Source organism: Oryza glaberrima, chromosome 7 (genome assembly GCF_000147395.1).
Source record: "Oryza glaberrima chromosome 7, OglaRS2, whole genome shotgun sequence".
In the NCBI taxonomy this organism is placed as follows: Eukaryota; Viridiplantae; Streptophyta; class Magnoliopsida; order Poales; family Poaceae; genus Oryza; species Oryza glaberrima.
In genome coordinates, this window is record NC_068332.1 from 12855939 (window position 1) to 12926917 (window position 70979).

At 42.4% G+C, this 70979-nt stretch overlaps 4 protein-coding genes and 1 long non-coding RNA gene across 15 annotated transcripts; 4 read left to right on the top strand and 1 right to left on the bottom strand.

Moving 5' to 3' along the window:
• The first annotated feature begins 9526 nt into the window (after window positions 1-9526).
• On the top strand, window positions 9527-13629 carry LOC127779661 (pentatricopeptide repeat-containing protein At3g46790, chloroplastic-like). Of its 2 annotated transcripts, XM_052306515.1 has the most exons (4): window positions 9527-11099; window positions 12344-12446; window positions 13212-13305; window positions 13520-13629. In XM_052306515.1, exon 1 carries the CDS (start codon window positions 9548-9550, stop codon window positions 11093-11095), a length of 1548 nt encoding a protein of 515 aa, XP_052162475.1. In that variant the 5' UTR covers window positions 9527-9547; the 3' UTR covers window positions 11096-11099; window positions 12344-12446; window positions 13212-13305; window positions 13520-13629. The 2 variants fall into 2 exon arrangements, with proteins under 2 accessions (XP_052162475.1, XP_052162474.1); XM_052306514.1 differs by lacking the exon at window positions 13520-13629 and having other exon boundaries at window positions 13212-13496.
• Window positions 13630-13809: 180 nt separating this feature from the next.
• On the top strand, window positions 13810-20941 carry LOC127779662 (uncharacterized). 3 transcript variants are annotated; one of them, XR_008018715.1, is made up of 7 exons: window positions 13810-15140; window positions 16433-16500; window positions 17051-17154; window positions 17317-17987; window positions 18109-18551; window positions 18810-19007; window positions 20602-20941. It is a non-coding gene; the product is annotated as an uncharacterized LOC127779662 (long non-coding RNA). The 3 variants fall into 3 exon arrangements; XR_008018714.1 differs by having other exon boundaries at window positions 17294-17987; window positions 18109-19007; XR_008018713.1 differs by having other exon boundaries at window positions 18109-19007.
• A 590-nt stretch (window positions 20942-21531) lies between these two features.
• LOC127778744 (probable indole-3-pyruvate monooxygenase YUCCA5) lies at window positions 21532-23947 on the bottom strand. The gene is made up of 3 exons (XM_052305364.1): window positions 23182-23947; window positions 22643-23017; window positions 21532-22236 (listed from the first exon to the last, which is right to left on the bottom strand). The coding sequence occupies exons 1-3, from the start codon at window positions 23815-23817 to the stop codon at window positions 22051-22053; spliced, it is 1197 nt and encodes a 398-aa protein (XP_052161324.1). The 5' UTR covers window positions 23818-23947; the 3' UTR covers window positions 21532-22050.
• A 22186-nt stretch (window positions 23948-46133) lies between these two features.
• Window positions 46134-52760, top strand: LOC127779553 (uncharacterized). Of its 8 annotated transcripts, none has more exons than XR_008018676.1 (6): window positions 46134-46518; window positions 46675-47589; window positions 47678-47772; window positions 48343-49321; window positions 50502-50731; window positions 52376-52760. XR_008018676.1 is itself a non-coding variant. In XM_052306361.1 (6 exons), exons 2-5 carry the CDS (start codon window positions 47363-47365, stop codon window positions 49276-49278), a joined length of 813 nt encoding a protein of 270 aa, XP_052162321.1. In that variant the 5' UTR covers window positions 46134-46518; window positions 46675-47362; the 3' UTR covers window positions 49279-49321; window positions 52376-52760. The 8 variants fall into 8 exon arrangements, 2 of the variants coding, with proteins under 2 accessions (XP_052162321.1, XP_052162322.1); XR_008018674.1 differs by having other exon boundaries at window positions 52396-52760; XM_052306361.1 differs by lacking the exon at window positions 50502-50731 and having other exon boundaries at window positions 48343-48812; window positions 49258-49321.
• A 4115-nt stretch (window positions 52761-56875) lies between these two features.
• LOC127780841 (uncharacterized) lies at window positions 56876-57690 on the top strand. The gene is made up of 2 exons (XM_052307815.1): window positions 56876-57357; window positions 57465-57690. The coding sequence occupies exons 1-2, from the start codon at window positions 56964-56966 to the stop codon at window positions 57509-57511; spliced, it is 441 nt and encodes a 146-aa protein (XP_052163775.1). The 5' UTR covers window positions 56876-56963; the 3' UTR covers window positions 57512-57690.
• Window positions 57691-70979: the final 13289 nt, after the last annotated feature.

A 70979-nucleotide genomic window follows, 5' to 3' on the forward strand; every position in this document is an offset into this window, starting at 1 on the left:
AAATATGTAGAATTAAATGAGATTGTGATTGGACGAGAAATAAAGGTAAGTGGAAAAATTGAATGGTGGAGGGTTCACTACAACATGATAGATTTTCCTGGATGCCGCCCCCTTATGTTGCCATGCGGTCCGTAAGTGGAACCGCAAGGGAAAATAGGGGGACCGGTGCCGAGCTGTCGCTCCCACGGGAAAACGCATTATCCCGTGCGGGCGGCTTAAGCCAACCGCATACGAAAATAAGCATATTTTCACCCACACGCGAAAATAGCCCACCCCTTTTAATCCGTCACGTGCCCGCACACTTCGCTCATCTCCCCCTCCGCCCGCTCCTCTCCTCCCACCTCCCTCTCTCCCTCTCTCCTACTCCACTCATCCTCTCCTCTTTTCCCCTCTCCCGGCCGGCCGACGGCGACAGCAAGCGGCGCGCGGCCCCTTCCTCCCTCTCCCTTGATTGCGGGCGGGAAGAAGGGCGGTGACAACAGGCGGCGGTGGGCGACCACGGTGGCCCCTCTCCTCCCTCCCCTTGCAGATCCGGCGGGGGGGAGGCATGGGGCCGGCCGATCTGGCGGCACGCGGCCCCACCCCTCCCTTTCCTTGCAGATCCGGCGGAGGGGAGGCATGGGGGCCCGGCGGATCCAGCTGAGCGGCGGCACGAGGGAGGCGGCCCGTGCCCCTTGGCGGCGGGAGGCGGTGGGACGGAGGCGGCTCGCGCCGGATCTGGAGGTGCGGCGCCGGTTGGAGGTGCGGCGGCGTCAACGGCCGGCGTGGAGGTGGGGCCGCCGGCAGGAGGTGCGATGGCGTAGGCGACCGGCGGATCCATCTCTCCCCCTCCTTCTCTCTTTGTTATTTGTGACTCTTTGTGATTTGTGCGATGCGTTCTTGGAGTTCATTTGTTGAACATGTGAGATGTGCTCTTGGAATTGATGTGAGATCTGTTGTATCGATGTGCGACTACGGATCCGGCACCGGCGACCGCGGGGGCGACGGCAGCGGATTAGGGTTAGGTTTTTTTTCTTTTTTTTGTTTCGATTTTTTGTTTTTCCGTGCGGGCGATCGCGATTTTCCCAGATGACTGGGTGTGTGCGGGCCGTCCACCCGCACGCAAAAATCGTTTAGCCCACACGGGAGAATCGGTATTGTAGTAGTGGTTGTGATTGGGTAGGAAAAAATATTGGTGAAGAAATTGTTATATTTTGAGATAAATACTGAAAGTGAAAAAATATTATATTTTGGTATCGAAAGAGTAGTAGAACAGAAGTGCGAGAAAGGAAATCTAGTTAACGAACAGGAGGGATCGCATTGTGAAACAAAGAGTGGAAAGTAGGCCAGTTAAGCGCCGTGTCTCAAATGTCATCAGAACACAACAATTCTTTTACACGAAAGCATTTAACGGAGTAAAATGTCTATCTCTTCTCAGCATACCGTTCTTTTTAAAAAATCATATGTAAAGTTTCACCTGAAATTAATAAAATAGCTACGAAGTGAGGTTGTATCTTGTGGTGGAACTACCTCATCTGAATTCAATCTACACCTGATACTGATGATTGTGTTGTAGTTAATTATTGTTTTAATGGTAGACGATGTACCCATTAACAGTGATATGTTCATGATGACTTTATCAATCTCAATATATTACCGACTTAATCTTATGTAAATACTCATAGGTAGAGGTGTGCATATATGCGTTTACAGGAATAAGCATAAACGCGTTATGAGAACATGCATTACTATTGGTTCCGAAAGAAATTAATAAAACAGTAGATATTTTCCCAAAGAATTAATCCCAGTATAAAAGAAAAGGTAAACTTGATACCAAGAAAAGGTAGCAAGTGTTTAAGTGGCCACAAGATAAGACAATGACATTTTAAAGCAAAACTGGAATCAACCGAATTATGTAATCGAGGAAGAGAACATACCTACACCACGCCATTTAGGAGACCTTTTGGCAAGAGAAAATAATCAATATATACATAATCAACCGCGCCATTTAGGAGACCTTTTGGCAAGAGAAAATAATTAACATATACATAATCAGCCAGAGAGTCCCGGCAGGGGCGACCTGAGAACACACGAAAGACCAGACCGCCTCATCACCGTGTGTTCCCAGCTCGCCCCTGTAGGAACTCCCTCGCGTTCCATCTCTCTGTCTCCATCGCCGCTGCCGATGCCGATAACGATGCCGATTCCGATTCGTTCCCTCCCCGCTCTCAGCTGCAAAAATCTCCAGGCCTAATTAACCTTTGCTGATGACCGGATTAATGATGGAGGCTGCGTTTGCCTGGCCAAAACGCAGGCAAAGCGCTCACGTATTATAGACTCCTTTCCACGGGGTCGGGAGGAGGATGACATCGATTGGCGTCGTACTTTTTGCTGCTCCATCGCTGGGAAAAGACTCGGAGTACGTGAAGTACGTACTACACTGGCTTTGCCCGAAGCCAAGAGTACAGCTTGTACTACTGCCCCGGCTCCCCGCAGTACAGTGCCTTCCGCCGCAGCCTCCTCTTATCTCCAAGTCCGCAGGTTGCTGTCCAGGATTAATTAGCGGACTGACGTACGTACTTGGACAAACATGCCAGTCAAACTGCATCTTGGGACTTGGTTAATTTGCAGATTAGCAAGATAAGATAAGAATTTCGTTGTGCAAAATGGTTGTACACGAGGATGATGGGTTAGTTAGCATGATATTTTTGTACGGTGCCTTTAACTTTACAATAAAAATGTAGAACTGTGATTAATAATAACTACTTTCTTCCTTTTATATTATAAGTCGTTTTTATTTTTTCTATTCAATTTTTTAGGTTTAACTAAATTAAAAAAAATAACAACATCTACGACAACAAATTAGTTTCATTAAATATAATGATAATATGTTTATTTTGTGTTAAAAATTGTTACTATACTTTTTATAAACTTGTATACTTTTTTATAAACTTGGTTAAAAGAATTTGACACTGAAAAAGTTAACGTCAAATGTATAAACGGAGAGAGTAGTACTGTGAATTCTTTTGATGACATGCATGATTAACTCCACACTGCAAGGCACGTCGAGTACAACGCATCATCCCATGTTAGTACAAGTACGACCATATAAGCAACATAAATTCTATCCTCCCGCCCTTCCATGAAAAAATGACAAATTTTGCTACAAGACATCACGACATCGTGGTTATAGCTGTAGGACACCGCACGAAGTGACTTTTGAGGAAGACAATGTGGCCTGGTTTAGTTTCTAATTTTTTTTCCCCGAAAACAACCCATCGAATCTTTGGACACATGCATGGAATATTAAATATAGATAAAAACAAAAACTAATTGCATAATTTGCATGGAAATCGCGAGACGAATCTTTTTTAGCCTAATTAGTCTATGATTAGTTATAAGTGCTACAGTAACACATATATGCTAATGACAGCTTAATTAAGCTTAAAAGATTCGTCTTGCGGTTTCCAGGCGAGTTATGAAATTAGTTTTTTCATTTGTGTCCGAAAATCCTATCCGACATCCGGTTAAACATCCGATGTGGCACCCAAAAATTTTCTTTTCGCGAACTAAACAGGGCCTATGTAAATGTGGTTATTTGCCACGGGACACTGCATCCACTAATTTAGTATTTTTGTGCTGACCAGGTGAGAGGGGACCCACATTTTTACACAGCGTGACCAAATTGCCCCTCTTCCTCTTCCTATCTTCTCTTCTTCCTTACCTCTCTTCCACTCCCTCTCCTTTCTCTCTTCTCCGGCAAGCCAAACGATCCGCGAGCGGCGGCGTGACCAGCGGGCGGAGCGCGCGCGGCGAAGACAGGGGTGGCGCAGTGTGAGGACAAGGTCCTCGCCATGAAGATGCCACCGTGCCGCCGGCCTCTGGAAACCGCCTGGGAACGTTGCCGCCTCTGGAGCCCTTAGTGCCGACTCCTCCGCCGGGAACCGCCGCCGCCGAAGTTCGACGCCAATTCCTTCATCGGGAACCGCCACCGACCTCAGGAAACCGCCTGGGAACGTTTCCTCCTCCGGAGCCCTCAATGCCTCCTCCTCCGCCAGGAGCCGCCGCTGCCAAAGTCCGGCGCCGATTCCTCCGCCTGGAATCACTGCTGCCGCTGCAAGCTCCTCGATGAGCTCCGACGAATGCCGAGCCGAGCACCACGCCTTCGCGCACCGCCTGCAACATCGAAACCTGCATCATCCCAAACCGGATAGAGAGAGAAGAGAGATAGGAGAGCTAACATGTGGCCCATGGGCATTTTTGACATTTCACGCGATTCTCTCTTCTCTTCAACCGGAAATTATTATTTTAAATGAGCGGGATGTCTACCAGCAAATATCCAACTTTTGATAATGTCTTCCCCTAAAAGTCACTTCGCGCGGTGCCCTATAACTAAAACCCGGAAGTCGTGATGTCCTGTAGCAAAAAAAAAAGATAAACCTACGACAAGATATGACTGTCACATCCATCCTATCGTAGGTTTGTTTTTATAAGGACATGGAGTACTCCCTCCATCCATAAAAAACCAACAGGCTGAATATGACATATCCTAATACTATGAATCTGGATATAATATCACATCTAATTCTAGATTTGTTTTTCGTGGGACGGAGCAAGTAGGTCCCAATGAATTATTTCGTCTGTTTCAAATAACATGTTTTAGGTTTTCAATCTATTCAAGCATTGATCAATATATGTGCTTTGTATATACCTTTAAATTCATATGGATACTAGTGAATATGATAAATGGAGAGATTGAAGCGTCTTATAACGTGAAACTGAGGGTAATAGAAAAGATCTGTAAAATAAAAAAAAAAGTTTAATTGGATCCCTGCAATCGCAACTATGCCTAATTGACAAAATATATCTTTCTTCTCTTCTCGTTCTCTTCTTCCCCTCGCCTCCTCCTAATTCATCATCCCTCTCCTCCGCCAATTACGTATATGTAACTATTTCACATCAATGAATATAGGTAGAGACTCTCTACCTTTTCTCTTTAAATTTTTTTGACAAAATAACACTAATATTTTCGATACCAGCTAGATGCTATCAGTATTTTGTAAAAAATAAACCATGCCATTATATACATCACGGAAACAATTAGACCGGGTTTTTACATCCTGTATTTTCATGCGGACCAAAATGCTCCTAGCCTTAGAGGCTGACAAGAGAGATCCACCTTGTCATACTTATTTTCTTCCCCAATACTTCTATCGGGGGCGGCTAATTCGCGCGCGCCAGTTTGCAGCCCCTCCCCCCCGCGCGGCGTTTTTTTCGCTTTCTTTTTTTCGCATTTTTTTCTTTCTTTTTTGCTTTTCGCTTTATTTTCTTTTTTCGCTTTTTGGATTATTTTTTTAATCTTTAGCACACGTGTTTTTAAATAGTTTATGTTGAAAGTTTTTAAATCTTGACTTAAAAATTTTTAAATCTGAACTTGAAAGTTTTTAAATCTCTCAAATCTGAGTTGAAAGTTTCCAAAGTTCGAGTTGAAAGTTTTCAAATTTAACTTGAAAGTTCAAATATCAAGTCGAAAATTTTAAAAATAGTTTCAAATTTTGAGTTGAAAGTTAGAAAGCTTTAAATTTCACGTGAAAGTTTATAGATTTCTTTTCACTCTATTAGTTAAAAAAAACCGAAGAAAGAAAAGTATTACTACCTTAAAAAGAAAAAAGTAATCGGATAATTATTGTCATTATCTAAAAGTCTAAAACTAGTTATGCTTGTTACTCTTTTTTCGCTTCTATCCAGTCATTATCTTGGTGGTTGCGGCAAGCAAGTGACAAGCAATCAGCGACGACCGGGTGGAGCGAGATGGCGGTAGAGCAAGCGGGAACATCAGCCGCGAATCGAGTAGCAGCAGTTGCATCAATGGAGCAGCAAGCAGCAGCGGTGGTGGTGGTCAGCGGGAAGGCGACGGATCCAGTACGTGGTGGGCTTAAGCAAATCAGGCGGGGGAGAGGCTGTGACAAGTTCGTCGCGGCGGTGGTGGGTCTAGCAGCAGCGCCAACAGGTCCATTAGCGGAGGCGAGTCTGTTTGCGGCTTGGCGTACGTGGAGCGGCATGAGGAGGCCCGGCGCCTGCGAAGACTCGAAAGATGGCGATGAGCTCCATCCCCATCCTTCTCGAAGACGATGGTGACGGCGGCGCGAACAAGACTTGGAGACCTGCCGCCGTCCTCCTCGAGCTGCCGTGCACGGCCCGGTCTCGTTAATTAAGCTTCCGCCCTTCCTAACCCGACGTGGGCCTGGTCGAGCTCTCAACAAGCCATCAGCTTCGTCGAGCTAGAGAAGGATTAAGTACGTGGATTCCACTTCTCAACCTCTAAATGTTATAGGTATTTTGGTCGTGACTATACAAACAGTGGTAGCTGGTTAAACAGCTACCCCTTCATTTATAAAAGACACTATCCATCTATACTTTAAATACAATTTTCTCTTAAATTACTTATCCGACTTACGATCCGATTACACCGTTGTGTTCGTAGCAATTAAATCTTTATAACAAGATCTCACATGATTATATTTTTATGAAAAATAATAAATTACTTTTATAATATATCTAAATTACTTCTTAGACATATAAAAGTAATTCAATAAAACCTAAAAGTAATTTACATATATTATAGAAGTAACTTATAACAAAACAAAAGTAACTTTAATTAATATATTTTTTCATTGGACGTGACTACACAGCTAGTGGTAGCTAGTTTGTACTCCATCTAATATCTTCTTTTAACTTGAACCATGCAAACGTTACTTTCAATTAACATTCAAGTTACTTTTAAAAATTGTTAAACTTATGTGTGTTGATCTATGCTGATTAAATTTAATTTCTAGTCATATTTTTATCCCTACAACGAATTTACTTCTAATATCGTGACAAAGTTACTTACATTTTGTTTTAAATTACTTTTATAATATATGTAAATTACTTTCAGACTTTATTGAATTTACTTTTATATGTCTAAGAAGTAATTTAGTGAAATCTAAAAGTAACTTATATATATATGATAAAAGTAACTTATGTATATAATAAAAGTAATTTACAAACATAAATATATTTTTATCGTAATATAATCATGTAAGATCTTGTCGTGAAGATTTAATTGTAACGAACACAATGGTGTAATCAGATTGTAGATCGGATAAGTACTTTGAGATAAAACTTTGTTTGAAGAAAAAAATGACATGGGGGGAAACTGTAGCCTTCCTCTCTGTGACTCTCTCTGAAGCAGGAACCGCGTGTGCGTGTGGTTGGAGATCGGACGGCTTTGCCAACGTCGCGCGATAGCACTAAAATGAGAGGGATCTCGAATTAGATTTTACGTAAAAAATATGGTATGAAAAAAATCCGGTCTAACTGTGTCCGATATAGTGGCATGATTCAAATTTTATAAAATACCAATGGCATATAACCGATATCGTGAATAGTAGCGGTATTTTTTTAATTTGCCGAAGTTGTAATGGAATGGATCCAATTAAAAAAAGGGTAAGTCCATTTTACACCCTCCAACTCTTCGTTTTGTCTAAAATACACCCAAAACTCTAAAACCGAATATTTCACACCCTCCAACTTTCAATACCGTTCACTTTACACCCTCGAGTGGTTTTTCAGCTGGTTTTCGCCTACGTGGCATTGATGTGGAAGTCCAGTCAGCAAATAAAAATAAAAATTAGGACCTTATGTCAGTCCATAACCACGGCGGAGCCACCTCTTCTTCTTCCCTCATCTCCTCTTCACTTTCTCTCTCTATCCTTCTTCGTCCCAGAGCAGGAGAGAAGCGGCGGTGGCATTCTTGAGCTCATGGAGCAGGAGATCGGTGGCGGTGGAGCAGGGGACTTGTTGCGGCGACAAAGCTCAAGCACATCCCTAGCCTTCCCTTCTGTGCGAACCGCCGGCGAGCCCAAGCTCAAGGTCCGCCTCTCCTGCCACCTTCAGGAGCTCTATCTTCTCCACGAAATCGAGCTTGCCGTTGGAGCTAGAGCTGCTTGGGGATGTAGAGTTTGGCGGAGGTGACGGGGCTTGGGGACACGTGTGGCTCCGGCGAGATCCGCCTCTTTTGCGCGGGGCAGCAAGCTCCACCGCCATCGCTGCTCTCCTTGCCGGCGACTGCGCGGAAAGGCTTCCGCCGACGACTGCCTCCGCAACCCTGGCAGCGCCGCAGCCCTCGCAGCCGCTCCACACAGCCGCCGTCGCCGTAGCTACCGCCCTCGCAGCAGCTCCATGCCGCCGTCAATGGTCACGAGGAAGAGAAGCACAACAGGGCGAGGAGAGAGAGAGAGAGAGAATATGGACTTGGCCCATATTATTTTGTGGGCTGACTTGGATCCGACGTGTCAAAAACCACGCTAAAAACAGCCAGGGGGGAGGGGGGGGGTTAAGTGCGGAAAAGCTAATACACGCGCGTGCACCGGCGGCACGCGTTTCGGGCCCAAAAGGCCAAGTGCCGCTGCGCTGGCGCGCGCGTCTCCTCCACTTTTTCCCCCTTTTTTTAAACCCTTTTTAAACCTTTTTTCCTTTTCTTTTCACTTTTTTCTGATTTTTTTATCTCTAGCATGTTTTGAGTTTGAAAGTTTTTAATTTTTGAGTTGAAAATTTTCAAATCTGAACTTGAAAGTTTTTAAATCTCGACTTGAAAGTTTTGAAATCTTGAGTTGAAAGTTTTCAAATCTTGATTTGAAATTTTTCGAATCTCGACTTGAAAGTTTTCGAATCTCGATTCTTGAGTTGAAAGTTTTCGAATCTGAGTTGAAAGTTTTCAAATCTCAAGTTGAAAGTTTTTAAAATTTGACTTTAAAATTTAAAACTTAAATCGAAAGTTTTCAAATCTAACTTAAAAAATTGTCAATCTGTTAGTAAAAAAATCTCCAGAATATTTCCTAATTACTATCATTAGTGTTAAGTATATTAATAACTAATATAGTTACTTAAGACTAAAGCGGGGAGGAGTGCTCGCTGCTTGTGCACACGCGCCAGCTAGCAGCTCCCGGTTAAGTGTCCGTATTGAAAGTTCGAGGGTGTATTATACCCGGTTTTGTAGTTCGGGGGTATATTTTGAACCAGCATAAGAGTTCAAGGGTGTAAAATGGACTTTTCTCAAAAAAATCACAACCATAGAAGCCCATGGCCTGCTCCGTGTGCGTTGCGTGTCTCCGGCCCACGTAAACATCCTTTTTCTCCCTCACCGGCCCACCGGCCCAACTGTTATCATATTTCTAAGGAATAAGTTCACTGGAGGTCGCTCAACTTAACCACAACATCAGAAATGTGTACTCCTAAACTCAAACTGTTCAAAGAAGGTCCCATGGAAGTATTTTTTGCTGATTAGGATGCCACGTAATTTTTTTAATTTCTTTTGCTGATTAGGATATCACGTGAGTAAAACCGGGCAAAAATACTGCCATATGACCTCCTTTAAACAGTTTGGGTGAGTTTAGAGGTAGGTTTGTGGTTAAAGGATGCTGTTAAGTTGAGGGACCTCCGGTAAACTTATTCCTTTTTCTAATTTGCCTTGTGGGAAGTCCAGCCGGGCACCGGCGGGGCGCCGCCTCGATCCCGAAACCGAAGCATGCGGCCTCTCCCGCCGGCCGTGGCGGCGCGCCTCGCCGCCGTCCGCGCCGACCCAGCCGCCGTCCCGCTCCCGTTCTTCAACTCCCTCCTCTCCGCGCTCGCCTCCTCCCACGCCCACCTCCCGCTCCACCTCTTCCGCCGCCTCCTCCTCCCGCGCCGCCGCCCCGACGCCTTCACGCTCTCCTCCCTCGCCGCCTCTCTCCTCCCGCCGGCCCACTCTCCCTCCGCCTCCGTCACCGCCGCCGCCGCCGCCGCCGCCTGGTGCCTCCACGCCTTCTCCCTCCGCCTCGGCCTCCTCCGCGCCGACCCCGTCCTCGCCAACTCCTTCCTCCTCCTCTACCTCCGCGCCGCGTCGCCAGGCCTCGCGCGCAGGCTGTTCGACGAAATGCCCGCGCGCACCGCCTCCACCTACAACACCCTCATCTCGCACTCGCCCCCGGGTGTCGACGTCTGGCCCGTCGTGCGGCACATGGTCGAGGACGGGTGCGTGCCGGACCGGTTCACGGTCTCGTCGATCCTGCCAGCGTGCGAGTCCGAACGCCGGGGCAGGGAGCTTCATTGCTTCGCTCTGAAGAGTGGGATGTGCGGGGCAGGCGATTTCCATGTTGGGAGCAGCCTCGTGTCAATGTACTTCAGGGTTGGCCAACCAGGACATGCACGCCGGGTTTTCGATGGGATGGAGCAGAGGAATGTGGTTTCTTGGACCGCAATGGTTGGAGGGTTCACAGAGAGCGGGATGTTTGAGGATGCCGTGGATGCTTTCCGGGCAATGTGGGTGATCGGTGCTGTTCTGCCAAACAGGATTGCGCTGATTAGTGTGCTCTCAGCTGTGGAGGCCCTCACAGATTTGGCTGCTGGGAAACAGGTGCATGGCTTTGCGGTCAGGATGGGATTGTCTGGGGAAGTATCCCTGAACAATGCTTTGATTGTTATGTACGTCAAATGCGGGGTCTTGTGGTATGCACGGCAGATCTTTGATGATGGTAGATGGTGCAAAGATGTGATCTCGTGGTGTTCGATGATTCAGGGGTATGGCCTTCATGGGAAGGGTGCAGAAGCAGTTGCCCTGTTTGATCAGATGCATATTTCTGGGGTTAAGCCAGACAGCATAACTGGCTTGGGTGCGCTTTCAGCTTGTTCTAGGGCAGGGTTGGTATTTAAGGGCCTTGAGATATACAACTCTCTGGTGAAGGATTATGGAGTTCATCCAACTGAGGAGATGTCTGCTTGCATAGTTGATTTACTTGGTCGATCGGGGATGATTAATCAGGCCTTGGACTTTATAAAGTCAATGAGTATAGAGCCAGGCCCTAGTGTCTGGGGAGCACTTCTGGATGCCTCCATTGTTCACAATAACAAAGAAATTCAAGATTTGTCCTGCAGATACCTTCTTAGACTGGAAGAAGGGAACCCATCTAATCTTGTCTCAGTATCTAATCTGCATGCCTTTGAGGGAAGCTGGAATATTGTCGAACATGTGAGGGCTAAGATTAAACAAGGGGCATTGAAGAAGATCCCTGGTTTTAGTTGGATAAATCCTACATAATGAGGTAATAATGATTGCAATGAATTATTAATGGTCCTCTCAGCATATCCCTGAACCCTAGCAGCATTGTTTAGCTGGTTGTGCTATGGAACCTGTTATATTGGACATGAACAGACACTACAGTTATTGGAATAGGCTGCTTTGATATATAAATACAGCTACAGTGCTTCTTTAGTTTTGTATACTCATTGTCTTATACCCTCTAGTATTGGAGTCTGCTTTCTAAAGCGACAAATTGCGTTCCTTAATGATGAAATTGTCCAAAATTTCCATTCTTCTGATGTCCTCATGCACAAGTAACCCATAATTCCATCTTTTTGCTAGGAAAAAGTCTACTATACAACTAACGTAGTATGGTCTGTCTACTAAATCCCTTGAACTACAAAATTGGGTCTTTAACACCCTAATGTATGGGAACTGATTCAAATAATCCTGGGGTGGTTTTCCCAGTATGGTAGTTGATGTGCAATGACTCGAGCAAATGGCGCTGACATGGTTGCTCATTGCCACTGGGCTGCTTCAATTCGGTTACTGAGTGCAGCTGCACTCTGGCCACCAGGAAAAGGTATTAACTGAGGAAGAAGATGGGAGTGAACACTGAAACATGGGAACTAATCATCGCCATGTCATAGCCACGTTAGTTGCCGCCTCCAAACCCGCTGCTGGGGATTATTTGAATCATTTTTTCATCACTTAGAGGAACAACACTGGGTTTCGTACTTCAGAGGGTAGGTGGAAGGGGTTAGACTAATTACTTTCTGTTATTTATGTATTTGGAGTTTTGTCTGTATATTAGAAGCAGTTGTAGACCTATTTATATAAAAGGTAATTGCAGGGAAACCTAGAAACGGGGTTGTGGAAAACACAACATTGGAAGTACAGTCTTCTTTGGCTGTTCCTGTTGAGATTTGAGCCCTGCTTTGGGCTTATTGGTAACATGTTAAATTGTTAACCAAATATGTTTGACAATATCTTTTATTGTTATTTTTATATATAACAGTGCATAACTGCATGCTGTGTAAATAGTGTCATCATACAAAAGTAATCCATCTGTTTCATTTTACTTGTCATTTATGACGCGATGACACAGTCTCCAATACAAATCCTTGACCATTACTATTTGTATTTGGATGTCCATAAAACTGTTAGAAGTATAATGACTGTTAGATGTCCATAAAACTGGCCACAAATCTGCTAATGTCACATTTTATGACTGAAGTTTCACCCCCTTTTTTTTTCATGAATCAGGGGCTTCATTTTCATTCATCATATGAAGGAGCATAATCCTTAGCAACGCAGTTACAGAGGAAACCAAGCACCAGCTCCCACAGGCAGGCCTGCCTACATCCAGGTACTAGCTTAGCACGTGTACTTCTCATAGCTCTGATGTCATGCAGAGAACATCACGGAGCACCAAACTTCAGAAACAAGAGCGTTGGCCAAGTGAGAGTACTAGCGAGCCTGTGTCTCACTTTAAAACTTTTCAAGATCTACTCTAATGATCATTTGAAGTGCCAATCTTTTCTACTTCATTGTAACTCCCATATGCATATTGATCTTGACATAGGTGACGTCTAAAGGTGTCCATTATTGGTTCAGCAACATAACTTACCAGATTCCTTAGTTTCTTTTGCTTCTTCTAGATCAAAACCTACATCCTTGCCCACACCGGTTGCAATGTATTCTTTGGGCCTCCCCACAGAAACTTAGAATTCAAGAATTCTTAGTTACATCTACTCAAGAAATCAAGATAGACCACATTCTGACAAAGGGTTGTTACCACTTGATCTCCTCCACCATTTTGATTAAGCCTCTGATCTTATGCTTCTCTACACTCATAATAGCTCTCCTCGTACCCTGGCCCATAAGGATTGTGTATTTGTTCGCAATCTTCACCCCTGCATTTCAAGCACTTGACTTTGGTTTTGAATGGTTTTCCACTTTTGCCGTCACATCCTTCACTTCTCAGCATTGCTGGTCCACCAGTGTGTTACTGATCGTGATTTTCTTGCATGTACAAACTGACAACATGAAACAACTCATAGAATATATTGGTATTGCTTGCACCATTGATTTAATGAGCACCTCCTGACCCGCATACTCATTTTCTTTTCAGTCCAGCCGCTCACAAGTTTCTGAACTCATGAAGGAATGTGTTCCAACAGCAAAAGGGACACCTAGTGAGCATTAATACCAACAAGAACAACTCGGTAAAGGAACTGTGGTCTTGAGTATTTTGGACTAATACTTGACAAATGTTCATCACACAATAAGAATAAATACAGTGAGTTGGGCCTTCTGTCTGGTTGTCTGAGAAGGGTTGAAGTAATTTGAAAGCTGTCTAAAAATTCACCCAAACAGAGAACTTCGGACAAGCGGCTCTATAGTAGTCTAACTCTAACCTCTCTCACCAATGAATGGCAGCAACAGCCTCAGCCCAGTTCCTCATTGTGCGAGGCTCCCCTGGCTGCACTGCCCGACTGGTCTTTCTCCAGGCTGCTCTAGATCTGGACTGGCGCACAGTGAGGCACAGGATGATCGATTGTGGCTCCAGATCAGGTGGCCCAACCATGGGAGGCCAGCTAGCACATCGGTGGCTTGTGGTAGACCTGCCAGCGAGTTAGCTTCCACAATGGCTGTGGTGGGGAACCAGCACATGGGCTTCAAGGTGAAGGAAAAGATCGAAGACAGGGTTGAAAGTGAAAAGATTGGTTAAAGGAGGTGCAGACTGCAATTCACACTAATACTTTTTACATATATTATTGGGTATTGTTAGTAGCAATTCTTTTGGAGTTTAACTCCACCCATTTAAAAATAATATCTACTTGAGAATATGTTGGAGGGGGAGCGGGTACTTGTTTTAGACTAGAATACTAGTACTCCTTGCAATGCATGCATGGTAGGAATTTATGTCAACCATATAAGTAAAGGGCATTATGCAACATACAAGGAAAAATGACATTTCACCTACCAGGCCAGTAGACTGCCAAGCTGGTTGTTGAAATTTATTTTGGTGCATATCAAGTATGCCTTATTGATGAAGACATTCTGATCAAGTTTAAATGTTGGATTCTGAGGATAAGATACTTGGCACTACAAAATAGATGCAATACCATTAGACCTTAGACTGTGGGCAATGCCAACAACCATTGGCCACTAGATTGTCTTCCACATGTTATAAAATATTTGAATTAATCCAATATGCTTGGAGTGCTTATGGGACTATAGACATAATTAGTTGGTACTGAATTAGATAACACCACCATGCTTAGTTGATATGGGGTTTGCTACACGAGATGTCCAGATCGTACATACAATGCAGTGCTGTGGGTTTGTGGTATGCAGATGTTGTTGGAAATATCATATTCTGTGCTTTGGTTTCTATTCACTCAGTTAATGAATATGCATTTTAATGCATTTTGTTTGAATGATAATAATCAGGGTTGATTATATCTTAGGGGATGCTTTCCAAGACCAAGATCAGTTGATGAGTATCAGTCCATTTCTGGGGCAAGTTCATTTTTTTTCTCAATTTTCTTTGAGTGTTTGTAGGGTTTTCAACTTCAAACAACATATGAAGCATGTATGACTCAAATGAACACTAGCACCAGATAATAAAACATATTCTAATGGGGAGCACTTTAGCTCTCTGACCTCATTGGGAGATCTGGTTCATGGTAGTATCTGTTCAATTACTGAGTGGTCACTAGCTACCCTCATATTGATTTATGCTTGCAACTTCTGTAACTTCCTTGTCATTATCAACCGCGAAATCTCCATCAATCTGGCAATCTTATCTTGTAGACACCTACAAACCGCGTGTTGAAGTGATGAAATGATAATGCATAGCGGTCCATGATTGAAAACCAATCGGGGTTCATTGAATAGAGAAACCCTGCTCTGTCATATGAGGAAGTTGCTTCGACGCTTACATGATCAGTGTACAGTGATCGTGGCTTTCAAGTTGTGACAGAATTGAGTGGTACAAAACAGATAAATCCCTGTGTACACATTAAGCTTGATTGCATAGGTGATGCAACAGCAGGTATGACATCCAGAGGCTTTCTCTATTTCTACTGCAAAACTTGTCCTGATTCTTGCATTTAAAACTTGTGGTCTATTGTTGTAACATTTTGCTGAGATGTACAGATCTTTGTTAGTTGTCATAATTCTGTGATTATTATTCTGGTCTATGGAATGCCATTTGGCTTGTTCATCAGTGCTGGTTAATTTGTATCTGTTATTAATCTGTGATTATTGTTCTGGTCTATGTTATGCGCTATAATCTGTATCTCTCAAGAAATTGTTCACAATTATGCTTTCTTAGTTATATTTAGAACATGGTCAAAATACGTTTTCTTGTTTTGGCTTGTTAGGTTGCTATCAGTAGTTGGTGAACAATAACAGCCTTTTCATCTTATCTTTTCACTGTTTGTGAATGTGCTTGGTATTTACTTGCGATCCATTTTCATATGGTTCTTGCAGTTGAGTGATGCTTATAGAAATAGTTACCATTGGAGGAGCATTTGTAGTGATCAATGTTGGTTGATAATGCTGGGACATGAATTGACAGTAAATCTCTGTTGTTTCTGTAAAGATTGCTGGATATATTTGTATAGTAATGCATTTGTTCAAGACTTTGTTCATATCCGGTTTCTTGATATGTCAATTTCATTATTTTCTGTTCAGTTGCCATCACCCATCTATCATTATACAAGATATGATGGGCAAATTATAACCAGCCATTCAGTATCATAACATTACGTAATCATTCCCCATACTGTATCCAGATGGAGGTCGGTACTAGACTAACACTTGCTCTGAACAATACTGTAATACATGTATTGAATTTGACCCATTATTTATTCGTATGTTTTGTCATGCTAACCTCTATGATGGGTGTTATGAAAGGTATTTAGAATGGTAGACGGGGCTTTTCTTGGCATTATAACCCTTGAGTAGAAAGCTTTATTTTAGCATCCAAACGAGATAAGATGGCCACTATTTTATTGGCATGAACTTGCAGTAGGTGTTGTGGTAATTTTGCATGCTCTTGTTGCTATGGTAAGAGGAAAGCATAAATGATGAAATCTGCATTTGTGTATGTTGCTGTGTTCTACTTGTGGCTTGAACCAAGCGTTGTGCTATGTTAATGTGTTCCTGATGATGAGAGCAAACAATGTATGTAGCATATTTCCATGACATCATGGAGTGACAATTTATATTTCCCCGTGTTTTTGCTACTTCAATTTTTAATCATTTGTTCCATTGTTTCATGTTTTAGTTCTTTCTGATTAAAATATTTGTTCTTACCAGCTTGTTTGGCTAACTTTTCAGTAATCTTTGATGCCCAGACAGATGTGAGAGTGGAAACAGGAAGTCAGATGGCCATGTGATATCAAGAGGTAAACTGTCAGACCTGCGTCATGATAATTGTCATATTTCATCTGCCTCTCCCGCATTGCTTGGAACTGATGTCAAAAGTGATTCTTTGCTTTGGTTAATGCCATGAGCAAGGTGCCATCTAGATCAATCAGTCCTTCCCTGATTGGGCCGTCACTGAATTCACTTTCTGAGGTGACAGAAAGTTTGGTCTTGTGGCCCTTTTCAGAATATCTTGACTTGTGAGTCAGGATTTTGCAAAGTTAGGGCCGTACAGTTCCATGTTGGTTAGGTCCTCGCCATCACACATGCACAAAGAAGAGCACAATCTCAATTTAAGCATGCTATTGACTGGAACAGCTTGAGGAACTGTAGCCTTTCATCTGAATTTTTTGGTACCATGTCTTAATTATTCTGGTTTAAACATGCTTTGTGTAGGCTGCTCGTGCTTGTCTTGTAGATAGCGGCATACTTATAGCTTGTTGAGTCATTTAATATGATTATAAAGCTCACCTACACCAAATATTATTGTTTTGAGAGGCTTGTCCACTTCTGAGTTGATTTCTGCTTCAGGAAAGCTGGATACATATACACAGTGCCCTTTCTTTGGACTGGCTTGCTCTACTCAAAGGAGGTAATTTCGCACAAAAGGCAACAGCAGAGATGGTTCACATCAGGTACATGCTTGCCTTTTACCACCAGTTCCTGGCATCTATCATTCTGTCTATCAAACGGCAATTCTTACAGGCATTGCTCATTACCCATATTGTAACCTCATTTTTATTCTCGATCGTCTTGTGGGTTGCCCTCACGAAGTAATTGTGATGTGGACCTGACAGAGCACTGATAACCAGCCAATCATGAAGTTGTACCTTGTGCTATTAAGCCCCGTCTGCCCATGAAGAACTCACGTGGATGGGATCCACCGCGCCACTGTTGGATCCAAAAGTACGCACTTGAGCAAGAAGTAAGTATCCTGGCGGCCGGGCCAGCTGGAGGACCGCCGGCGGCACCACAGCACCGAGGCCAGCCAGCCGGCGGCACAGTTGCTCCGGGCGCGGCGCGATTCCACTGCACGGCCAAGGCCGGGCAGCGCCACGCCTCGGGCGCCATGTCGGAGGGTGGGATCATGTGGCTGTCACATGGGCAAGGCTAGCAGAGCTGGCAAACGGCGAGGCCCCCGTCGGCACCTTTGGGCTCTCCTTCGGGACAGCGACGGTAGCTGCTGGGGCCGGGATCCCCATTTATTCCTTCTGGCGTGGCCCCGCGGGCTGGGCGGGGCGGGCGCGTCGCCCTCTTGGGACGTCGCTCTCGCGGCCAGTGAGATCGCTGGAATGGGACACAGAGGCTGGAAAAAACAGGATGGAGGGAAGGATGGAAGGATCATTTCATTTTCTGTCATCCTGTTCTGGTGCCCGTAGCACCCCCGCCATGATTGCGCGTTGTTGGATACTCGGATTGGCTGCCTGTCCGTACGTGATTGGCACCACCCTACTGCGCCTCCATCTAGGTGATCCCCCCTCCCTCACCCTCTTCAATCCCTCTGTTACAATCCTGTTTGTCATTGGTATATTCCCCTGTCCTTTATCAGCCATGGATGGTGGCAGTAACTCAGGTCTCATATTGCTCAGGAAGCTAATGTTGCGATGGTGGCTATGTATATCAAGACTCTCAATCAGTTCAACCCAAAACACGAAAATCTCACTAGAGTAAGCTATACCATCGCTGGACCTTAACCGAGTGGACTGTTCGTCGTCGTGTGGATGACAGTTAAGATGACACAGCATGCCGCGTGCGTGTGTGCATGCACCAGCTTTGGGATGATCAGTGAGAAGGAATGTTTGAAAGCTGAAGTTGGGGACTAATCCTGTTGGAGCACCTGGCATGTTGCATCATCATTTGACAGTTACGGCCCTGCTGAATGAGGTTGATGCTTTCACCGATTTGGACCACATGGGAGAGCGAGCGAGCGTGTCTCCCGAAGCTTACACCGTGAAATTCTCCGATACAGCTCAGACCAGACCTGCTGATCCCCCTCCTACACCATAATGTCAAGACATACTCACATACATACGTACGTCCCACTTTGGCTGCATACATTCATACTACGTGGGCACCTGTCGTGTATAAGTATAAGCAGGCAATTAGAATGCTGCTGATCATTCATCATCTAATGAAGCTGGGCACTATAAGGCTGATATTGTAGGGCACCCGTCATCCCTGTCACGTGTACGGACACGTGCACGTGGCACGTTGATTTTTGGGGTTCAAAGTACGATACAATGGGCATACTATAGCTTGTCCTAACAGTCGATGGGGGAACCTTGTGCAGTTGCTGACAGCGGACGGGGGCTGGCTGATGATAATCGTGTGCTGCAGTGTGCAAGTCGACAGAGGCTTCTGACGTATCCAGTTGCCGAATTGAAAAGGCCACGTACATCGATACAGATACAGCTAAGGCATTATCGATGCTCTGCAAAATCAAATATATTCATTCCCCTTCCAGTGGCCACGCTCTTATACACCTCTGGTACGCTTGCTACCCAGAAATCTCTTGTGTACTTCCCTATGAGCACTGTCAATGGTAGGTGATCTGAATTCTTTTAGCAGCAGTTACTTATAGTTATATAGGGCATACAATGTTTTATGCCTCCGTCTCAAAAGAGTTTAAAGAGTTTATTTTTACCTATCTTACATATACCAATATAAACCCAAAAAGGCTACAAGGGTCTCTCTTTGGGGATAACCTCGCTCCGTTCTTATCTACCCTCGAATCTGATCTTGGGTAGGCGCTTGGGCAAGTCCCTATTTTCTAAACAGCCCTTACTTTCTCACACTCCAACGTGTTTGTCTCCTATTTTCTTAAACTCCAATATATTTATCCTCACTTCTTAAACTACATTACGTTGATTGCATTAAAGATGGAGTTTTTGTGAGGCAAATGAAAAAGGAAAATTAAAATCTTCATGGGGTGGAGTAGTTGGGGTCCATACTATGAACAAAATTTTAAAATACTATATTCACGCGCTATGCCATAGTGTCTTTTCCATCCTCCAAAGTTTTTAACACCTTAAATGGTGACTAGATTGGTATGCACTTCACCATCTGATCTTAGGAAGGCAGACTGGTGGGCCCTGCACCTATTTTTTTTTTGGTATAGTTTATTCCTTTATGAGAAGGAAGAAACTATAATTTCGAGTCAATGGGCTGCTGGCATGGAGTAGTCAAAACTGCAATCCAGGAATCCTCCATAATGATTAAGATGTGCCTTGTGCAGAAATAAAGGCAGGTGTAAGGACTACTTGTACAATCTAAACAGCACATCATAATGAAGGATTTGCACCAATGTTATTGTCACTGTTTTTTTTTCTTCAGATTTATGTTAAGGTTTCATCTACTCGCCCCGTCCCAAAATATAAGGAGTTTTGGTTGGATGGGACATGCTGCCTATCTAGATTCGTAGTCCAACTAAAACTTCTTATATATTTTGGGATGGAGGGAGTATGTTTTTTTAGCAACACCTTTGGAATTACGAGGTAAATTTCAATTCATGTGCAACAAATTAACATTATAGGCTTCTACAAATAGCTCATTAGTCACTTGTATGTATGACAAAATTCCTCACATGTACAAAACTTTCCATTCGATTATATTCTAAGGCTGTGTTCTTTAGTTTACTTTTCCAACTTCACCTCTCTTGTTTTTCTAGCACGCGCTTCCCAAACTGCTAAACTGCTAAACGGTACAATTTTTACAAAAAATTTCTATAGAAAAGTTACTTTAATAATCATATTAATCCATTTTTCTATTTTTTAGCTAATACTCCTTCTGTCCCAAAAAAAAACTAATTTAGGACTGAATGTGACGCATTCTATTACAACGAATATGGACAGAGGTATGTCTAAATTTGTAGTACTAGGATGTGTCACATCCAGTACTAGGTTGATTTCGTATGGGACGGAGGGATTACTTAATTAATCATGCACTAAACCATCGTTTCGTTTTGTGTGCAATGGTTGAAGAGTTCCCAACTCAAGCTGGCAATGACCTTAGAGGAAATACCCAATCACATATATGAACTGAAGATTAATTCTTTATTAACAATATGTCAAAACTCTAAACAGGACAAGTTTGAGAAGCCGGCGAGGAAGAAGAAATATTGGAGGGCAATTGTTCTTTTGTGCTGGCCACAACGACCAGCTGCTAGTGAAAACTCAACTGTCTGCAGGGGATAAGAAGATGAAGCTCTGGACACATACAAGATAAAAAATGAAACTTAATGGTCTGCAGGGGATCAAACATATCATAGGAGCATGGAAGGAATGAGTGAAAACTCGGATGTAAGGTATTATCTCTTTAAACACAGGGAAGGTTTCAAAGTTTTAATGAATAGCTTTATCTGATATTTGTATATAACTTGATTGATTTTTTTTCCTTTAAAGTTGCATCCCACTAGGTAGAGTATATGTCTGGTATTGTGATCAAAATGTTATATAATGCCAAAAGTAAAAAAAAATGTTTATATTTCTTTCAGCAATCAACTTTGTATGTCTTGCATTTATTGAGGACGCAGATAATGATGGTAATTGATTAACATTTGGAGTTATGCAAAAAGTTCTGGAGTTATGCAATAGGATAAAGATAGAATTGTCTACTGGATAATCAGTCCATTGGATCATCCTACAGATGCTCTGTAAGAGCTGTATTCATATTAAATACCAACAGTTTAATACTTCTCTTAATCAAGTGGTTCACGAAAGCAATGAGATCATGAAAGCTGCTGCTGCGAGAGGGGGGGGGGGGGGGGGGGGTTCTCGGTGGAATGTTGTATCGATTGGGGAATGTTTTTCGTGACAAGACTTGAGACATAACCAAATGAGACTGCTGACATGACTAACCAGAAATCTTCATTATTCGGTACAGCTATTATTACGGGATATCAAGTTGTCAATTATAAATAAGTGAAGCATAGTGTAGTTCTCCTTTTGGCAGAGTAAGGAAGCATCTTCCAAGTAGCATAGACAGACAACTTTACTAAAGGCTATTTATTATTTTTTTTAAAAAAAACTTAAGAAATATTATAAATCGAAATTGCGTCTCATCATCATCACCTCCATATTACGTAAACATTAATCAAGTACATATGAATGTCAACTCTAGATTCCCTACCAACCATTAGATGTACACAAGCTCCACTACATAACATTCTGTACATAAAGGCCCATGGGTACAACAAAATTTGGGCTCTACTTGATGCATCTTAATCTGGCCTCCTCATCAATGTTAAACCTAGCATCCATAGCACCCCTTTTTTTCCCCTTTGTTGTGGCATCCATCTCCTGAACTCTGAAGCTTCATCTACTCTGAAGCTTCATCTCACCCCTGTTTATAGTTTTTTTTTTTGGACCCTGACTTGGTTTCTGAATATTTTGGTGTCTGTCTCTGAACAGAGTTTGTAGCATGCAGTTCTTAGCCAGTTGAGTGCCATGTTGCGCCTCAAGATATTTGATTAATTGCAATTTGTTTGCAGTTAGCAAGCTGATCATGGTTAATTCCTTAGCAAGTTAAATCAATCATCTTGTGGTGGCGGTTTGGTGGTTCCATGCCATGGCAATGTCCTGTGCAACCTTGACAGCATCTGAGGAGACACCAGAGAGGCCTCTCCTTGTGAAGCCAACAGAGTAGAGCCCTGACTCCCCCTTCCAACCATCTGGGAATGGCACCCTTGGGTACCCCTCTTGTGTGAAGAAGTCACTTCCCTAATCATGACAAGCAATTAAGAAATTAATCAGTGAAATGATTTTCGTGATTAAAATAAAGTACAACAACATGGAGCACACTTTTTAGTACCTAACATCTTTCTAACTGCCAAATTAACATTAGAAAGCCCTAACTTTGTTAGGCATCATTATCCATCTTTTTTTAGAAGCCTTTTCCGGCAGAATACACCTTGCTTTGTCCTCTCATAAATTAAGTCCTTGGAGAATAAATTAAGCTTTGAGTTGGAACTTAGGTGGTGTTCTTTCCGTAATTGTTTTCACTTTTAAAACTCAGTTCCGATTAAATATTGTTACGTTAAAGTTTCAAAAGCTGCCCACTATCGTAACTGCAATTAATAATACTAGTAAGTAGTAAGTTTAAGTAATAATTAATTAACGAATTTACCTTGAGCCACTGGGGGACGTTGCTTTGGTATCCGGTGGCCAGTATGACGGCGTCGGCCGGGACGCGGCGGCCGTCGACGAGCTCGGCGCCGCCGCGGAGGAGCCTCCTGATCCCGGGCACGACCTCGATGTCGCCGGAGCGGATCCTGGCGAGCGCGCCGATGTCGAGCACGGGCGTCCTCCCTCTGGTGTTCTTGAGCTCGAGGGGCCCCCTGGATGGCCTGGTGATGCCGATCTTGGCGAGGTCGCCGAGGAAGAGCCATGCCAGGACGACCAGGATCCTGTCCACCACCCACAGCGGCAGGAACCGGAGGAGGAAGACGGCCACCGAGAACGTCGCCACGCCCAGCATCTCCCGCGGCAGGACGTGCACCTTCTTGCCATCACATAGCAACAGGTCAGACATGGCGCTCAATTCGATCATATCAAATATATATATATATATATATATATATATATATATATATATATATATATGTGTGTGTGTGTGTGTGTGTGTGTGTGTGTGTAGTTTTGCATGCATGGACATTGGATGCTCACCGAGTCCCGGACGACCATGGCGGGGAGGGCATTGTGGTGGCAGAGGTCGAGGCAGACCTCCATGCCGGAGTTGCCGCAGCCGACGACGAGGACGCGCTTGCCGCGGTACGCGGCGCCGGACTTGTACTCGGCGACGTGGGACACGGGGCCCTCGAAGTCGTCCGCGCCGTCGATCTCCGGCACGACGCGCTCCGCGTTCTCCCCCGTGGCCACCACCAGCCACCGCCCGATGTACTCCGTGACGTCGCCCGCCGCATCGACGCTGACGTCCTCGGCGCGCACGCGCCAGAGCCCCGCGGCGTCGTCGTAGCGCGCGGAGGTGACGGACTGGTTGAAGCGCGGCTCGACGCCGGCGCGCGCGGCGTAGGCCTGGAGGTAGTCGACGAACTGGCGGCGGTCGGGGTACTCCGGGTAGCCGTCCGGGAAGGGCATCCCGGGGAGCTCGCAGAAGTGCTTGGGGAGGTGGAGGCGGAGGCGGTCGTAGGTGCGGCGCTGCCACAGCGACGCGATGCAGTCGGCGCGCTCCAGGAGCACCGACGGCACGCCGCGCTCGCGCAGGCACGCCGCCACCGACAGCCCCGCCGGCCCCGCCCCGACCACGATCGGCCCGTTCACCCACACCACCCTCGCCGCCATAGCCGCCCGCGCCTGACCGGCCGGAGTGAGACTGTGAGAGTGAGCGAGGGACAGCGAGAGCGAGGAAGTAAGTAAGTAGTGTGAGATATGAGAGTAGCTAGGCAAGGCAAGGATGAGGAGGAGGGGGAAGGTGGTGAAGGGAGTGAAGGGCGGGAGGGGGGTATAAATAGGGGAGGGAGAGGGTGGTTGAAAACTTGGAAATGAGCACGCTCTCTCAGCGCGTGTGTAGCTGTGCCTGTGCACTCGATCGATATATCGTTTGTTTAGGTGTGTGGAGGTATACTTTCTTTTTCACTCTATGTCTTGGACCGTTGGACATCGGCACCGTCTTTCGACCCTACCTTTTTTTTTATAAAAAAGAACTAATTAAATAGTCGTAGAAATAGTATTAAAAATATAAAATTATTTTTTGACAAATGTATTAGTGTCTTGATATTTTCTACTCCCTCTGTCCCAAAATATACGCAGCCACATATAGTCCAAAGTTTGAACTACACGGTTGTGCTTATTTTGGATAATTTGAACTATATGGCACGCTTATTTTGTAACAGAAGAGATTGTGTGGATTTTAGAGGTATAAGTGCTTCCTACATTTCAAAATAAACCACCTTTTATGCACGAATCCTAAAATAAACCAACACACGCATCTGAATATAGTTTGAGAGTACTAATTTCAGTTCTGGCATTGGCTCTACCGTACTACTTCTTTTGTCCTATAAAGATTTCATTTCTAGCATTCAAATTTTCTCACAAAAACTTCATTTACATATTTTACAGCCAATAATGCTAAAACATAGGCATTAATTTGGAGCCTAGGAAATACAACAAAGAGTATTAATGATTGGCACCATTGTCTCACTACTGATTTATTTGAGAATTGTTAGAAATGATTTTTTTTGGATGGATAATGGAGTGTCTTTTTCTTAAGTTAATAGAAGTGGAATTGTGGGCGCCAATTTGGGATAAAAAAATATTTTTGATATTTTGGTGTTGAATGGATCTTGACTTCATTTTTTGAGAAATTACAAGTCAGATTGTTGGTATGTTTTTTCACATACTATATAAAATATTGTAGCCAAATAAAATTGGTGTTATGTTTAAAACTTATTCCTTTTTGTAGGAAGGAGCCAGCTCTTGGTCGGTGGTAAAGTCAGAGGTGATGAGTTGTTTCTCAAGGTCATTGCATTGACCATTATTTAGATTATTTGCAGGAAATTTCAGATCCATTTGATTTTTCAAATTTTATTGAAGTTCATTCAGTAAAAATACTTTTGGAAAAAAAAAACTCTCGGTGAGATCGATCATCTGATAAATTGAATCTCGCAAAGATCCATACCTAGCTTGACTTCTACACTATACTTCATCAACCAGCTGAGTTTAAACCCTAGTCCTTCCATTTATCCAGACTTGTGTTTGCGTTAATAGAGATTTCTTTCAATTTAACAGATTTACCACATATCATCCATTCTTGGTTTTATGGAGGCACACTACCTTAGCATATGTGTACATGGCAGCATGATTGTACATGTCTTCTTTATAATATAGTTTGAAGCAAAGTTGTCACAGTTTGCAAATCTTTCTAAGGGTCATCACACAAACCGGCAGGCCTAGCACAACAATCACAACAATCTTAAGGTTTCACACTTGACAAGTTGACAACACATCAAGGTCCATGCATGGTGTGTCTGTTAGACCACACGACCAATTAATTATAATTAATACCTGATCTGCATCCAAAACCTCTCAAACCAAAACCAAGTGCTGTAGCTCGATCTACATGTATATGTATGTATGTGGCATGAATGGAGTGTACATGTAGACTACTACTACTACAACGGCATGGTTGCATGCATGGGCAGTGTACAGTGCAGTAGTATACTCTACTGCTACCTGTGAGAGAAAGAGTTCTCTGACTTTCGGCCGGCTAAGCTAAGCTATGGCTAAGGCGAAATTGGGAGGAAAGTCAGTATAGTCCCAGCTCCCAATTTGTTAACTCATATTCCTCACCTTTCGGAGGGCACGCGGTGCCGGTGCTTGCAGCAAAAAAACAATATAAATGCATAGTATTATGCACATACATAGCTAGCATGATGGCCCATCAGCTGCAAGAGTTAAATTTGTTTACATACATCAGTGGAGTGGAGCACTGCATGCCTTCTCGTACTTTACAATTTTAGTGTACTACTGGCATGCCGATCAACGGCCGGCCGGTTACTTGTGTGTCCGCGTCGGTGATTAATTAACTGGGGCCCTACCCTGTGTTTGCGTTTTCTAGCTATAGAGCTATCTCGGTTTATAAATATATTCAATAATTCTCAACATACTTATAACAGCATGATCTTTAAGATATATCTTTAGGTATAATTAATTTTATTAAATTACTCGCTCTGTTTTATATTCCCTCCATCTATTTTTCGTAGTTATATTTTCAAATCTGAAAAAATTATTTTTGATAGGCATATTTCAATCCAACAACCTATCATCTTAATGACTTTCTCGGATTTAATATGTGACTCTCCATTCTTCCACACAAAATTGGCTACATGGGTATCGAGAAATGTAAATATTAATGAACCGCTTGTTTATGAGGAATGGCTAGTAGTATGTTTAAATAGATGATAAGTAGAATTACTTATCCTTGGTCTGTGTGCCAAGATGAAATATGACTATCAAAAATAGATGGGGGGAGTATTATAAATTGTTTCGACTTTTTTCTATTCAAATATTTTTAAGTAATTATAAACAAACATATTATTAAAATATATTCAATATTATAATAAAATAAATTTGGTGTTGTAGATGTTACCAAATTTTTTTATAAACTTGACCAAACTAAAAATGTTTGACAAAAAAATTAAAGCGGCTTACAATACAAAACGGAAGGAGTGCTTTTTAAGATTAATCCAAATATCATGTTATAGTGTCTCTAAAATAAATATTGAGAAAATTATTGATAGGCAAAGTTTTAATTGTTTGATCTCAATAAAAAGTGTCTCTAAAATAAATATTGAGAAAATTATTGATAGGCAAAGTTTTAATTGTTTGATCTCAATAAAAAGTCAAAAAATTATGGAAGCTATAGTATTTTTTTTCAGAGACAGCTAGAATCCTAGAGGGAGATAGTTCATCTTGGAACAATTTGATTAAATATCAGAATCATAACATATTTTAACTGTGCATATATATTTAAAATATCGACATGGTTTAACTGTCCAATTTTTCTATTTATATGTTGTAAAATATATATAATATGTGCCTAGGGTATCATGAAATAGAAAGTGTACATATAGAGACTCTTAATGCCATTTATACATGACAAATATATGTGCTTTTATATGAGTTTAATTTCTAGTACTCACAATATATAGGCTTCACGTTTTTTTTTTCATTATTGTTGGGTCTTTCGCTCTTGGAGAGAGTTTGCTTTGTTTGCTCATTATTTGTTTGTTGGCCTAGCTATCTTATTTGTAGCTAAAATTTAAATTTTTGGTGTTAATTTTTTTAACAATGACTTTTATACACCTAATAATACAGATGTAATAGTTCTACCCGTAAAACATATTTATTTGCTTTGTTTATGGATTATCAGTCATATCTCAATAAATTACGCACCATCGTACGTACGGTTCGTCCCACTCCATCCCAAAACCATATCCATTCCCTGTACCGCAAACAAATAATTAACCATCTCGTCCCTTATCCAAGAGAACAACCATGCAGTCCTTTCTCATCCCACTAACTAAACTATACATGGTTTTATTGGATTTTGTTAAATTTATGGTTCCATGTATATGCGGGCTTAAAGAGGATCTAGAAGCATCAAGCTATACCCAAAATTGTGGGATGTCTGCCAATTAAAGGAATTGCAGTGGCAAATGCCTCGTTAGCAGCTTCGGCAGCATATATATTGTTTAGGCGGCATATCACATTATATTATCACCGTGAAACATAATTAAATCCTGAATTTTTCATCCATATTGGGGATTGTGTGGTGATCCCTACTGGACCTTGATCTAATGGAAACTAAAAAGCCGTGACTTAATTTTATCTTAAAATAAGGTGTCTTAATTTATCTCAAAAAAGTATAAACCAGTCTCCTTATTCCGACAAACGGCATATTTGAGCGTCGTTTTCACTCTTGGATACGTGGTCAAGACGTCTATCTTCCTCCCTGGTGGACCCACAAGATCAAAACATTGTCTTGGTTTCCTTTGGACCTAGATGGATGGCGGACGGTGTCACCCTTCGTCGTGTTTCTTCCTGCAAACGTCATCTTGGGGAGGAGGGGGGGGGGGTTCACATTATCACCAAATCCATTCTCAAACAATCTGTGGGAAGCTCTTCGATGATGGCAAGTCGGTGGGCTTGTGCAAGAGAGAGGGATCTTTCTGCTCTCTCTCTATCTGCATCCTTCTGCTTCGGCAACATCTAGGAGGCTAATGTTCAGTTGCTTGGAGTCGGCGTTGCTCACTTGTTTTGTAGCTCTTTATAGGATCTAGCAATGGCTGGTTTCTGCTATCCCTTCCTCAGTGGTGTTGGTATATGTGGGCGACATAGGTGCATGTGGTGGTACTTTTGTTTTTTTTATCTTTCAAAGTTATAGTCTAATAGCCTTTTTTTTAATTAACTAAAACCTCAGAGAGGACAGGGAATGCCTGTTTTCATTTAAGAAGGAGAGACTTGGTCCAGTTTTTCAGGAAAAACCGGGCCCAAAAACCTCACATAAGCACAGTTTAAAAGGGCAAACCGAGCAAAACCCACACGAAGAACAAACCAAAAACTTGCGACAGCACAACTGAAGGACATAGGTCATCGTTGCCGAGCTCATAAGAGCAGCTCCGACTTCCTAACAACACACCACAGACAAAGTAGCGCAGGGTCCTCAAGACGAAGCCTCCAACGAGCAAGGTAGCGTCGCAATGCCAAACAACATCCGTCCGAACACCGGAACAAGGTTTCACCCGAAGAAATGGGAAAGCAAGTTAGGTAACGATGCCTTCAAAAAGGAAAACGGCGCCCACAGACGCCGACATCGTTGGCTCTCACCCAAGATCGAGCAGGGCCTTCGCCCTAGCTCTCTCTCCCTGCCAACTACAACAACCCAAGCTGCCATAGCGCTGACATGACGAAAGCGGAAGAGGGTTATCATTGCCGAGCTTGCCACCTCTGACAAGCAGCTCCGACTCCCCCAACACGACTCCCCCCAACACACTAACGCAAAGCCCCGCTGGGAAGCCACTTGCACAACAACCCCAACGAAACTACCAAGAAGGCAAAGGGGGTTACGTTGCCAAGCTTGCCACCCCCAGGCAAGCAGCTCCGACTCCACCCCAAACACCAACAAAAGGTTATGTCGCGGGGTCTCGTGCAGCACCTCTCTACCATACCAAGCATTTCGCTATCGCAAGAACAATCAAAGCACCGGCAGAGATGAAGGCTCCCAAACTCCACCAATCAAAAACTCTTCCAACCAAACTGGCTCTCTACCTTGCCATGAAACTCCCCACGTCTGGTGTTTGAGAGACCGGTCAACAGAAGGGGAGGAGCTCCAGGGAACGGGAGAAGCCCCAGCCGATCGTGGAGGATCACTTGCCGTCGACCAGGCCGACATCCACACTGTTGTTCCCCGTGTCCTGCGGCTTTCCAACAAGCAAACTGCATCACCGACGGCCTCTCCAAGCGGCAACACCACCGACCACCTTCCAGCACTCCAACCACCTCGCCAAGCCACTATGCCGGCCACCTTCCCCAGCTCCTCGCCGGCCAAAACAACCATTTTCTGCTCCACAGCCACCTACTCCAACTTGCCCCCACCACATCCGCCGGCCACCTACGACTTGCCGACGTCGTCCTCAACACCTCCGCCGGCCACCTACTCGCCGATGTCGCCCCCCTCACCTCCGCCGGCCCCCATCACCTCCACCGGCCACCAGCCACCTACTCGCCATCGCTCCCCTCACCTCTTTTGTGTTTTATTTAATGAAACTCCGCGTTGTCTGAATGCCAATTCTTTCAGAAAAATACGCTGTGGGTCACTCGAAAAAATGAACAGAGGACCAAAACGCACTCCACACACTTTCAGGTTTAATTAGGTAGTGGCCTTAAGTAGTTAGTGTCAAATGTAATTAGCCTTGGAATAAAGGGTAACAGGACATCATACGGAATGTTGAGGATCTTCTCAAGTCATGGGATGCTTGCCGGTTGGTAGGGTTTCGGCTTAACTCTAGAATTTTCATACTATGTCTCCTCGTTTCAGTCAGTTTTGTTGGCTGGGGTTTGGCCAAGTAACATTCCTATTTTTTTAAAGAAAAAGTTTATTGAAAAAGTAGTAACTAATTTAAATTCACAGTTCCCATCTTTCTACAAATGTGAGCCTTCTAGAAGCTGGTCTAAATGACACTTTTCCATAGAAGCTGCTCTAAACAGTCGTCCATAGTGCTTTTGCATTTAGCTTTCTTTTTTTTTTTCCATGATAGGGCATTTTGGACGTTTTCACTAGCTAGTCCTGTTGAACACTATGACTAGCTATCACTTATCTGTAATTTTTTAAGAGTAATTAACCAAGAATTAATAGTGACAGAGAGATGCGAGCTTTAGCCACTTAATTAGCTAGCTAGAGGAATCCCATAATTACTGGGCATATGCATTTAATTTGGCCTGTTAACTAGGAGTGATTTTTACTCTAGTTAAAAAAAGGCCAAAGGCAAGCTGCTGCTAGCTAGTGCTATATACTACTACTAGTAGCACACTAGTAGTTGCTTAATTAAGATTAAGTGAATAGTAAGTTTCAGCTTAATTAGCATACATATACTGCACAGACCTTTCGGAAAGAAAGCAGCACTAACAATATATTAGTGTTTACGGCGGGCGGCGCCGTCTCGATCGTTTCCTTTGGAGCCAAGAGATCGGCCAAATTTTAAAGCAAAAAAGCCTAAGCGTTTCAAAAATTAAAATTATATGAGGTGACTATAGAAAATTATCTGCTACACTTTGTAGAGGTAGGACCGGAGAGAGTACATCAAGATCACACTTTTCAGGGGTTTTTCAAATTTTAAATGATTAGTACTAACTTAATTTTTGTTTCCCGATCATTCAAATCCAAAAAATAGTTGAGTATAAACTGTTCCCACTTGCTGCATCTTAGACATATTCAAGTACACACGTCAAAACCATGAGTGGTCGTACGTAGCACTGTGTGCCAATGTCAGGAAAAATGTGGGGATATACTCATATACAGTACAGAAAAAACTAAAGTTTCCTGTACAAAATATGTTTTTGACGTCATGAAAAAGATATAGAATCTGGCAGTACTACCGAAACAAAGTCTGCACTATTTTAAATAGAAGCAAAAAAAAACATGTATGTATATAAATGTACTTGTATTATTCGAATTTATTCAATTATTGCTCCTGAAATCGAGTAGCATAGACAACAGGAGACGAGCAGGGGCTTGGCCTCCATAATAATTTAATGTGCAAGTTGATGCGATTTAGCTGGAATTTTTTGCTATTTTTGAAAAAAACTTATTTCGCAAATAGACTAAAAAAACTTATCCTGAAAATAGTCCTTTTTGGGCGTCGTCCAACGGGACGGCGCCACAGAGTCGCTGGCGCCGTCGTTCAACGGGACGACGCACTCCCCTGCCACCTCAGCGCCGACCTGCCACGGTTGCTGGAGGACGGCGCCAGAGAGGCAGCGACTCTGGCGCCCTAAAAAAGACCATTTTCGTGATAAGATTTTCAGCGGTCTATTCGCGAAATAAATTTTTCAAAAGGACCAAATTATGAAAAATCCAGTGCGATTTAGTGTAGGAACTTGAGAAATGAGCATGCTAGGACAACAACTTGCCAAGTGGGTACAACCTAATAAACAAAACTTAATAAATAAGCTTATGGGTACAACTACTTGAAAGGTGGGTGTGATTTTGATATAATAACTTGAGAAGTGGTGTAAAAACTTAATTATTTTGAGTATTTTTGGCTATATGTGCTCAGTTATTAATATACTTATGTAGATTTGCACAAGCATATTCTTTTTTGTCACTCTAGTAATTAAAAGTCAAATAAATTTTACTGTGTAGAAATTTTCTAGTTGGTATTTGAGTATGGTGAAAAAAATATCTAAATCGATGGTGTAAATTAGGTGAGCAATATATTCTTACAGATTACATCAAACATTGTAAGATTATATCTACAGGATTGCTATGTGGATATTAACATCATGAACTTTCATAGCTCTCATTAACCAAAATAGCACATATCTAGCCAAATTATTGCACCAAAATACTAAATTATCAAATTCTTGTATTAAAGCGCACCCACATGCCAAGTTATTGCACTTAGAAGTCACATTCTTAAGTTCTTGCACTAAATCGCACCCACCTATCAACTTGTTGGACCGTGCATGCAATTTACTCTAATTTAAGATTTACAATGCCCTAGTGAGTTTTAAACAAAATTTGCATTTGTTAGATCATCTTAGCGAATAAAATTTATAGTTCTTGGCACCCACCGGTGGAGAAACCGTTTTTACTCCCAGTTGGTAACCCTCTTTAGTTCCGGGTTTCCAACCGGGACTAGAAATCCAGGACTAAAGATGCCCATCTTTAGTTTCGGTTAGTGTTACCAACCGGGACTAAAGAGAGGGTATCTTTAGTCCCGGTTGGTATTACTAACCGGGATTAAAGATAGGGTAGCGGTCCCAGTTGGTCCCTTTTCTTTTGTTTCTTTGGCCAGAGTTAATCTTTGTATTTTCTCCCGAATCGAGTGCCATGCTTATCCCCAAATCAAACCCCAAATCCCCAAATCCCCGTTTCAATGTAACATCCCAAATCATTCACATCACAAATCTTAAGTTACTTATACACACAAATCAAATACATCACAAATCCTAAAAAAATACACACAAATCAAATACATCTCAGTTCCATGCAATGAATCACAAAATTATACATCTCAGTGAATCACAAATTATCCAAAAAAAAAGGAGAAAGGACGCCGGCCGGCAAAGGAGAGGGTGCCCGGCTGCCGCTGCTCGCCACTCGCCCCGTGCCCGCCGCCGCCCCGCCTGCCCGCCGCCAACCGCCATGGCTGCCGCCCGCCTGCCCGCCGCCGGATGGGAAGGGAGGAGAGGGAGGAGAGGGGAGGGGAGGAAGAAGGGGAGGAGGGGGAGGAGGAGAGGGATCTGTGAGGAGGATAAGTGTGAGGAAGGGGAGGAGGAAGGGATTTGTGAGGATGTGGTTGCGATTGTGGTGGAGAGGATAAGTGCGAGGGATTATATACTACGTATTGAATTTTAGTCCCGGTTGGTAATACTAACCAGGACTTGATCTTTAGTCCCGGTTAGTATTACCAACTGGGACTAAGAGTGGTGATCTTTAGTCCCGGTTGGTGTCCTAATGATCCTTGGCCCCCTGATAGGCCACTGACAGGGGATGAACCGGAACTAAAGATGATTAATCTTTAGTCCCTGTCGGTGTTATCAACCGGGACTAAAGATCATAGAATGGCTGTGGGGTTTTTAACCGGGACTAAAGATCATTTTTAGTCTAGGTTCTTTTTGGAACTGGGACTATTGTGGTTTTGGGTCGACCCAGTAAAGATCATTTCTCCAATAGTACTGACCATTACCACTTAAACGTCACCACATGAGACGAGTCCACCAATACCCTACACATGCATCTTGATCCATTTTGCAAGGTTTGCAAAACTATTCGGTTATCACGTGCGGTAACCTTTTCAGTTTTTGAACCTATGGTAATACTCGTGGTAACCATACAGTTTTTACGGTAACCACTTAATACTGCGATAACCACCTTATTGCGGGGTAGAGGTAACCCCACCCAAAATAGTTTGGTGAACCCTGCCCGTTTGTCATTCTCTATTAGATATTGGAGGGTTTTTTTTTTATCCGAGTTAATTGGTTGATTCATAAAAATAAGGCTGTTAAGTTTCCATATTGGTGATGGATGTATATATCGCGGGTTAATGTCCCAACATGTGTTATGTTTATACATGGTGCCTTTATGTTCTTTGAAGGATATGATCGTGGATTTTTACTATTTTGAGATTTTCATATCTTTACTATTTTGAGATTTTCATATTTTTTATTTTAAAAGTAGACTATCCCAAAACCTATTTCTTAACCTAAACCTCTTGATCATATCTTTAATCTGGTTTGAAATTGTTATATTTTAGGACAAAAGATATATTGTATAAACATTATTAAGCCCTAGCTAGCGGTAAGGTTAATCATGGAGACTCCTCTAATAACGAGGGCATGTCTCCTATGTATGTATGTAAGCTTGATTGATTTATAAAAGTTTGATCAGAATCTCTTGGCAATCTTGGGATCAGGGATCCTTCTTGTATACCCATGACTCTACTAAATCCCTCTTGAATTCATGGTACCATACTCATGGCTGACCATGTCCTTGATGTCTTAGAGCCGTATACATTGAGTAGTCATGTCCTACTCAGACTCTATGACAACTAGTATATCCCTTTCCCATGACACCGACAATATGAATCCTATCCACAACACAATCTCATACCATATCAACAGCCATTTTTTTTTTTTACCTTTTGTGTGTTCTCAATCCTAGTCCTAACTAAGAATAACTTGAATACTTTCTCGATCTGATCTTGCATAGAGCGATGATACTATCGATTCACCGTGGAATTAAGGTACTTTGATGTTGTTATGTTTTGAGTGCATGATTAACTGTAAAACATATATGATTGTATCGATGTCGAATTCCTAAATGACAAGTAAGAAAAAAAAAAGGAAGAGAGTATGTGTAATCAGGAGCGGAGCTATGTATAACTAGGGGGTGCCCAGGAACCCGGTTTAAAAAAATTTTAGCTACAATATATTTATCTATTTTCACCATATATATACCTATCAGTTTAAACTTAGACACCCGTATTAAGTTAAATTTGATTCAAACTAAAGTAAAGTAAGCGAATTGAACCCCTTCATTTTGTTCTAGCTCTGCCCCTATGTGTAATAGTAACATGAGAAGCTAGCTTCAATGTAATACAACCAATGCCAATATTTGCATGCACGAGGCTTTGATGAGTGAGAAGCTAGGACTGTTTGTCGATCGTGCCGGTGCAGCAACCATCAAATGATGCTCTCTAGGAAGAGGTAGCAATCTCCCTCATATGCATATGTTTGGTAACATGAATGAATTGACACCAACGAACAGTTAGCCCCTTGGAAGCAAACCGGTGGACAAACACCATTAAGGCAGCAGAGAGCTTCTTGATCTAGCTACACCACCACATATGCATGCATTGCATCACAGAGAGAGAAAGATAGAGAATCATTGCATCCAAGAAATAATCATCCACACAAACAGTGGCCAAATTGCCTCATCGCCAGCATGGACGACGCATGGACCCTGACGCTGGCTAGTAGCCACTGGATATTTTAATTTCAATTTTAATTTGGTTAATCTAACATATGGTATATTTCAGCTCGTCTTATAATTAAGTAAAATGTTAATTACTCGGTCGTTGCACGGCGTGTCAAATATTATCGACCAGAGAAAAAGTATATATTGTTGTATACTGGGAGGTTATCAACAGCGAAGTGCATTCAATATTTCAATCTTCTCTCAGCCACGAGGGTCAGGGATGGACTGCAGATGGATTGGCTTGACCAGTCGTTTTCAGATCGTTGGGGGGCAATTGGAATTCTGCTCAATAAGAGAGAGCATGCCACTGTACACCTCTCAATATGATGTACATACAATCATCCAATAGAAGGACATGGATCCTCTGTAGTACGAGACATGATAACGAATCTATGGTTGTATCTTTTTCTCAATTGCTATGGGTTCATTTCTCGACGTAAATCCAAAAAAAAAAATGATCCTCAATTGAGCATGGATAATTTTATGTACTAAAGCTACAGTGCTCCGATGATTCGACTCATTATCGATCGGAGAACTGCCGACAATATATATAGATCTGGGATGCACATGATCTTCCGTTAAGGCAACGTCGAGATCCGAAGTTACAGGGATGATCACAAGCAAGGGACATATATTCCCCTCTCATCAACAGTGCTATCATCCCGAGAGTCGCAGGAAGAATCATGCGTCGCAACAAGTAGCTATAGCGCTTTAGCTACAATTTGGCGTCGTTTCTCTGCTGTCCTGGACTGCAGGCCAGTACTGATCGATGGATCCATCGATCGATCGATCGGTTTCGTCCATGTCAAAGCCCACAGCAGCAAGCCAAGCCGGTGGACGGTGGTTAAGGGGGGAAGTTATGTTGCATGCTGTTACTTGGACAGCGATGCCTGATTATGCATTGATGTGACTAATTCTAAGATATTTTTAGTGTAATTTTTTCTAGAATTTGCCAGTCTAAATTAAATTGCCTGATAATACTCCCTGATCTGTTTACACATTCTTGACACTAGGCACTATTCTAATGTAAACTTTAAGTACTTTAGATCCTAATAAATATAATCATGAAACTTTCGTTTATTATTAGTGGTAAGAAAAAACAGTGAAAGAAAAAGGGAGCTAAGTAGTTGTTTTTAGTCGTGTCACAATAGTTTAGGGTGAAACGGACTAGCTCTTCTAACAAAGATAGGTTTAGAAAGAAGTGTTGAAAATAAATGTAGAGGTGAGCTCAATTCGTTAGGGTTTTTTTTTTTGTTAAAACCTATCAACCTGGATTTAATTCATAGATTTGACACATATATATGCTCGTATTTATGGCTAATTATTCTTTTAGTGGTAGACGACATACCTGTTGATCTCGAGTAGTCTGATGTGAGATGTTTATATGAGTGTGTGCGCTTGTATTGAAATTAAAAAAATGGATGTACCCATTGATCGCGAGTCGCGTCTGCAGTGAGATGTTTATACAAGCGTGTGCGTCTGTATTGTGTTTTGAAAAAAAAACAAATTTATAATACAGTCAGAATTGGGAGCTGGTCGATCTGCAATAGTGATTTATCAGAGATAGCATACACATGATTTAGGACCCATATGCATGAAGCTTTGTAGATATGGACTTATGGAGATACTTATAAGAAAATGCTAAGAAGCACCTACCAAAGCATAGTGTGGACACACGCGCACTTCCTCTTTTAAATATATATATGTATCTGCATGTGTGTGGCATAATGGCATGCTTAATCAAGCATATGCAGCTTTGACCACTAATCATATATACTTGTAAAGTTGATCTAAAGTCTATGGCCTCGCTAAGGCACTTCATATATAAGAAAAATCCTGACCGTTCAACATGATTAAAATAGAGAAAGTCATGGGCATCAAGTTTTGCTTAAAAGCTACACTTTGGAATTTTAATGTCATAGTTTTTTAGATCATTTGGTCATTCTTTCAGCAACACAATCTTCTGCCTAACTTGCATGCATGTATGCAATAATAATTTCAGGCTCCTTTTGAAACAAAGGAAAAACATAGAAGTTATAAATTATTTGTGTCCTATAGAAAATAATCCTATGGAGTTCTTCTAAAAGAATGGATTGAATCCTATAATTTCCTTTGAAATTTCTATGTAAGAACAATCCTATAGAGATTTTCGAAAAAAATAAAAAGCTTCAACATACCTCTTGAATTTTTTTAAGTCTATCTCACATATCTAATTACTGTGTTTTTCATATGGTCTATTCAAATGATCATTCCTATAATTTTTTTCATGTATATTCTAATTCTCTATTTTGCATTTACATTCCTATTCAAATCATATGTTTTTTCTATTCTTCCATTTTTTTTTTCAATTAAACGATTTAAAGGAGCTCTCAAAGGTTGGCCACCCGAAAATGATATATAAATTAATCTGTGTGAAAAAGTATTTAGGATACTATCAAAATTTAGCAATAGTATGTTAATTAGTTAAACCATCGATTTAAACATATATAGTGGCCGGTGAAAATAAAGCTTGCAGATCATAAATGTTCAAGAGTGACATGCATTGGTAATTAAACGGGGGCGTAAATATAGGAGCCGCTAAGATATGCCTCTTAATATTGTGACTCGTGACAGTGGCACAAAATTGAAAGAGTTTCAGCTCTGCAGTGATCGTCTAATACAGGTTAATTGGTAGAGTTATCGCTCTCGGGATGTTGACCAGAGATGGGGCTCAATTCCTCTGGGTACTTCTAGTGGCGCGGCTGTTGTCGCTGTTGTTCTTCATTGTTGCTTTGCATGCACAAAATTGTATGTAGTTTAATTTGCATGTATTATTCATTTGTGATTTTGTGATGATATATAATTTGGTTCACCTAAAACACAAAAAAGGCAGTGATTGCCCAATCAATTGAAGTTTAAAACACCGATGATAATATTATTTCAAACTTATCAGAAAATAAAATAATATGTGTTGTGTCAATGTTTTTTTTTTCATTACACGGAAATCACACAAACGCCCACACCACCATGCACGCACACCCACGAGTATGCCCCTAACACAGGCAGGGCATAGTTGTACAATGTTATTCTTTCCATTTATGTATATATGCATGAGTAATGAGTTTGATTTAATTTTAGTTTTAGTACAACATAACTAACTTCCTTGGAACAATAGTTACTTAAATTTGATTGATTTGTGTGGAAGAAGGCAGATTCAGCTGACAGATTGCTGGAAACAACAACCTCTGAGAGATAAAGATATAAATTGAAACATAATATTGTGTGTGTGTGTATTTTTGTATGGCCTAGTAGATCGATGGTTTATGATTGTATCTGTAATTTTCCACTATTAATTGAAAGTCTGATCTCAATGCTTCGTGACAGCAATCATGAAAGCATCAAGTCATAGATTGTGCAAAATCAATGCAGACAACAAGCCTTTCAAGGTCAAGTTCAAGTGTTAAGTTCACAAGGCGGCTATTTATAGAGTATAAACCATGACACACTTTTGTGGTGACCACGCCGGTCAGTATAGCAATTAATATCCCCATGTGACCATCCCAATGACTCATTATGGTGTCAATGTTTTCAGACTTTTCTTCCCAAAAACAATAGCAGGCCTCTCAAGAATTTTATAGCTATGGAATTTAATTTAATTTAGGCTATGGAATTTGCAATTCGGAAATGGCATTAAAAAGCCCATTACTTTTTGTGGGCTTCTGTTTCACAAAGACGTAGAAAAGATGCGGGGTTTTTTTTCACTCTACTTTTACTTCCAAATTTAGCTGATTATGTAGTTAGAGGAACATTTTATTTTCACAATCCTGAATCAAAATAAATAAATAGATCTGATCTTTAAAACCACACACTATTCAACTAAAAGTATATGAACTGAACCATATACTTTGGTATGGATTTAAAGTGGTTTAGATGATGCCACGTATGTGCCATGTAGAATTAACGCCATCCTGCCACCTTGTGATTTGCGGAGAATTTTGTATGTTCCGAAGTTTTAGGGTGTTGAATGTTTGGGTATCATAGTTTAAGAGTGTAAATTGAACTGGCGCAATACTTTAGGAATGTAAAATCGGACTAATCCGCATTCCATCTTGATGATCTTCATCCTTACCACATCATGTTGTGGAATTCTGTTGTTGCCAAAGCCGACCCTATACATGTGGAGACGGGAGCACAAGGTTCATCGTGAACTTTGCACTGCACTACCATTGTGATTGGCCTAACTAACGTACCGGTCGGCAACCTCTTTGTGCCTGTAGGCTACACCCGGGAAAGAGAAACAGGGAGGAAAGACCAAAGGAGGGGACTGAAATGTGGGGCCACTACCACGTATGCACAACGTATGAATAAAGCCATCCTGTGTTTGAACTTAGGGAGTTAATCCGCATGGTATATATAAAAGATTGGTATCATAGTTACATGGGTTTTTAGTTAAGGAAATAAATCTGACTTATTCATTGGTTAAGAAGGCTTTTCTAGTATGTAGTGCTGTTAAAGTTTTACTTAGATTACCAGTCAGACACTTTAAGAGGATGAACTTGTTAAGGAGATATCTATTTAGAAATTGGTAGCTCATCAGCCTATAAGCCGCAATTAAATTTGAATTTTAAAACTTTATTTCAAAATAGTCTAGGTGTTTTTTCATCATTTTATATTTTTGTTCTTGGCTTTTAAACTGCTAAAATAGAAGTATAAAATTGCTACCCTAATTTATTTTTCCATTACTTTGGTCACGTGTCACGGCTAGCTTACAAGCCACAGCAGAATAAAATATCAGATCGAATTAATATTGTATATATAGTACAAGTGAGTGTTGCTCCCAAATTTATATATATTTCTCTTTGACATTATAAATTAAGGAAAGCTGATTATTATGGGTATCAAACCCAAAATGCTACAAGCTAGAGCAATTTCCAAGCTGTACAAAATGCTGGCACATAGAAGAAGGGTCAGTCCGGGTGGATAGCTAGGTAGGTTTCAACAAAAAGTATCCCCTACTGTTTTGATGATAGTGATGAGCTCAATGCGATAAATTAATTAGTACAAGGATATATAGCCTCTTTATCACTTCGCTAGTGTCAAAAGAAGAAAGTGTTAGGACAGCTAGCTAACCCCTATGGAGTAGTACTTGATGCTCGAATATGACCAATGTTAATTTCTCTCGCTATCGTACTTGCAAGAGCCATGTGCTTTTGTGAATGCATGATCGACCAGATGCACGCAATCATCATCCGTGCGGCTAACAATGCTATTGGACCGTATCAACAAAATAATCCTCACTAGTAGAAAAACGATTTCCGTAAGTCACTCAACCTTAATTTTATATTATAGGCAGATAAAAAAACACTTACTTGTAGTTCATTATTAGCGGAGATGGGTCAACAGCCACCTATGTAAACAAAATACCATGACACCCGTCGCCCGTGAAAATTATTTCAATTTATTCCGATGGCTGCCTTAAGTGAACGGCCATGTAAACGGCGCGCCTTATGGACAAACATTTTATGCACCAGTAACCAATTTTATGGACTCAATATTCTTTCTAACCGATAACCAATTTTCAAAAAAAGCACTCTTCCCCTCTTTTTTTTTCCAGTTGAATTCAACATGACATTTTGTACAAGATGTCGGTGTACAAACCTCCACACTACAAAAGTTATGGATCATCGTGGGTGGTTCTTTGAACTGTCTTACTTTAAATTTTTGAACTGTCTATCATAATATCCATCATGAATGGTTTGGAGCTTGAACTGTCCCTGATATAGTTGATTGCCATATATATATATATGTCTAAGCTTAGTTAAATTGCTCTGCTATCAGTACTATATAGAGGAAAAAAGTTGGTAAATTTTAGAGAAAATCCTTTTACACCCTCGAGCTTTTACTCATTTCCTTTCATCTCACTAATATTCATGTCACTAAGTTATGCTTTATCTCCTATGTGTCCTTGAGTTTTAGTTTATTTTTCAACCCCCTACATGTCCATTATAATAGTTGACGCCAGTGTTGACCATTAACTTTTTTCCAAAATGACCAAATTCCCACTGCTCCTAACCATAGATGATAAGGCTCTTCTCAAAAATTAAAACCCTTAATTTCTTCAACAATGAGAAAATCAAGTGGATGAATTGCCTAAACCAGTAAAGTTATATAAATGTCAGAGGAACGACGGTGAAATTTTCTAATGAGCAAATTTTTTCAGTATAGTCACCATGAATTTCTAAACCAAAATTTAGTTTCAGAATGATCTTAAAATGTGTTTTTTTAATCTTAAGATGTGTTTGGAATTCATACCCAAAATAAATAAATTTTCATGTTCAGATTTAATTTGTTTGAATTTTTAGTTTTTGGTGATTTGGCTCATATCACCTCTTTTGGGAAACTATTCATATGACTGAAATTTCTTTCTGTAGTTAGATTTATATCCGGACATAGAGATCTTTCACTTTTGATAGGACTAAGGAGTCCAATATGTGTCATGCATGCTGCATTAGTAAAAGCAAATAGAGATCACCAAGGATTAATTGGGCATAGGGCACTCTAATGAGATGACTGGTCCTGTGTGTTCTGTACTGTATGTAGATGTTATTGGCCTAACCTAGAAAAGGATTACCAAAAATCAAAATACTAGGTTGCTAAATCTATAAGTAGGGTACACTACTCTATAAGGGCCACTTCTAGCTGGAACTTTTTTTTAAGGTAACAATGCTCTCTAATCTCAACAGGTGGGAAGCTACAACTCATCGGACATAGAAAACAAATTAATTAAAGGGACTATAGGGCATTATAATGTTTCTTAGGCGCAGTTAAGGGCTTATTTTGAATGTGGAAATTTTGTAGGAATTAAATAAGGTGAGCACCCTCAATAAACGTTGTGTTTACTATCAGTGGTTTGGAACACAGGGTCTTCTAGCAAATCCACCATATTATATTAAAATGGTTCCACAATGCTTGAAAAATATTTGTGTAGTACCAGAAAATTCGTTACAAACTTAGAAAAATAGAGTACCAAATTTATCCTAAGATATGAAACAAACACAAGTTGTCAATCTGACAACATCCATCCTATTCTAGAAGTGTATCCTCGTGTCTTTGAGATGTTGATATTAGGGATGAATTTGAAATTAGAGGTTTTTCACAATCCTTTGTTTGAGAATGTACCTCGAGGTTTCACATTTTTTATGCTTTTTTTTTAACTATCAGTTCACCTTTTTCGAGTGCTACTTTTGGTACCTCTCCATACTTTGATAGACACTAAAAAAATATTCTACTCCCTCCAATCCCAAAAAAAGACAAACCCTGGTTTTCGTGTCCAACGTTTGACCGTTTGTCTTATTTGAAAAAATTATAAAAAAAAATAAAAAGATAAGTCACGCATAAAGTATTAATCATGTTTTATCATCTAACAACAATGAAAATACTAATTATAAAAAAATTTCATATAAGACGGACAGTCAAACATTGACACAGGAACCCACGGTTTGCCTTTTTTTGGGACGGAGGGAGTACTTGTCAAATACAGTAAAAAAAGTATTGTTTGAATCCTATATATCAATAAAGTTTATCCTCACTAAGTATAGTTAATACTAATTCTCTCATCTCTCATGAAACCACATCACTTCAATTGTTTTTAACCTTTAGATCATTCATAAGGTACAAAATGCATCCCTCCTCCCCAATAGCCACACCATACAACCCAATCATTTATAACCTTTGGATAATTGATAAAGGTACAAAATATATAATAAGCACGTGGAAGAAAATTGTATAATAAGTAACAAAGAAAATTTTACAACTCATGTGTACTATTTTATCACATAACTCTCCCACATCAACGTGCGAAATAGCTTAGGATTCACCTCGGGTGTTGTGTAGCGGCCCCCGGCTCTATTTCATTTGATTAATTAGGAGATAAAACATAGGATTGTGGTTCTTTACCTTATCTTGGTACAGTGGATATTCCTTCTTTCCAGGTAAGTAGCCTGTAGCTAGCTTTGATTCAAAAGGATATCCTATAATGCAGATGAAAATGAGGGCTTTATACTATATATATGCTAATTGTGGCTACACGGTTTAGGGATTTAGGGTTAGTTTTCTTCACAACTGTGCCTAGATCAGGAGTCAAGGGTTTAGGGTCCATCCATAAATCCAATTAAAATTTTCTTTCGCGAGGATCAAGATTCCAATTGATGACTTTGCAAGAAATGCCATGTTACAAAAGCTTCCTATGACTGAGTACTGTTACGTCCATTTGCCAGAACAATTAATTGATAGTCTAGTTCTATATCTACAGGCCATAATAAATGTGAAATGCTCCAGCTAGATTAGGACATGCCGGGTGTCGCATTATATTAGCCCAATAAAACTAATCAAGAGATCATGAATGATGCAACACTTTCTATTTCCCAAATCTTCACATACTTTGTAACTAAGAATGCCATTCATGTTGTAATCTTGACTACGTCATCCTTTGGTAAAAAATGGGTCTGAATGAAGTATCAACTGGGCTAACCAATTTTTATCTAAAAAGATTTGCTTGCCTCTGCTCTAGAAAAAAATAAAAAAAAACTATATATGTTCAACCAAGTATATTAACTTTCAAGGATAGAGGATTTTATGAACTGACTCAAAGGCGATCAAGGCAACCTCTCCCCCCGTCCCCTTGCTCTTTGTTCCATTTTCTGTACTAGTAAAACTTTCTCATTTTGGCCCGCATCATATCAATGGCGGAGTTTTCCGTAGTAGTAAAACTTTCTCCTTTTGGCCCGCGTCATATCAATGGCGGAGTTTGGTTATAGACCGACTAGCCAAATGTCCATACGTTGCAAAGTATTAGTAAAATTAGTAAAATTAAGTCCTCGTTTAAAAAATCATTTTCAGCAAATGAACTTTAGCCAATGCAAAGCCCATAATTTACGCTCCCTCGTGTAAAAAATATATACGTGTGTATATATATTACCGGGATTGCCAAGTTTGAAAAACTGTATTAGCCATCTGTTCTAAAAATTCTACAAGTTCCTACATTTATTTGTAAAAATTTTATATATAGCATGCATATAACTGACGTATTTAAATGCAAAAGTTATATGTAAGAATTATATAAAATATATTATAATAATAAGGAAAAGTCTAAATTACCCCTGCAATCGAATACCAAACATTTTAGACAATCAACTATTTATACCGAACAAATAATCACCTAAGCACTATTTTAGGTGGATTTAACTTGAGTTCTGAATATATGGCTGCCAACATGACATCCAGTTAGCGAAGAAAATAAAAAAAAAACCTACGCCCACCTGTCATCTCTTTCCTCAAGCCAATCTCCCCACTACCCATTCCCCCATTCTTCCCCCCTCTCTCTCTCTATGCATCTATAGCTGGAGGATGACGGATAGGGACCTCTCTCGGGGAGACGACGGCTGGCAGCAGAGGCGGATCGACGTGAGCTTAGCTAGGCACGCGTGCTCACTATTCTCCAACCCACACACCTGCACCAGTGCACCATTCTCCGTCCTCATGAACGCGAGTGGTGATGGTGGATTCAAAAGACAAGCCTGGTGCCAACACGAACCCCGTCACGAATCTGGACCCGCCCGGCTACCACCATGGCGCTGGTCGCTGATGCTGGAGGGGACGCCGACGTGGCCGTGGCAGCAGCGGCAACGGAGACACGGCAGCCATTCACAGCACTCAGCAGGTTGACGCCAGCGATCACCCTTGCCCGCGTGCTCCAGGTCAGCGAAGGCAACAATTATGGGAGCTCAGATGTTGGGAGCTACGAGTACGACTACGAGGATGAGGAGGACTACAAGGAGGAACTCCGCGTGCCTGGTTAGGCTTGCGCCGATCCGCCTCCACCGCCGACTGCCGTCTCCTTGAACGAGGCCCTCTCCATCCTCCTTCTCCAGCCATAGATGTACAGAGAGAGTAGGAAAGCGAGGGGAGTGGGGAATGGGGAGGGATAGGCTTGAGGAAAGAGATTACAGGTGGGCCTAGGAGATATTTTTTTATTTTCTTTGCTGACTGGATGCCACATTGGCGGCCACATATGTAGACTGAAGTCAAAAGCGCCCAAAACAGTGCTCAAGTGGGTTATTCGTTCAGTATGAATAATCAGGTATTCAAGTTCACAAGGTAATTGGGACTTTTTCCTAATAATAATGGTATACGGTGTTGCAACCGTCGGAAGTTATTCTAGATGGGAAATTATACAAAGGGTAAATTCCTTGTGTACCTTTTAGATTTCAACAATTTATGTATATATCACTAAGTTTTGCTCATTCCCTTCAATACCCATGGCTTTTGGTTTTTCATCCCTTTTATATCCATTTCATCTGTTGACCGTTAGTTGACCATTAAATAGGTGTGAAAAAAAAATAATTCATTTTAATCTTGTGCAAGGAAACAAGAGCGGATCCAACATGGGTGCCAGGGGTTCAAGCCACCCTACACCGCTGCATCCCCATCGAGAGGAAAAAGAGGGAAGGGAGAAGAAGAGGGGGGCGGAGGAGGAAGAAGATGTGCCCCCCTCTCCACCATTCCTAGAACCACCCCTTCATGGAACTAATGTATAAATTTGAGCAATCAGGGGCGGATTTACTGTGGGGGGGGGGGGGGGGGGGGGGGGTCTTGAGACCCTACTACCGCTCCCGGGATAGTGGAGACCCCCATAAGCCCCCACTGAAAATTTTTATGGGATGTGGGGGCTTGAGGTTAGTTAGATCGGCTGGAGAGGGGGCGGCTGGAGGTTGAAGAAGAGAAATTCGTGATTTTGGGCCAGAAATACGGAGGGAAGACAGCGTAGGACCACCCCGAGCTCACTCTTTCTATTTTGGCCCAGCCCATTGGAATAAATTTTGGCCTACTCGGCCACTAATCCAAGTCTCCAACCGGCCATTCCAATCCCCAATCCTCCTAGCCTAAACCTAGCTGTTGGCGGCGGCACGGCGCTGGTCTGGGCTGGGGCGCTGGGCGGCGCGCGGAGGCCGGCGGCTGACGGGCGACCGACGATGGGAGGACGAGCGGAGGCGACACCGATACCGGCACGGCGCAGCGATACCGGCGTGCAGAGCGCCCGTCAAGCAGGTGGCAGTGCGGTGCCGCGGCGGGGTCGGGACAGGAGGCGAGCGCCGGGCGCGGCCAGCCGACCAGCGCAGGAGGCGGCGAGGCGGCGGGAAAGCGCCGCCGTGCTGTCGGGGAGGCGGCAACCCACGACTCCGCGACCGCGAGCCAGCGAGGGCGCGAGGCGTGCAGGCCGCAGGCGGCCAGCGGCAGCGCAGTGGGTAAACTACTAACCTCTGATTCTCTGAATAGACAGTTAGAACTTAGAAATTGTGTCAAGACTTCAATTTCAGATTTTCAGTGACTTCAATTTCAGTGAGCTAGTGATTGTCTAATTTTAAACTTATAATTGTTTTCTATACCTTTTTACTTTTTAGATTATCAACATGTCAAAAAGAACACTACTCACGTATTATTCTAGTTCAAGCAACACAGATCCTTCACCTAGTATCGAGAATTTAAGTCAGCCAAAGAGGCCTAGGGCAGAGTTTAGTCATTCGGATATAATTGGTGATCCAGGGCTTCACAAACCAATTGAAGCTTATCCACCTGAAATTAGAGATCAAGTAAGGAGGGCATATGCATTGAGTGGCCCAACTCAACCTGATATTACTATATTTTCTTGTAAATGACAAGGTGGTGAGTGGAGATCCTTTCAAAAAACTTGGTTCAATGAGTTTGATTGGCTAGAGTATAGTGTTTGAAAGGATGCAGCTTATTGCTTGTATTGTTACATTTTCTTTGAACCGGGAAAACCTGAAAAGTTTGAGAGTGTTGTCTTTGCTATGGAAGGTTACGTCAATTGGAAGAAAGGTAAAGATAGGCTTACCATACATAGTAATTGCAAGACTCACAATGATGCTAGGAAAAAAATGTGAAGACTTTATGAACCAAAGAACAAGTGTATCTAAAAAAATTGAGATTGTTTACAAGGAGGAAGAAATTCGATACAAGATTCAGTTGACATCTTCTTTAGATGTTGTAAGGTTTCTCATTGAATAAGGTGATGCTTTTCGTGGACATGATGAGTCTGATACTTCCCTCAGCAAGGGTAAATTTAAAGAGATGTTTGATTGGTACAAAGACAAGGTTCCTGAAGTGAATGATGCATATGAAAAGGGTCTTAAAAATTGCCAAATGTTATCACATCATATTAAGAAGGATCTTACTAAAGCTTGTGCAGAAAAAGTGACGGCAATTATTATGTGTGAGATTGGAAATAGAAATTTCTCTATGCTTATTGATGAGTCTCGAGATGTATCAATAAAGGAGCAAATGGGTGTCATCTTGAGGTTAGTAGTTCACATATGTAGTTTTATATGGTTTGATTTTTCAGATTCTATTTTAAGTACTAACTTACAAATAATTATTGTTGTGCAGATTTGTGAATGATGAAGGAAAGGTGATGGAGAGGTTTCTTGGTCTTCAACATATTGAGAGATGTACAGCTATTGCTTTGAAGGAAGCTTTATTTGGTATGCTCTCTAGTCATAAGTTAACCATCTCTAAGATTCGGGTCCAAGGTTATGACGGAGCTTCTAATATGAGAGGGGAATTTAATGGTGTGCAAAAATTGATTCGGGATGAAAATCCTTATGCTTTTTATGTCCATTGTTTTGTCCATCAATTACAACTAGTAGTTGTTGTTGTTTCAACTTCTATTCCAGCCATTGCAGATTTTTTTTAACTATATGCCTTTAATAGTCAACACTGTGGGTGCATCTTGTATGCGAAAGGATGCCTTGCTTGCAAAGCATCACGATGTATTGTTAGAAAAGGTGGAGAATGGTGAGATTACCACTGGGAGAGGCCTGAACCAAGAAAGTAGCTTAGCTAGGCCTAGAATACTAGATGGGGTTCACATCTTAAAACTTTGCTTCATATTCTGGTAATGTGGGAGGCTATCATAGATGTGCTTGAGATTGTTAAGAAAGATTCAACCAAACCAACATTTAATGGTGGAGCATTTGGTTTGATGGGTAAAATGCAAAGCTTTGATTTTGTATTCATCATGCATTTGATGATAGACATGTTGAGCATTACAGATGACTTGTCACGTGCTTTGCAAAGAAAGGACCAAGATATTGTTGAGGCAATGAGTTTGCTCATAGATGTGAAAGAGCTCTTGCAGGACATGAGGGAGAATGGATGGAAGCCACTATTGAATAGGGTGATTTCATTCGGTAATAAACATGAGATTAAAGTGCCAAAAATGGACAAGGAAGTTAATGAAAGAGGGACATCTACACGTCGAAGGCACAATGTAACAAATAAGCATTACTATCATGTTGAGATCTATCTTGCAGCCATCGATGCCATTTTGGTTGAAATGAACCATCACTTTAGTGAAGTTAGTTCAGAGTTATTAGTATGCATGTCATCTCTTAATCCACGGAATTCCTTCTCCAACTTTGATGTGGATAAGCTTGTGAGGCTTGCTGAAATTTATGCTGAAGATTTTTTGGTTTGTGATCTTATGCTACTACGGACTCAACTTGGAAATTTTATTAGCAAGGTTAGGAGAAATAAAGAATTTCTTGGATGTAAAGATCTTGCAAAGGTTGTTGAATTAATGGTTCAGACTGGAAAGAATAAAACTTATCACTTGGTGTATAGGCTCATTGAGTTATCATTGATACTTCCGGTGGCAACGGCTTCAGTTGAGATGGTCTTTTCAGCTATGTCTCTTATAAAGATAGATTTGCGAAACAAAATGGGGGATGAATGGCTCAATGACTTGATGATTTGCTACACTGGGGAGCAGATTTTTATAAATATTAGTGATGAAAAAAAATCATCCAACACTTTGAAGAGATGAAAAAGCGCCGTATGCTAGTGCCTCAACAGAAATTAGTGGAATGCTCCGTGCCTCCATTCTCTCCCCAAGTCTCTAAATTATTTGAATTCGAAATAAGTCCTTTTCGATTAATCGTTAATTTGCCTTTTTTTTATTTGTACAGATTACTACTCATGAAGAATAATAAGTGGTTGGCAGAGATACATCATCTATTGGACATTGGTTTGGTATGGACAAAATTCCCTACTAATCATTAATTTGATGTATGTCTACTTTGAACTATACATGTAGCCAATTTATATGTGAGATGTTTCAATTTATGCTGGCTTAGTTTGTTCAGCCCCCACTACTTTTTTTTCCTGGATCCGCCCCTGTGAGCAATCTACTATAAAATATGGTAGTTTGAAAAATAATATATATTTTTAGAAAGTATATATAGAACTTTTTTTTAATACAATATATACAATTGGTCACAAATATCGTGTTTATAGCATCACAAAAACATGCTAAATATAATTTAATTTTAATAATAAATGATTAACCTTTTGTTATCTTTACCTAAAAGATAAACTTTGTTGTGAATAAAACTGTACACAATGAACTCACATAGTCTCATATATCAAAATCTACACTTCCAACGGTATACTTGAGAAATTTCTATGTTCCTTTGATTCCTAAGGGCAAAATGGACCTTTCACGTATCAATTAAACAGTAAACTGATGAAAAAGACATACAAGCGATCAAATCAAAACTCATAGGTATAGAAGAAAGTGAGAAAAATCAAAGACATTGGCTAAACTTTTATGAGCGTACAATGAATTTTCTCCAAAAACAAGAGGCTAAAACTATACAATACATATTTATGACTAAATTGCATAGGGCTACTACAACTTGTACACCATGAAAGCTGCATTTCCTTAAATCCCAATAAAAACACGAAAGTTTACAGGGAAACTCGTAACAATCCACATTGGCATGCAACTCATCTCAGAGAAAAAAAAATAACAGCATATTTCAGAACATGAGCTAGCTAATAAAGTTGGAGGTAGGACGCAAGTACCATGACTGAATTTTTCTAATCCATGTTAAATCTATACTTTCTACAAAGTTATAAAGTTATAGTTCACTAGGTCTAATGCCCAATACGCAACCGTGTCTTATCATCACCCAATAGCAACAATTATATATTTAACCTCATGCAAACATACAACATCATCTATAATTAGTTTATTTAATTCTACAAATCAACATGCAAGCATATCTTTTTTTTGTTTGTTTCATGTTAACTACTGGTAAACCTTAATGTTTTATTATTTGTTCCCTTAATGTTTTATTATTTTTTCCTTTTTACTCTTAGCTTGATTATCGAAAAAAATATATTAAGAATTGCTTATTAATTTCCACAGCAAAACGCGGAGAATCACCTAATTAAGGGTTAATAATATGGGGTCAAGCTCTGTGGGCCATGGCTGTCAGGAAGCCATAGCTGTATAGGCCGCATGATATTCCTAATGGGCTGGCTGACTGGCTCCCATACTGGACTTCAACTGAAGTCCACCTACCAACCTGCTCGTCAACAGATCGATGACCCTGCTAACCTTGCGACGCCCGTTGCTGGGGCGAGCAGTTTCAACCGGTCAGTCTTTTTATATATATCTTATAAAATGAAATCCTAACGAACTTTCAAAGGTACTTTAAAACACACGATTGAAAAAAAAACAGAGCAATAAAAAGAAAACCACAAGATTTTTGTTTGTGACATAATTTGGCTAGCGACTAGTTCTATTTGGTCAGGCCAAATTATTTGGATCATCTATTATATTCAAGCTAATAAATAGCGTTCGTAGAGGCTGCAATAGCGGCTGCTATAAGGGGGTGGCAATTCCACCCACGGGGCCGGGTACCCTGCGGGGACCCGCCCCTACGGGGGCAGGGACGGGTGACATTTCTACCCCACGGGTCTGTTGGGGCCAGGGCCCCGCATTTTGCGGGTGAAGGGATGGGGCACACGTTCCACCTGCGGGTAACCCGCGGGGCCCCGAGGGTAATATAATATACTTGATATGTAGCCCATTACAAGAATGCAGACCCAAAAAGCCCATGGGAATCAGCACATATAAGAAGGAAAAAACCAAACCCTACCCCAACCCCCAACCAGACCGATCCCCTCCCCCCACCCCACTGCCGTACAGCACCGCCAGCAGCCGAGGAGGTGGTGGTGCTCCCCGCCGCGGCGGGATCGGTGAGGGCTCCGCGAGATGGACGCCGTCGTCAGTCCCTCTGCAAGCCGCCGTACCTGGCCATCGCCGTTGCCGCCGCCGTCCCTTTGCGCGCCGCCGTGCCTGGATCCCCTCGCCACCACCATCCTTCTGCGCGCCACCGCGCTTGGAGCCCTAGATCCCCTCGCTGCTGCGTCCCTCGGCGCGCCGCCGCCATGCCTCTGCGTTCGCGCCGTGCGCCTGGACGCCGCTGCCGTGCCTGGATCCCCCGGCCATCGCCGTCCTTCTGCGCACCGCCGCGCCTGGATCCTCTCGCCGCCGCGTCTCGCTGCGCCTAGACGCCGCCGCTCGCCGTGCGCCTGGACGCCATCGCCGTGCCTCTACGTCGTCTGTGGCTGTGTCTAGTGGTGGGTTCATCAATGCAGGGCCCCGGAGGGGCCGGGAACGGGGGCTGATTTCGCCCCGCATGTCCACTCGGGGCCTGGGGCGGGTGGAGAGTTCGGGGGTCGGGGGCGGGGCCGTTCCAGCCCAACCCACACCCGACCCGCCCCGTTGCCATCCCTAGCTGCTATAGCGGTAGCGGACCAGGTAGCGGACGTATGTTGTAACTTAGCGCCCGGTATAGCAGCTTGTTATAGTCCTTCGCGATCGCTATAACAGCCCACTATTGACTTTGTTGGACTGTTATAATGCTTAAATGTTGTTCTTCATATATGGATTGTAGAACTTTACATTGTGTATCTTATATTTATCTTATACATCTATATGTTATTTCATATTTTTTATGTTATGAAATATAGGAGTAGTTAAAAATGTCTTATAAATTGTAATTTTTACATGAAACTTGATGTTAATATTGATATATAATCTAAATTTATGGTTATTTTTCTATATTTGCTATTGGAACTTAGCGCCCACAATAGCGGCCGCTATCCATAATCCGCTACACAGGTACTAATCTGCTAACAACCCGCTGCTAACAACCCGCTATACACTATTTATTACCTTGATTATATTCGGTAAGATGTTTTCTTAAAATCTGGGTAAATACATACGTGCAGCGATTTGTGATTGTATGTAGGAACCGTGTGAGTAACCTGCTGGACTGCTGGAGGATAATCTGTTAGACTGCTAGAGCGTGGTGAAATGTGATGATAGAATGCAGAGGAGGCAGATTAAATGGAGCCATCAGCCATTGAGAGATTTGATTTAGTGCAGATGACGGACGCGTAGCCAAGATGGATGCTTTGTAGATGCATATATTGATAGTTGCATGAAGATTTTGAGATCAATTTTATTTCCTTTAATTTCGGTTAAATTTGGCTATCATTTTTGTGGGACCGACTTGATTTCCTAAAGACTAAGGCAACCGGTATATATACTGGTGATGGCCGATTGGAAAAGAACTCCTGAACTACTTATCAATTACTATTTCTTATTCTTTTCTTTCTAGTTATTCTCTATGTTTTTTATAGCTGAGTTCTACCGACCTTATAATTTGGTTAATTTTTGCCGTTTTACGTTGAAAAACAGTCGTACTTCTCAACAAAACAAAAGCGAGGAGGTTATCCTTTGCAAGTTTGCATGGAAACTGGACGTTCGTCGTCACATAAATACGATATTTATCTTCTTCGCTAGTAGTTTGTTTGTAAATTAGTCATGTGGTTCTATGAAATTGAATTAATTTTGAAATCGGCTCTGACTATCGATTTTGATGACTCCATTCATTATACCGTAAATCGTTAAGTGATCATGTGTTGGTCATGAAAAAGTGTCAATAATTTTAATAGAAAGATCATGTGTTGGTCATGAAAAAGTGTCAATAATTTTAATAGAAATGTAAGTATAAAATAAAGGATTAAGAAAAGAAAAATAGTCATTTAAATAGACAAAAAAACACACATATAGATTGGATAAGAAAGATGGACTCAAAGGGAGATTTCTAAGAGGATGAAGATCTTACTAAGTTTTCTCCTAACTTCTATTGGATCGTCCATTTCATATGAATTTCCTTTGTATGATTCAATTATTTGCTTCAAAGGCTTTTCTATGATTTTTTCTTAAAATATTGGAATGCTTGAAGTTTCTTATATTTTTCAATGAATCAAAGTGGGCCTATGAAAAAACTGGATATTTTGGTGGTAGGGTTTGGGGGTGAGGGGAATCCGATGACATTGATATCAAACATATATATCATTTAATTGCGTCATAGGATTTGAAGCTGAGAAGTCTATGTCTCTACTACTTAAAAGAGAGTTGTTCTCCACCCATCTCTTCCCCACTTCCTCCTAAAAATGCTTCTCCCATACAAACCGATTTGTCAAAAAAAACACGATCATGGAATAAAAAACCAATCAACCCACTGTCCAAATCATTCCACTAAATTGAATAAAGAAATCGTGGCAATGTACGGGCCTATAACTAGTCTTAGGAAAAAAACATGGTTTGTTCGTTTGGTACACTGACTAGTTAACATAATTAACACAGTCCATTATTAAAAGAAAAATGAGTAAATTTTACAAAACTTCAAATACATTAACAAAACTATCGCAAAACTGCATATTTAAATGATGCATCAATTTAACCCTAAATTTATCATAGAACTACATAGTTAAGGTGGGTTATCGCAAAACTGAAGGTTTAGTTACAAAGTTATCACAAAAGTACAGTTTTAGTGTCAATTTAATCATAAAACTTGGATGTTTATAACTCAACCATAACATTAGTACTAAGGATTTAAACCCAAAGTCCAAAGTCTATAGTTTTGTGATAATTATATTACTGTATTAAGGAAAAAGTACGAATTACCCAACTGAACTATGGTGGTCGACCGAATAACCCCCTAAACTTGAAAACCAGACATTCCTCACTCTGAACTGTCAATACTGGACTAATTACCCCTCTCGACTGAATCTAGAGTGGTTTTATCCTACGTGGTGTACATGTGGCAATCCAGTCAGCATTTTATTTTTTAAAAAATAGTGGGACCCACTTGTCATACCTTATCTTCCCCTCTCCCTCTTCCTCTTCATCTCTCTCGGGCTCAGAGTGTGCACGGCGAGCAGCGGCACGCTGGGGCTGGGCGGTCGACGCTCCGGGGCTAGCGATGGGCGGCGCTCTCTATCTCTCTCTCTCGGCTCAGGCAGGCGGCCAGCGATGAGTCCTCCTCGGGAGGGCGCGGCGAGCGGCGCGCATGGCGCGGAGGGCATGGTGGGCAGTGCCGAGGAGGGCATGGGAGGTGGTGCGCTATGGCGACGAGTTCGCCGCCCATCCACGTCGTCCCGTCGACCGTCGTCGCCGTCAATCGGAGCCACACAGCCGCGCCAACGATTTCCCTTCCCCGGCCGTCGCGCCCGCCGCTCAAGACGCCACCTGATTCTTTTGGCTTCGCTGCTGCTCCTGTAAAACTACCCCGTCACACCGGTAGCAAGCAGCACACATCTGTACAACTTGTACATGCATGTACACCGTTCGTCGATTCAATTTCTCTCAGAATTCTTCCGTGACATTGCCACGTGTAGATTGCGTCATGGCCGCGAGCAGTGTGCCAGCGTCTGCCATGACGATGCCACCCTCGTCCGGTAGGTGGCGCGTGATGGCAACGCCTGAGCAAGCTAGCTGAGCCGAGCCGAGCAGCGTCGCCATGCGCACCGCCGCTCACCATCCAACTCTGCCCTCCGCCTACACGTCTCGCGCTGCGGCAGAGGGTCTTCGTGTTAGATGGATCTCCCTCCGCTTGAGCCCAACGGCTCAAGGGGGCCTTGACCCGCGCCCTGATCGGGGGCGCCCAACCCAATAGCTGGTGGGCCCTCGTCACACTGCGCCATATAAAAGGGGTGGAGGCCGGGACGGCACATGGTACGAGGTTTGTCACCGCCACCACTCTACCGCACAAACCCTAACCGATTGAGAGGGGGCGCAGCCAGTGACGGGAAACGTCGCCGCCGTCCACGTCAAGCCCGCGACCGACAACAACGATGGCCGGCGCTTCTTCATCCTCCGACACCTCAACTGGTCGATTCCTCTAAACCCCTCTCCCTTATGTTCTATTGTTCAAACACCCAAATAGAGCCAACCCGACTAGATCTAACCTAGGTGATCCTAGAGCAAAGTCTAACAATGGTATTAGAGCAACCTAGGCAATTAGATCGGTTCAGGGAAAGAAATTCAAAGAAAGAAAAGCACAAGATCCGCACGGATCAAAAGAACCGAAAACCCTAACCCTAATTCTTACCTCATCGCCGTTCGTCGTCGACGCCGGCAATGGAGGGGGGAGGGGCACAGGGCACCGTCGAGGAGCCCCTCCATGGTTGTGCACACACGTGCCAGCGAGGGGGCCCGCGGCGGCGCCGCCATCTCCGTCATCGCCGTTCTCTCTCTCACTTCATGCGGGTGGAGGGCGAGAGACGGTGGGGGGAGAAGAGAAGAGAAGAGAAAAGCACGCCGGCCATGGTGCGGCGGCGCGAAGGTTGCCGGCGACGACGACGCCGCTCTGTGCGGTCGTGCAAGAGAGAAGAGAAGAGAGGCTAGCTAGGTTTCGGCCGGCCGGCGGCTGGGGTCGGGGTTTTGTCCCTCCGATCTCGGCGCCCGGCCGTCCGACCTAAACCCTAGCCGATCGGACGGCCGGCGGCGGCCGGGCCAAATATGGCCCAAGAGGGCGCGTGCGGGAGGCGGCTTTCCAGGTCCAGGCCCAGGTTGCGGCCTTGGGGAAGGGGAGGGGGGGCACCGGCAAAAGTTCAAATTAGGTCCCTCGGGGGCCGAAAATGATGAAAAGAGGACAATAGCAATTTTTTTATTTTGTCAATTTTTCATGCAAATTTCAATAGAATTTTGAATAGATTTTTGCATGTTTTACCTCTGTTTAAATTTGAACCAACGGGAGAACTTTTACAGAGAATAAATAACATACTTTTGCTACTGTTCATATGAATTTTATATAGTTTTTCCGCTGCAGATAGATGAAATTGATGAAAATTAGTGTTTCTAAAATTAAATTTCGAACCAACGGGAGAATTTAATTTTAGGAACATTAATTATGTGCTATGATGTAATTTTCTGACCAACGTTGATAATTGCAATGTTATAGTTATGGCTATGTGTTATGTCTAATTCTGCCCAACGGTGATGTAGGCTTAATGCATACTACTTTAATGTTAATTTTGTTCTCATAGTACATGATTATTTCAGGTGGCTACTCCTTGATGGGTTGCATTAAAGATATTCCGACCCTGAAAGGAGATAACTACGCAGAATGGAAGAGAAAAACTCGACCTTGCTTTTATCTTGGGAGAGGTGGACTGGGTGTTGACTATCCCATGTCCTATAGAACCTGCTGCACTTGTCAGAGGTGAAAATGAGTCAGATGCTGACTGGGAAAAGAGACAGAGGGACAATGCTCCTCTCGTCATGTCGTATGACATTGAACATAAGAAATAGTCCTTAGCCAACAAGAAATGTTTGGCTGTGGTAAAGAACACGATTGAGCCAACCATATTGGGCTCAATCCCAGAGTATGACGCTGTCTCAGAGTACCTCAAAAGAATAAAGAGTCAGTTTACTGGCTCTTCAAAGACTTATGCTACATAGCTGATAAAGCAGCTTGTGACAGAGAGGTACCATGGAGGTGGTGTTAGAGACCGCATTCTTAGGATGAGCAATATGGCTTCCAAGTTGAAGCCAATGGATTTGGGCATCACATATGACTTCTTGGTCCATTTGGTTATGGCCTCATTGCCAAAGCAGTTTGACAATTTTATTGTCAACTACAACATAAGTCTAGAGAAATGGAACTTTGAAAAGCTCATCGCTAATTGTGTGCAAGAGGAGGAGAGAATCAAAGAGTCAAATGGTGGTTCAATTAACTATGTTAAAGATAACAAGAAAAAGAACCACAAGTCTTCTACCTCAAAAGCTAAACAGTCTCAGCATCTGCCTCAGCAACAACAATTCGCTGTTGAGAAAGATCAGCGTCTCCACTGCAAGAAGACAGGACATTACAAGAAAGACTGTCCTGACTTCATGAAAATGATCATGGCAAGGAAAGGTAAGAACATTATTACATTTGTAAATGAATCTCATTATGTTGGTTACTCTAGATCCACATGGTGGATTGATTCCGGAGCAACTATTCATGCTTGTAATTGTTTAAAGGCATTCCGTTCGACGAGGACTACGCAAAGAAACGAAAGCTCCATTAGAGTTGCCAATGGAGTTGAAGAAAAGGTTGAAGCTGTTGGAGATCTTTGTCTAGAGCTCGCAAATGGCTTCACACTTTTACTTCGAGATGTCTTTTATGTTCCTTCTTTGCAAAGAAATTTAATAAGTGTATCCAAATTGGATTTTGATGGATATGATTGCCGCTTTGGAAGTGGCAAATGTGAACTATGGTATAATAATGCATGTATTGGTCTTGCTGTGTTGCAAGACGAGCTTTATTTGTTATCTCTTTCTAAGAATGTGAATGTTGTGTCCTCGTTGACAAAAGAAAACAAGAAAAGAAAGAGAACTTCCGATGTCTCATCGAAATTATGGCACTGTCGTTTGGGCCATATTTCAAGGGGGAGAATTGAGAGATTAGTTAAGAATGAAATTCTTCCTCCATTGGAGTTCTCAGACTTAGAATAATGCATAGAATGCATTAAAGGAAAATTTGTAAAGAGCATCAAAAAGGGTGCAAAACGAAGCGCAGGAATTTTAGAGATCATTCACACAGATATTTGTGGTCCATTTCATGTGAAAAGTGTGAATGGCTATGACTCGTTCATAACATTCACAGACGATTACTCCCGTTATGGTTATATTTATCCTATTAAAGAGCGATCAGAAGCATTGGATAAATTTAAGATATTCAAGGCTGAAGTTGAAAATCAGCATGATATAAAGATTAAAGTAGTAAGATCTGACTGTGGGGGGGAGTACTATGGTCAACATACGCCTTGTGGGCAAGTCTCTAGACCTTTTGCAAGGTTCTTGTTAGAGAATGGAATAGTAGCCCAGTATTCAACACCGGGCAAACCTCAACAGAATGAGGTAGCTGAAAGGCGTAACCGCACCCTTATGGATATGGTGCGCAGCATGATGAGCTACTCCACACTACCACTGGGTTTATGGATGGAGGCGTTAAAAACCGCTATTCATATTCTCAACAGAGTTCCAAGCAAATCGGTGCCCAAAACACCGTATGAGCTATGGACAGGAAGAGTACCCTCGCTAGCTCACCTCCGTGTGTGGGGGAGTCCTGCAGAGCCTAAAGTATTTAACCCAAATATTGGGAAGTTGGACCCCAAAACAGTCAGCTGCCATTTTATTGGCTATTCTGAAAGATCAAAGGGTTATCGTTTCTACTGTCCAAACAGTTATACAAAGTTTGTAGAAACGAGATACGCCGTCTTCTTCGAAGACGAAATGATTAGGGGGAGCTCGGTAGTTTGAGAAATTGATCTTGAGGAGAGGCGGGTGTATGTACCCGCTCCGTCGACTCAGGAACCTTTCCTCTCTCTACCTGCTGATGCTGTGCCTGCCATGCATGACGTTGCGTTACCAGCACCTATTGTTACTCCTCTTGTGGCAACAATGAATGAAAATGAGGAACCTGTTATACAGGATTCAACAGAAATTATTGCCACACCAGAGGAGGAGCTGCAACAGCCTCAAACAGATAATGTGCCAGTACAGGAGACTCATCAAGAGCCTCAGGTACAGAATGTGCCAAATGTGGAGGCCCCTAGAAGGTCTGAAAGAGTCAGAAGATCGGCTATCCGTGATGACTATAAAGTTTATAATATAGAAGAGTCGCATATGGAGGATGATCCCACCTCATATGAAGAGGCCATGAGAAGTGCTCGCTCATCTGAATGGTTGGAAGCCATGAAAAATGAAATGAAATCAATGAAACTAAACGATGTTTGGGATTTAGAAGAAATTCCTAAAGGAGCCAAAACAGTAGGCTGTAAATGGGTCTACAAAACCAAATATGACTCCAGAGGGAATATAGGATAGTTTAAAGCGCGACTTGTGGCAAAAGGCTTCACGCAACGAGAGGGGATTGATTACAATGAGACATTTTCTCCAGTCTCTTGTAAAGAATCCTTCAGGATTATAATGGCACTAGTGGCACATTATGATTTGGAATTACATCATATGGATGTAAAAACGGCATTTCTAAATGGAGATTTGGAGGAAAAAGTATATATGGCGCAACCGAAAGGTTTTGTCATAAAAAGAAACGAAAATATGGGATGTCGTCTAAAGAGATCCATTTATGGATTAAAGCAAGCTTCGAGACAGTGGTACTTGAAGTTTGATGGAACAATAAAGAAAGGTTTCAAGAGAATGTCGAGGACAACTATATTTATTCAAAGTTTAAGAATGGGAGATTTATTTTCCTAATTCTGTATGTGTATGACATTTTACTGGCTAGTAGTGATGTCAGTCTACTGCAGGAAACAAAGAAATTCTTGTCCTCAAACTTTGACATGAAAGACCTCGGTGAGGCTTCATATGTTTTGGGCATAGAGATTCACTGAGAAAGAACAAAGTATGCATTGGGACTTTCTCAAAAGGCATATATAGAAAAGGTGTTGAAGAAATTCAACATATACAGATGCAGTGCTACACCTGCTCCTATAGTCAAAGAGGAAAAGTATGGGGCATCGCAATGTCCCAGAAATCAGTATGAGCTCAATGAAATGAAACAAAGCCATATGCGTCAGCTGTAGGAAGCCTACAGTACGCGCAAGTGTGCACACGACCTGACTTGGCATTTGTTACTGGGTTACTTGGCAAATTTCAGAGTAATCCAGGCCCAGAGCACTGGAAATTGGTAAAGAAAGTCTTGCGTTATTTGCAAGGAACAAAAGGCCTCATGCTGTCTTACAGAAGATCAAAATCGCTCCAGATAGTGGGGTATTCAGATTCTGACTTTGCAAAAGATAATACAAAGTCAACATCAGGATACGTGTTCACCCTGGCAGGAGGAGCTATTTCATGGAAAAGCTCAAACAGACTATCACTGCAGGGTCTACTATGTATGCCGAGTTTATAGCATGCTATGAGGCAACGGGGCAGGTGAACTGGCTAAAGAAGTTCATACCCGGTTTAAAGGTGGTTGACAGTATTGAGAAACCACTAAAGTTATACTGCGATAACGAACCCGCAGTAATGTACGCTCACAACAATAAGTCAAGTGGTGCTGCCAAACACATTGACATAAAGTACTATGTTGTGAAGGACAAAGTCCGGGATCAAACAATCAGTCTCAAGCACATTAGAACAGAAAGGATGCTCGCGGATCTGCTCACGAAAGGCCTACCACCCAACGTGTTCAAGGAACATGTAGCCGGCATGGGTTTAAGGGAAGCCATATGAATGACATAGTGTAAAAAACCGGACCGGAGAGGGACCTGGACAACCCCTCGGTTCACCGGTCCGATGGTCCAACCGGAAAACCGCCGGTTGAATCGTGGTTCAATAGATATATAAAGGTTGTATATTTCCAGTATAACACAAAGTGGCGAATGACCGGATGGCTAGAGCCAAGTGCTCTCAACGCACAGACCCACGTTCGAATCCCATGCCACCAGCCTTTTCTGCGATTTTTGAGGAAAAAAACAGGCGTGTGGCCCTCGATGGGCCTTAGTGTGGCCCATTTATCTTCTTGGTCCGGTCTGACCGAGGCGGTTTAACATCCGGTTTAGTGCAAAACCGGCCGGTTCAGCCGGTTCAATCCGGGTCGAATGCATGTCTAGTCTTTGAACGCAACCGAACCGTGGAGACCTCTGGTTCTGGTTTTTTCCGGTCGAACCGTTGACCCGGTCCGGTTTTTTCTACTAGATATGAATCCTGGACTATAGGCGAACCGTTGACCCGGTCCGGTTTTTTCTACTAGATATGAATCCTGGACTATAGGGCCCAAAAGTTAAAGTATCTGTTTCTGAATAGAGATGTGTATAGTGGCTGTTGAATCCATCGGTGTTTGACCGTGACGATGAAACATGCTCTATGTGCAAATCTGTGATGGAATAGAAAAAGGCTAAAAGAAATAGTGAGATCAAGTTGCAGAATGTTAGATGGATCTCCCTCCCCTTGAGTCCAATGGCTCAAGGGGGCCTTGACCCGCGCCCTGATCGAGGGCGCCCAGCCCAATGGCTGGTGGGCCCCCGTCACAGTGCGCCATATAAAAGGGGGTGGAGGCCGGGGCGACACACGGTACGAGGTTTGTCGCGCCGCCACTCCACCCCACAAACCCTAACCGATCGAGAGGGGGCGCAGCCAGTGACGGGAAACGTCGCCACCGTCCACGCCAAGCCCGCGACCAACAACGATGATGGCCGGCGCTTCTTCATCCTCCAACACCTCAACTGGTCGGTTCCTCTAAACCCCTCTCCCTTATGTTCTATTGTTCAAACACCCAAATAGAGCCAACCCGACTAGATCTAACCTAGGTGATCCTAGAGCAAAGTCTAACACTTCGTTGCGTGAGGAGAGGAGCAGCAGGAGACGCGCGAGACGAGGGCGGCGAGGTCGGAAGCGGCTTCCGCTCACCACCCAGCCCCGCCCTCCGCCATGGCCAGACCAGGCCGCTGCTTGTCGCCGCCGCCATGGATGAGGCTGCTGCGGCGGTGCATGGGCAACACGGAAGGGTCAGCGAGTATGGATGGCGCGCGCTCGAGCTTTGCAATTTTTCCCCTTCCCTTCTCTGCTTCTCTCATTGACGCGATGGAGGCAGCGAACGGTCCGTCATCCTGGTCGTCGGCATCGTGGCCGTCCAACCACGTCCACCGGCGAACTCAAAGAAAGCTCGGGATGGAGACGGTGAGTTCGGCAGTCAACGGTGGAGGCGGAGGCGGAGCGCATCGTCCTTGGCTCACCGCAGCCGCGTGCTCTCTCCTCTGCTCACCGAGAGAGAAGCAGAGGAGGAGAGAAAAAAAAAGCTGACAAGTGGGCCCCACCCTTTTTTATTTGTTTTTACTGACTGTATCGCCACGTGTGTGTGCCACGTAGGCTGAAAACCGCTTCAAACCATGTTAGGGTGGTAATTTGTCTGGTCTTAAGAGTTTGGGGTGTTAAATATCCGGTTTTTGAGTTTAGGGGGTAAAACGGTCGACCACGATAGTTCACGGGGGTAATTCGTACTTTTTCCTATTATTAAATATGTAGTTTTGCGATACTTAGTTTTAAACCTGTAGTTTTGTGATAAATTTATTATTAAATCTGTAGTTTTGTTAAACTTACCAAAAAAAATATGAACGGTCAAATGAAAAGGAATGTCTTTTCCAAATCGGGAACATAGCTAATTTTATAGATGGCCAAAAGGCCCGCCTGGCACGGCCCGGCCCAGGCACGGCCCGATCGGCACTTCGTGCCGGGCCGTGCTGGCCCATGGGCTGCGCCTCCCGCCCAGGCACGGCCCACCAGCCGTCGGGCCGTGCCGGGCCGGCCCGAAGGCGCAGGTGGCCCATCGTGCCTTTTCTTAAGTAAGTCTATTTTCCGTCCCTCCTCTTTGGGCTGTGACATATATATAGCGAAAATAAGTCTATTTTCTGTCCATCCTCTTTGGGCTGTGACATATATATAGTGAAAATAAGTCTATTTTCCGTCCCTCCTCTTTGGGCTGACATATATATAGCTAAAATAAGTCTATCTTGCATCCCTATTCTTTCGACCGTGGCATATAATATGTCTATTTTTAGTCCCTATTGTTTGTGTCGGGCCTGGCCTGCGGCCCATTGTGCCGTGCCGGCCCGGCCCAACGTGCCGGTGGAGAGGCCCAGGCACGGCCCGGTGGTCAGGCCGGGCCGGCACTGGCCCAACCCCTGACGGGCCGTGCCGTGCCATGCTTGGGCTGGGCCAAAACGCCGTGCTGTGGGCTGGGCCGTCAGGCGTCGGGCCTTTTGGCCATCTATAGCTAATTTGTCATTCGCTCATAAGAGCAGTTGGGGACTTATCACTTGATTTTTTTTTTCCACAACAGGACTTATTGGTTGCTTGCATATCGAAATAAGCCCATTGTAATTATTTGGAAAAAGAGAAGCGATGGTTCCACGAAATATCGGATCCATATGCTACAGTAGGTAGTTGTTTTTGAAGTGAGCGAGGGGCTTCGAGCAACAACTCGTCTCCCTCTCTAGAAAGTGATAACTCATCTCCCTATCTCCGTCATCACCTGAGCAGCCCGATGGAAAGCCTGCGAGCAGCGAGGACGGCGACGGCAGGGACATCCCCTATGAGTCCAAGGACAACGAAGGTGAAGGCTCAGCCAGGCTAGGCCGCGTGGTTCTCAAGGCTGGTTTCGCCTGGATCTGCTCGGGAGGCATAAGAAGCTTGCGTCCTGGATGGCGACAACGATGACGGCTGCAGCGAGGTTCTGTGGTGGCAGGATACCACGGCAACGGCAACAAGGTCAGATCTGGGCTAGCTTGTGACCCAATTTGGCGGTACAATGGCATGAAAGATGGTGGTGGGGAGGATGGCACGGCAAGGACGGTAGGCTTGTTGCCATAGCAAGCTGGGACGGTGACCACTGGATCCAATGTATGACCAGATCTTGGCATTTCCAAGTAAACGGTGTGTTGGTTGAAGCAAGCTTGAGGCAAGACGGAAGAAGATTCGAAGTTTATTTTTCTAGTCTTTTCTTTTTCTCCAATCAGTTGTGAGGTCTTGTAGTATAGGTATTCATGTAAATATTTGGTTGTGCATATCCACATGGAAAATTTTTCTATAGAATTTAAATCCTTTGAAACTTCTCTACTTTTTTTTTTCTTCCAAAGGAGTCCTGAAACGGTTTTCAGCAAGCACCCTCTTTTAGAGTCCCCACAAATTCGTGGACAACAACCTACTCACATGATGCATGGGTTTATTTGGGAAGCTTTAGATTCTTCAGAAGCAACTGTTGAGAATCTGGAGAAGCTAGAAAAACCAGCTTCTAACTTCTACTTTATTTTCTTAATTCTATGATTATAGCTTCTCAAAATATAGACGAAAAGATTGATTGATTAGAGATCTTTTTTATTCCCAGAGAAGCAAGAACGGACAGAAACTTTCCCATATTGGCCAATAACATGATAGGTACATGCTCCTATAATGTAATCAATCTCATCTAGCAAATTCCTTAGGGTAACATAAGTATGACATAGTATTTTGATGCACATTGCTATAACAAATTCGTTATGGTAACACTGATCAATTTTATTGTGCATCAAAATGTTACTCACTTCGGTCATAAATATATTCGACATTTAAAATAAAATTTGACTAAACTTTGACCATCAAATAATTTCTCAAATACTTTCTTCATAAACAATAGCATGCAAAAGAACTATCATATAGTATAATGAATTTATTATAGTTTATAAATTTATTCTAATATAAAATTGATAATGAAAGTCATGGGTGGTCTAGTGTGTGTGGATCTCAATAGGAGGGCTCGTGTCTTCCTACTTTATAAATATTATTGTTTTTGTTTTTTCATCCCTTTAATGAAATGAAATGCAGCTCTCCTGAGTTTTCGAGAAAAAAAATCATAAAAGTTTGACCGAATCATGTCATCAATATCAAATATTTATGACCACGGAGTGCTTTCTTAGTATTATTTATTAATAGGAAAGTATATTCATGTCTCCAAATATAGTAACTTCTAACGTTCAAAACTTATTCTAATATAAAATTAATAATCAAAGTCATGTTTGGTTGTCACGCCCAGAATTTTAACCCAAATTTCCAGACTATTTTGTGTATTAAATCCCTGTCTAGGACCAGCCAGAGTACACAAAACGACAAATTAATATACAAATCCAAACGTAAATAAAGCGTAAAATACTTACAGAAGAGGTACTTAGTCCTCACACTGAAACGAAACAGCAGCAGCGGAAAAGGGCGATCCTAGTGGGGCTTCAGCTCCACTCCATAGGCAAAACTCAACTGGGGTCTGAGCCTTGGTCCTCTAACTTCGTCTTCAGCTTAGAAGCACTACACTTCTGAAAAGGGGGAACAATAGTAAGGCTGAGTACAACCACCGTACTCAGCAAGCCACACCAATGATGAAGACGTGCAAGGGGATACAAGGCAGATGTAAAACATTTTATTGAGCAAAACAGTAAAACAATTGGTTAATTAAGGTAACATTAAATCTCCACTGATCAACGGTACACCATGTTGAACAAGTCCAACCTTCCCATCTGAACTACATAGTGCATTGAGTCGATTTATTAGGGGTGGGACTAATCACGGTGAATCTGGTCGATCGCCCATAACCGCGGGCATGGCTATTCAAATAGTTTTACTCTGGCCAGAGGTGCACAACTGTACCCACAAGACACAATCCATCAGTATGTCACCGCATCATCATGTGCCCATGATGAACATGTCACCATGTCGAGTGATTGTGACAAGACCCTTCGTATAACCCCCTCTGACCAATCGCACCACACCTCAGGTTTTGCCCCCACCCCCAGCAGGCAACGGGCTGCCCCTCCTCATGCCACGGTGAATCCTAAAGCCAATCAACCGAACACCCCAGGCGACCCAACTCCATCACGCTTACCCTAGTCTTCCAGTGCATCCCGCGAACCGGTCCTTAATTGCATGGGTGCGACTAGCAAAACCATGCACCCACAGCCCACCATTCAGTCATATTTTAGTTGGATAGTTACGGCCAATGAAACATGGCCGGATGTCTCGAGCACGCAGCTCGTTTAGATACTAAAGTGTCTAATATTGCAATTATCCCATCGGCTGAGCTAGTGGTAATTAAGCATGGCTAAGCATATAGTTCTAGCTAGGTCACATAAGTAACACGAGCTAGTCGAATTATCACCCAAGTTTAACAAAGAACGGATATCAAGTAAACATGGCACAAGCGAGCAGATAGGTAATACCCGGATCCCATGTAATTAGCAAAACATGCATATTTATTTGCAAACAGTAAAACATTTATAAATTGGGATCAATATGCTCAAGAGGGAATGTGTGACTTGCCTTGCTTCTTCAAAAAATCTTCTCAACTCTTATCCTCGTGACTGCGGACTTCCGAAATGATAGATTCTACATGATGGCATGCAAAACAAGGAAAAAACCTAATAAAAACCAAGTAAACAATACATAAAAAGTAAACAAACATGTAGATCTTAATTTTAGATTAATTTTGCAAGTTGAATGGCCCAATTTGGAGTTCGTATGAATTAGATATGAATTTTAGAAGATTTGAACCATTTAAATGAATTTCTATAATTATTAATGATTTATTGCGCAATTAATATGGTTTATGGCGTCAGCCGAGGGGGAGGGTGGCTCCGACAAGCGGGCCCCACCTGCCGGTGACTCATGGGAGGTGGGCGCACGGTGGACCAAGTCCACGCACGCACTGTCCGCGGGCGCACCACGTGGCGGTCACGATGGACAAGCGGGCGAGGTGGCAAGGATGTGGCGCCGAGGTGGCACCGACGCGGGACGGCACCAAGACGACCACGTGGACGACCTGGATTCACCCACCCGAGGGTGAATCCAACGGCGCGGGAGTGGGCGGCCGAGGCGCAGGTACGGCTCAAGCCGGCCTGGCCGAGCCATGGCACGGCGGCGGCGTGCGGCCACCGGCTGCAAGCGGCCTGGCCGGACGGCCACCGGTGGCGGCAGTGCGGCACGAGGCGGTCGACGAAGGGGAGATAGAGGGAGAGGGAGGAGTGCTCACCGTGCTCGCGCAATGATGAGAAGACGAAGGGAAAGCGGCGGCGGGCTCCTCGGGGAGGCGCGGCAACGGTGGTCCAGCGGCGTTCCGCGAGTGGGAATTGGCGGACAGCGGCCGGAAGAACCTGGGGAAGGAGACAAGGGGTTTAGGGAGCGAGGAGGAGGCACGGCGCCGAGGGAAATGGCGGCCGGAAGCGTCAAGGATCGGCGGAGCTCACGTTGGACGGAGGGAAGCAGTCTCCCGTGATGGTTCACGAGGAGGGAGGGGTAGACGGGCTGCGCACGGTGGCTGCGGTGCCGGGGAAGGTGACGGCACAGTGCGGGGTCGGCTGGAGAGGCGGTACGGTGCGGCTGGAGTTGGCGACGGTGGCGGAGAGAGATGGTGAACGTGGCTGCGGCGTTTCGGAAATGGATTGGGAAGAGGAGCGGTGGACGGGGTGCGGCAAGGCATGGCGATGCCGACGGAGGTGGTTGCACGGTGCGGCAGTGGCGCTAGCGGCGGCGAGGTGCGATTGGAGGCGGCGAATATGTCGGCGACGTCGGGTGCACGGTGAAATGGTCGTTCCAGTGGTGGAAGGGAAAAATGGAGTGGTGGCCGGGGGAGTGTTTTTTCTAGCTCCGGGAGGTGGAGATCGTGGCCGAAAAAGGGCGGCAACGGCCAGCGGAGTGGGACGGTTTAATGGGCGAAGTGGAGCTCGATCCTGGCGCAATTTTTAGGGAAAAGTAGGGGATTTGGTTGAGGAGGTGGAGGGGAGCCGGTCCACGCACTCGCGAGGCAGGGTGGAGCGCGGGAGAAGCGACGACGACGTGGGGTGGTGCGGGCGGCAATGGTAGCCAAGGGCGGTTGCTGGCGAGGAGGCGGGAGGAAGGGGGAGGAGCCGACATGTGGGACTCGGGTCCCACATGTCGGCCGGAGAGCGAGGGGATGGGAGGGGGGAAAAATAGACTTCAGGGAAGGGGAGGAGAGGGCCGAGCGGCGAGCTGGGCCGGAAACGGCCCAAAGACAAGGAAGGCGATTAAATTTGTTTTTCATTTTATTTAATTTATTTAATGAACTTTGTGCTATTCAAATTATTTCTCGAGCTCCGAAAATTCACAGAAAAATCCGGAGAGTATATTAGGGCACAGAGAATATTACAAAATATTTTCGGCAATGATTTTTAAAAGAAATTTTTAATTCCCTCAATAATTCACTTGATTAAATTGATTTAACTTTTATTTAATTTCTATAAAATGTATTATTAATTGATTTTTAATCTCGAACGAAAATCGAGGCGCTATAGTGGTCTAGTGTGTGTGGATCTCAATAGGAGGGCTCGGGTCATCCTACTTTGTAAATATTATTTTTTTTGTTTTTCTTCCCTTTAATTAAATGAAATGCAGCTCTCCTGAGTTTTCGAGAAAAAAAATCATAAAAGTTTGATCGAACCATGTCATTAACATCAAATATTTATGACCACGAGAGTGCTTTCTTAGTATTATTTATTAATAGGAAAGTATATTCATGTCTCTAAATATAGTAACTTCTAGCGTTCAAAACTTATTTTAGAATGGTAGCAACTTCTCTACCTACTCCATCATCTCAACAACCACAACCATCTCACATTTAATTTCTTTACCTAGTTTCCCATCTCAAAATCACATCCATTCCCATTCCATTTTCATTAATAAGCGTGCAAAACTCCATACGAAAATCCTATATTTCGAGATGGAGGGGAGTAGTATTGTTAGGTGATACATAAGGAGGACGTAATGGGTACTAAAAGAAAATAATTTCTTAATTTGTTCACCAAATGGTAGTCAGATAGGATACAAATAAATTATGTGGGACAATTTTTGAACTCAAGAAATCAACATTTTTTTAGGAAAAAGTCCAAATACCTCTCTAAACTTTAGATAGAAGTCCGTCTAGCGTCCTATACTTTAAAACCAGACATCTAATCCCCTAACCTTTGCAAAACCGTTCATATTACCCCCTAAGGTGGTTCTGTATAGTGGGTTTGATCTAATTTGTATATAAATTGGATGAGTTTGATCACATGATATACACATTGGACATGTAGGTATGCCATACTATTATTATGCTGGTACTTGTTTGTAAGTGAGTTTTATCTAATTTGTATATAATTTGTATCTTCACTTAAATCTTTCTTTTTACCACTTGTTAGCTCTCACTTACAAACAAGTACTAACATATAGTATGGCATCACTGTATAAGTATAAATTGATGACTTACAATTGGTGATATGCAAAAATGTTATATTAGTTATTTAAAGTTGTTCGTATAAGCTTTTAAAACATGCAAAACCACCTTGGGGATAATATGAATAATTTTACAAAGTTCAAGAGGTTAGATTTCTGGTTTTAAAGTTTAGGATGCTAGATAGACTTTCATCCAAAGTTTAGGGGGGTATTTAAAATTTTTCCTTTTTTTATGAAGGGAATATGTCCAATCTACAATCAATATCCATACTCAATGGACATGACTACATAGAGACCGCACGTTACATTGTCTTGACCAGATACTCATCTCAGATCTAGTTGACTACTAGTACACCAAATGATACATGTCTTTTTTTTCTTCTTATAGTTTATTTATAAATTACTTATCCGATTTATAATCCGATTACACCATACATTGTACTGTAAATCATGTGCATTAATATCTATTTCAAAATATAAAGTATAAAAAGTAACAAGAAAATAAGTGAATGGTGTTAAAATTTGATGAGAAACAAACTTATAGAAGTAAAAAGTTGGGTGCATAACTAAGTTGGTATTTCAAGCTTCACCTAAGGCTCAGTTTGGTACTTGACGTTTTAATTCGTACGTCTAACTCCTTCAAGTTTTTATTTTAGTCCAAACTTGTCCTAATCAACATCACTCTTGATAAATGACCCTTATACCTCCTCCCTCTTCACATATATAAGAAAAGAATGAAAAAAATATGTTGTGCTATTAAGGCGGTACAAAACTATATGACGTGACCCCTATAGATCTAACTTCGTATGAGATCTATATCCAATAATTATATGATGTTTTTTTTAAAAAAAATGTGCATATAATGAATTTTCTTACATGATTATGCATATTAATTTATATATAAGAAAAACAACTATGTATACTGTATCCATTAAAGTTAACTATCGTGTGCAAAGGCTGGAATTAATAGGAAGTACATGTACAATGCTATTTATTTTCTCTTTTATAGTGTATGCAAATTAAGCGCAAAAGGGATATATATTTCTAACACAAATGTTGACTAGGATTAGCCATGTGGAATATCAAGTGAGTCGAAGGATGATTTAAAGCTAAAATGAATGCTTAGAGGATCAAATGGTACCTTAAGTATCAAATTGAACCTTTAGTAAAAATTTAAGGGACTAAATTGATTATTTACCTAAAAAGTTTTACAAAGTTTCAGATCGGCTGAGCTGGCTACTGCGAAGTACAGCCAAAGCAAGTAGATAACAAAACAATTCTTCCAGTAGAATAATATTTGTTCTAGAAAGCCCATGTAAAACAAGTGCAGGAAACTAATCTAATCTCATAGAATTTGTCCCTTCTTCCTAAGTAACGCTGGCTCCTCCTGACATGGTAACATGTCAATGGTATACTTCGTATGAAGTGTGGACTGTCAATATGCTGCAGCATTTAATTTGGTCGTTTTCTTTTTGCCAAGCAGGGGTCGGAAGATCGGTTGATCGAGCTACGGACTATAAGAGTAGTTAGACTATTAGGCAGCTGTAAACATATTCTAATGAGATAAAAGATGAGAGAGAAAAACATCGGACTGTAGATTTGTAGCCAGCTGTAACACGGACTCTAAGACGCAATGTGTGTATGACAGGTGGGACTATATATTAATAGTATAGTAAGCAACTATTGTATTAACTATTAGATTCGTTATATATGAATTGGAGCTAGTAGTATTAGGCTATACTATTAGAGCAGGTACAATAGCAGGCTATAAGCCAGCTATAAACA

What these genes read in the sequence shown, in the direction of transcription:
- LOC127779661 (XM_052306515.1), top strand. Translation starts at nt 9,548, where the DNA reads ATGCGGCCTCTCCCGCCGGCCGTGGCGGCGCGCCTCGCCGCCGTCCGC.
- LOC127778744 (XM_052305364.1), bottom strand. Translation starts at nt 23,817, where the DNA reads ATGGCGGCGAGGGTGGTGTGGGTGAACGGGCCGATCGTGGTCGGGGCG. An exon ending in CCATGGTCGTCCGGGACTCG is followed by an intron (nt 23,018 to 23,181) that starts GTGAGCATCCAA and finishes TGTGATGGCAAG; the next exon opens with AAGGTGCACGTCCTGCCGCG. An exon ending in ACGTCCCCCAGTGGCTCAAG is followed by an intron (nt 22,237 to 22,642) that starts GTAAATTCGTTA and finishes TGTCATGATTAG; the next exon opens with GGAAGTGACTTCTTCACACA.
- LOC127779553 (XM_052306361.1), top strand. Translation starts at nt 47,363, where the DNA reads ATGTTTGATTGGTACAAAGACAAGGTTCCTGAAGTGAATGATGCATAT. An exon ending in CAAATGGGTGTCATCTTGAG is followed by an intron (nt 47,590 to 47,677) that starts GTTAGTAGTTCA and finishes ATTGTTGTGCAG; the next exon opens with ATTTGTGAATGATGAAGGAA. An exon ending in TTGGAAATTTTATTAGCAAG is followed by an intron (nt 48,813 to 49,257) that starts GTTAGGAGAAAT and finishes TTATTTGTACAG; the next exon opens with ATTACTACTCATGAAGAATA.
- LOC127780841 (XM_052307815.1), top strand. Translation starts at nt 56,964, where the DNA reads ATGAGCAATATGGCTTCCAAGTTGAAGCCAATGGATTTGGGCATCACA. An exon ending in AATGATCATGGCAAGGAAAG is followed by an intron (nt 57,358 to 57,464) that starts GTAAGAACATTA and finishes AATTGTTTAAAG; the next exon opens with GCATTCCGTTCGACGAGGAC.